The 60,948-nt window shown below is 44.2% G+C and overlaps 2 protein-coding genes and 2 pseudogenes across 4 annotated transcripts; 1 reads left to right on the top strand and 3 right to left on the bottom strand.

Annotated features, from left to right (window-relative positions):
- Positions 1–235: 235 nt before the first annotated feature.
- Tmem254 (transmembrane protein 254) lies at positions 236–9,711 on the bottom strand. 3 transcript variants are annotated; one of them, XM_075988804.1, is made up of 4 exons: positions 9,421–9,705; positions 7,527–7,630; positions 7,268–7,327; positions 236–6,498 (listed from the first exon to the last, which is right to left on the bottom strand). In XM_075988804.1, the coding sequence occupies exons 1-4, from the start codon at positions 9,505–9,507 to the stop codon at positions 6,378–6,380; spliced, it is 372 nt and encodes a 123-aa protein (XP_075844919.1). In that variant the 5' UTR covers positions 9,508–9,705; the 3' UTR covers positions 236–6,377. The 3 variants fall into 3 exon arrangements, with proteins under 3 accessions (XP_075844919.1, XP_075844918.1, XP_075844921.1); XM_075988803.1 differs by lacking the exon at positions 9,421–9,705 and adding an exon at positions 9,168–9,408; XM_075988806.1 differs by lacking the exon at positions 236–6,498 and having other exon boundaries at positions 7,264–7,327; positions 9,421–9,711.
- Positions 9,712–16,832: 7,121 nt separating this feature from the next.
- Positions 16,833–28,831, bottom strand: LOC142858154 (large ribosomal subunit protein uL5-like; annotated as a pseudogene).
- Positions 28,832–36,005: 7,174 nt separating this feature from the next.
- Positions 36,006–43,028, top strand: LOC142858348 (double homeobox protein B-like). The gene is made up of 5 exons (XM_075987533.1): positions 36,006–36,083; positions 36,900–37,054; positions 39,802–39,895; positions 40,406–40,551; positions 42,118–43,028. The coding sequence occupies exons 1-5, from the start codon at positions 36,062–36,064 to the stop codon at positions 42,766–42,768; spliced, it is 1,068 nt and encodes a 355-aa protein (XP_075843648.1). The 5' UTR covers positions 36,006–36,061; the 3' UTR covers positions 42,769–43,028.
- A 94-nt stretch (positions 43,029–43,122) lies between these two features.
- Positions 43,123–45,339, bottom strand: LOC142858153 (cytoskeleton-associated protein 2-like; annotated as a pseudogene).
- Between the last annotated feature and the right edge of the window lie 15,609 nt (positions 45,340–60,948).

The following is a 60,948-nucleotide window of genomic DNA, read 5'->3' as shown; positions in this document are numbered from 1 at the left end:
TTTGGCTCTTCCATGTGCATGATGAAATAGGTGACGGGTGATGGGCCCAATCTTGAGCAGGCCACTACAGCTTCAATGAATCCACAATGTCGTGTCCAGAAGAGACTGGTTCACAGCGCTCCTCCCCATCCTCCAGCTGTTCCATTCTTGACAGCTTGTTTGGAGATTCTTGCAGGGGAATATGCTGCTTAGCTTCTTGTCTATTGCTATGAACAGACACCATGACCAAGGCAACTTATAGAAGAAAGTATTTAATTTGGGGACTCACTGTTCCAGAAGGTTGGAATACAAAATCACGAGGTAGGGAGCATGGAATAGAAGCTGGGAGCTTATATGCTGAGAAAACAAAAAGAGCCATTGAAGGTGGGGTGGGGGAGAACATAAATTGATAATGGCCTGGACTTGTTAAACCTCAAAGCTAACCCCCTCCAACACACCTCCTCCAATAAGGCCACACCTCCTAATCCTTCCCTAATAGTTCTACCAACTAGGAGCTAAGCATCCACATTTATGAGCCTTACCTCAAGACCCAGCAATACTGCTGTTGGGTCTATACCCAAAAGATGCTCAATCATACCACAAGGATATGTGCTCAACTATGTTCATAGCAGCATTATTTGTTATAGCCAGAACCTGGAAACAACCTAGATGCCCCTCAACCGAAGAATGGATAAAGAAAATGTGGTACATTTACACAATGGAGTACTACACAGCGGTAAAATATAATGACATCTTGAAATTTACAGGCAAATGAATAGATCTAGAAAAAAACATACTGAGTGAGGTAACCCACACTCAGAAAGACAAATATAATACATATTCACTCATAAGTGGCTTTTAGACATAAAGCAATGAAAAACCAGCCTACAGGCCACAACCCCAGAGAAACTAGATAATAAAGAAGACTCTAAGAGAGACGTATACAAATCTACACATGAAGGTGAAAAAGACAAAATCTCCTGAGTAAATTGGGAGCATGGGGGTCATGAGAGAGGGTAGAAATGGAGTGGGGAGGAAGGGAGGAGTGGAGAAAATGTATAGCTCAATAAAAACAATAAAAATACCAACAAATTTATAAGCCTATGGTAGCCATTCTCATTCAAACCACCACACTGATTCTCCTCTATTTCAGAAAGGTCTCCACCAAGAGTACAGCTTAGAGAGGAACACACACGGAGCTACAAGGAAGGTGGCACTCTCCTAGCCAGCCAGATCAGCTGACTAAATCCTGACAACCAATGGGGTAGCAGATGTCAAAATCAGGTTGCCTTCACATCCATGGCTCTTTCGTTCTATCTGTACCCTTTTCCTTAATTCTAGGGATGGTTACCTATAACACCTCGTGGGGTATTTTATGACAGAGTTTCTGGCCATTTTTGTCCATAAAAGGTGACATTTCTTTTTGTCTTTTCCATTACATTAGGGATTGTCTGCTATGCACATTTTAACTTACCCCTTAACTAAGCAGGAGGGTGGGAATAAACTGAGATGGGCAGGAGGGAAGCTAGACTTCTCCAAGCACACTTATGGTATAGTTTTGCCTTGGAGGCATTATCAGCATCATGTATATCAAGGATGCACTATGGAGAAAAGAAGTCCAGGGAAGAGTAAACCTAAAAGGCAATTGCCAATTACTAAGCAAACTTAAAACCCTCTGAACAACAATAGCACATTCAGAAGAAACAAAAAAGGACTCAGATGCAAGTCTAAAGACCGCAGAGGCCGTGGCTGTTTGTAGCGATGCTGGCTGAGCGCAGTGTGCTTCCAAAATTGTGTGTAGTGAGTCAGCATGGTGACTGACGCAGGGTTCTTGCGTTGGTAGCAGAAGCATTTTAGATGGATCTGTGAATAGCATCCTGTTAGATGCTATTGCTACTACTGAAAGGGCCACCCTGACAACTATTATGTCCTACAGCAACTTGAGGGATGTGACTAGAAAGTATTTTGTAAAGTTCTCAGCTTGGGTTTTCCATGTGTCAGTCTACACTGGTTACTAGCATTCTGCCTCCAGTTCTAGAAATCATCCGTGTAGGGAGGTGGAGAGGAATTCGAATTGCTCTGCCTTAGTTTTGGAAACCTATGCATTCTCTTGCTCCTACTGTTTCTTCTTGCTTGTTTTTTTTTTTTTTTTTTTTGAGATAAGGTCTATCACATAGTTCTAGTTGTCCTGGAACTCACAGAGATCCACCTGCAAGTGTTGAGATCCCATTGCTGAGACTCAAGGTGTGGCACTACCTTTAATTAAAGGTGTAATGGTCTGTCCTGTCCCTTTAAGAGACAAGCAGAAAAGAAAATTGCTTGCCTGGGGTAAGGTGGGAAGGAGTGGGCATGCTTGTCTCTTAAAGGGACAGAACAGACCATTACAAAAGGCACTATGGTTCCTGTTTCTGTGGGTTTCACCTTGGTAGGAATTTACTTAGTTTCTTCGGGGATAATGGTTTCCTTGAGACATATAGCTGGATATGGTGGTGCACGCCAGTAGGCCTGGCACTCTGGAGGATGAGGTAGGAAGACTGTTGTGAGTTCAAATCGAGTTTGGGCTACATAATGAATACCAGGCCAACCATAGTTACAGAGAAAGGCTCTATCAAATCCCTGACCCCAGGATGGCGGAGCGGGGTGTGTGTGCAGGAAGCTTTGTATAGACTCTATCCACCAGATCGGATCCTGTCTCCTGATGCTGAGATGTAGCTGCCATGGACACACCAAGCCCTGCTCTGCTGAGAGTGGATTCCTTTCTTGGTGGAGGCACAGAGTTGAACACAAAACTTTAGAAATCAAATCAATTCCCAGAGTCTGTCTAGTGTTCTGGAAAAGTGCTCTTCAGGAAAAGCTAGCAAAATGAAGTGTTAACAGCAGTATGCAACCCAAACCAACTTGGTTACAAATCTCTTTTACCTAAATGCAATACTTGGTTCCAAAACATAAGGCTGAGATGCATTTGCAAGAGTCTACAACCTTTCAGGGTGAGTCTTCACTTGGGGGCTTTCCTGGCCTGTGGTGTTTCTTGTAAATGTTTGCCAATGTAAGCAAATTGCCTCACCCCGTTACTGAAGCGAAAGGAGGAATTGCTCTGAGAATAGTTGGGTCTTGTGGGGAAAGAGCTGTAAAGACTCCGAGAGTTGACAGGACAGAATAGTTAGTGATTCTTCCCAACCAGTTAGCACTATTCGGCTATGCGTAGTTAGCACTAGTCAGCTACACACAGTTAGCACTAATCAGGCATACACAGTGAATGGGGAAGCGGAAGTAGCAGGCTGGATAATCCCTAGGTGAGTCTCACCAGAACGGAGTGATGGTGAGACTAAGCCAGAGCTGGACAGATGACTGAGCAGGAATGTGTGAGGGGAACCAGGTTTCCCAGGGAGGACCCACACAGAGGGGTGCTGCTGATAGGAGCAGTCTTGTCCAGAGCTGGACAGATGACTGAGCAGGAATGTGTGAGGGAAACCAGGTTTCCCAGGGAGGACCCACACAGAGGGGTGCTGCTGATAGGAGCAGTCTTGGGCTCTTCTGTGGCCGAGCGCACTAAACGGGCTCAACAGGTTTCACATGGAGAAAGTTACGCACGGAGCACAGTGAGATGGGTTTGTAGTTTCGGTCTGCGCCCCTGAAGGGTTACCGTTGATGAAGTAGGGCTGGAGCTGAGTACGAGGGGAAAGGAAAGATAAGAAGTAGCTTGAAGTGAAGGAGCAACCCGGCAGTGACATTAGCATTAGCATTCAATGCCCTAAGCATTGAAGGACCAGGAAGAGTGGAGCCAAAAATCTAGGTTAGCTGGTTCAGTGACTCTGTTCCAGGAACTAGCTGACCATAAAGTTAGATTATAATCTTGAGAACAATCTTGAGAAACTGGGGAGTTACCCCCTTGTGATTATCACTGGTATTTTTAGAATTTTCCAATGTCGTCCTCCCTACCCCCTTTGGGTTGTGTTTTCTTCCCCTAAATACCCCTTCTCCCAGCTACTTGGGGTTGAACTCCTCTACCCCTGCGTGGGAAATGACTCTCAGCCCCAGTGCACTGGTTCCTGTCAATAAACCTCGTGTGATTGCAGCAAGGACAGTCTCTCATGAATTCTTGGGGGGTCGTGCTATCCTAAGACTTGAGTGAGAATCTCCCTACTCTGGGGATCTTTCAGTAACCCAACCATAAGCTGGGTAGGGTCACTGTTAGGAATTTTTCCTAACGCAAGCTCTATGCCAATGCAAATTCCCAATCAAGCTGTAATGAGTATGGAAACAGATTCCTCTGAATGAATAAAGGGGAATCTGTAGTGTAGATAGAGCAGGAAATTTATAGAATAAGAATAAATTTAATTTGGTGTAGTGTAAAAGCATTTCTTCTTGTGTGTGGTGTGGAAAATTACTAAGGTGAAATATTAAGAGAACATTTGCCCGCTTGAAGGTTGCCACACCCATCTGGCCTACCAGATGGGGGAGGCTGCACCCAGCAACTTTGGTAACGAAGTAATCTTGCCACACAAGAGGAACCCCCCACCCTTCTGTGGTCAGTCAATACTGATAACCTAGGACACCTGGTTATCGGAAGGATCAAACGAGGGGCAGTTTTGAATTGGAATAAAAGGGAGGCTGAAGCAGGACAGTTATCTCACTTCTCACAATGGCTCTGGCATCAGGCCTCCGTGGAGAGATCCTCCAAGCCTGCCTCCCTTAAAGCAGAAATATTAAACACCTTGCCTAAACATTTAATGCTCTGTCTCCCGAGTCAGAGCTTCGTCTCCCGAAAACAGACATTTAATGCCTTGCATCCCGAATGCAAAGCCTCATTCCCTGAGAATGGACATTGAAGGTCTGTCTCTCAAGAACAGACTAGATACTCTGCCTTTCACAATGCTTTGCCATCCCGAGAGCAAAGAGCTAAAAGCCTTGTCTCCCGAGACTCAGTCACCCGAAAAGCCAAGTCCAAGGCCCTACATTCTGACATCGGAACCTTATCTCCCAAGTGCAGACTAACGGGGTCAAGAGTCGATCTACGCTACCCAGCCCCCAATGCGGATAAGAGCCCAGCCTGAAGAAATTCAAAAAGCCCTTTTTAAGCCAGGGAATACCAGGTCGTATGATGCTATTTCATGTGTGTATGAGATGTTAAGAGAAGAGCATACATGTGTTAATACCTATGTTTAGTGTGTGAAATGTTAAGAGATATTTTATGAATAACTGATAAGATTAGGAAGTGTTAATAGATAAGCTAAGGTTAAGAAGTGTTTTATAGATAAATAATAGATAAGCTGTATTAAGGTTAAGAAATGTTTTATGAATAAGTGATGTTAGATTAGGTTATGAATCGGTTTTATGTATTAGGTTTAGTAGGATTAATAATTGTGATATTGAAGTGCCTGTGTGTTGCCCATTATCAATCCCCCATGCCTATTAAGATTGTAACCCCCATTGATGCATTGGATATTGAAGCTGCTAGTAAAGAATCATTATAAAAACAATTCTCTTGCTTGGTCTGGTCACTAATCGCTCTCTGGGGAGAAGGACACAGAGTTCTCATAGATAATACTCGAAAAGAACCTGGAGCTGAAGTCCCCCAGCTCATAACACAAGCCAAATCAAAGCAAGCCAAATTAAGAAATATCTAGGTTTAATGGGATTCCTGCGCTCTCAGGTGGCCCTGAGGGGGAACCGGGAGGCCATGAGGAAGGAAAAAGGACCACGTGTTTCTCCTTTGGGAGCTCACATAAATACTCTGGGATTTGGAGTCCAGACCAATATAGCTTGCAGGCCTGGGGCCTGGGGGCTATGCTTCCAACTTAACAGTCACCTCCTCTGGTGCGTAACTTCAGGAAGGACACCCCCAATGTTCCTGACTCGGGCTCAGCAGGTCCCTTCAGTTTCTACGCCAGGCACTTGCTTTGTTTTTATCTTTCTCTGTAGCTGGAGAAATGGAAACAGGGTGCGGGGTGGGGTGGTGGCTCTGTGTGTGTGGATAAAATCCTGTTTCGTGGTGGATAAACTCATGTGGAACTGGTAATATGTGGAAGTTTTACTTTTTTTTTTTTTTACTTTATCTTAGTCCCAAACCAGGGGGAAAGGCAGGGGTGAACCTATAAAAAAAAAATAATCCAGTTTGTGTCTTAGCCAAAAGACACAAGAGGAAAGTGCCTTGGCCAAGGACCTCAGGAAAGAGGCCTAAGGCCTTCTCCAAGCAGGTCATCTGCAGAGCTGGAATGGCAGGGTCTTTCTTAAACAACAAATGGTCTATCCAAGTTTGATCAGAGCACCCCAAATAAGTGCAATTTAGACAGGTTTCTGTGACAGATCCTGCCTAGAAGGCAGAGAGGTCATCCTAGAAACCAGGACCCACAGAAAGGAGGACTTAAAGAAGTGGAAAGGAAACTTGGCTATCTCCTTCAATTGTGTTTTTTGTGCTTTGGTCGGTAAGCGATCAGGATGGAAAGAGAAGCTATGCCAAACAAGAAAGTCTGTAGGAACCAGAGGAGCTGGGCCTGGCCGTCTGTGATTCCTTTATGCCTGGAAAGGAGGAAATTTAAAAAAGAGAATTTTAATGTTGGTGCGAGGGGATTATTGTGTTCTACCTTTAGTTCCATTTACAATTCTGAAGTGCAGTACATGAGGATATGGTATGGGGGGCGTTTAATTTACATCAAACCACAGAATTATCTGAGGAGTTTTAGGAAAGTTACATATACTTGTGTAGAAGCAAGGTCTATCAGATCACAATCTCTGGATCTGGAAACCAGGTATGCATATTTCAAAACAGCTCCTCATGTGATTCTGTTTTGAAACTGGATTAAAAACCAACAGCCCAGATCAATAACTCAGTTCTTTCGCAAATTATAAGACAGAGTATTAACTGCTCTAGTTGGTTAGACACAGTTTTTGTTAAATAACTAAATAATTGCCAGGTGATGGTAGCCTCTGCCTTTAATTCCAGAAATCAGGGGGCAGAGGCAGGTGGATCTCTGTGAGTTCGAGGCCAGCCTGGTCTATAGAGTGAGTTCCAGGAAGGCTCTAAAGCTATACAGAGAAACTCCGTCTCGAAAAACAAAAAAAAAAGGGGGGGGGGAACCCAACTAAATAATTAATTGGTCAATGCAAGCAAACTACAACCATTCATCAAACATTTACCGACTACTTCTGTTCCAGGCTCAGTATTAGGTATAGGGATTCAGGCTGCAGGCTCTCAGCCTCAAAGTGTATAAATTATTTAGACATGGCTGCTCATGACTTATATCAAATACCAAGATGAAAGTGAGAAGTTCCTATGACAAAGACTTACTTGCACAATACCATGGCATATATGGACTCTCCCACATGAATCAGACAAGTAAGCCAATACCTGAAACAACAACAAAAAGCCGTCTTTTAGTGTAAGGTTATAGTAATTCACTAATTAACTCTAACACAGAAACTTTAAAAAGAAAGGCATCTCAACGCAAACTAGCATCTCTGTTAGCTACCTAAAGGTAATTGTAGGTCTTCCAGGTACCCAGAGAGCCTGGAGCCGCAGTGAGTGTCCATAACCTCCCTTTCCTTACCCATTTCTTAGGAGGGTGTGATGGTGGTCCACCAAGTACTTTGTAAAGGGACCCAGGGGTCCGAGGCTCTGATAAGGGACACTCTGAGGCCAGAAGACAACCCACTGAAAGAGAACCAGAGACACAGAGCATGTCCAGTAAATGATTATATTTAACAGCAACTGTGGAAGAATTATGATTCTACAAAAACAACTACAGACCAAAGAACACGAACAAACCATCCAGTCCTCCAGCACCAACTTTTATTCCTGAATAACAACTTAATTGTGAGATTTATGCTGAAGACAATTGCTTGAAGACAAACAACAACAACAACAAAAAACCAGAATCAGTGTCCAGGGTGACTGCTATTCTTTTTGTTTGTTTGTTTTTCGAGACAGGGTTTCTCTGTAGTTTTTGGAGCCTGTCCTGGAACTAGCTCTTGTAGACCAGGCTGGTCTCGAACTCACAGAGATCCGCCTGCCTCTGCCTCCCAAGAGTGCTGGGATTAAAGGCATGTGCTTTTCTTAATGGACGAGAGTAAAATGTTATTTTATGGATGTCGTTAGCCATTTATTAAAGAATTTGCATGCCTTGGCTAGGCTGCAGAAGTTACAGCCGGAGCAGATCTAGCCCCCAGTTTAATTTAGAACTGTTCTTTCACCTCTGGACCCCTAAAACTGAAATTTGAGCTGCAACAGCTTATTTGTATAAGGGTTCTGTAGCTGAGTTACCACCTTCTCAGCCTCTGCCGTGTAGTTTCTGTTATTACATGCCAACATTTGCAAAGACTATTACATTACATTATATATTTTATTATAGTCCTGTACATTTCTGTCAAGGATACCTTTACCTCTCTGTGGATGTTATTTCACAAAGTCCAGATGAAGCTAATATTATAACTGCATCTTTCCAAATGAAGGGAACTAAGGGGTTGTACTTGCCATCTCCACAATATCTGTTTGAACTAGAAAGGCTTCCTCCCTTCTATATCCGCTAGACGGGGACCTCAGAACAAAAATATATCCTTGAAATTTTTCAATTCACGCCTCTGCATATGGTGAAATTAGGGCAGGGGTGATCACACTAGACACCAACAACACTGTGGACATGACAATCTTTGGGTCTCCTGGAATATTTAAATAGCATTTCTTCATAATTATACCAATTGAGCCCAATCATCATCTTTCTTGTTATTCTTTAAATAAAATCTTTCTCAACTGGACAAAAGTTATTCTTCCTCTATGCAACTGTCTTCTTCCACATCCAGTTATATTCTCTCCTTTCCTTCTTACTAATTAAACCCTACCCATCCATTAAGTTTATCATCATTTTCCAAGCAGTTCAAACTTATTCAAACACTCTGCTTCGAATTTTATATTGAGTTGTTAGGTCTACGGAAATATACTAACTTCACATCACTCTTCCCTAAACGATAAAACTTGGTTAAACCTCAATGACAAGGAGGGAGAGGACGCCGGACCGGAACACCATCAACTAGAAGATCCCCAGTGCCCACCGAACTTCCGCGTACACCAGTAACCTAGGCAACCGCCGTTCGCTTGCACAGAAGCCACCCCCCCCCCCCCCCGCCTCCACCGCGCGCGCACTTCGCCCTCAGGGGTCTGCGGGCCAGAAGCGCCCGTGGATCCCAAACCTCACCGCGAAGTAGCCCAGCCCCAGGACGGTGATCAACGAGGGCCAGGGTCTGGCTGCACGAAAGTATGTAGCGGCGTCCCTGCGGACCTCAGACTTCGCCACCACCATCTTGAGAGCCCTAAACACCGGGTTGTGGGGCAAGACCTGCTTCCCACCCTCGTCCACGCAGGGCGAGCCGGGCGAGCCGGTTTCCCAGGCTTAGCTCGGGCACGCCAGTGCGACTGCGCCACCTGTGCCTGCTGCTTGCCGGCTTTACCGTGTAGTAGCTGAAGGAGACGGTGATGACTGTGAACCAGAACAGGCTGCCCCTTTGGAAGTAGCCTGCACCTGGCGCCGTCCCCATCGCTGTAGCGACTCCTCTGGGCTGTCTTTTACACCGGGCGAGGCAAGCGGCTTCCTGTGCACCAGACCCAGAAGGTTTCTGTTGCGGGTGACCCCAGGAATCCGGTGCAGGAGGCACCTCCCTATTTCAGCTAGAGTGGCTCCTGTTTTGCTGCCCTCATAATGGCGAGACTAGTTTCCGAGCCAGTCCAGTGAGACGTGCACCACGAGAAGTATTGCGCCTCCTCCTCATTTGTTTAATGGGTGGAGCCATACACCGCGGGCGGCCGACGGTATCAGGCTATCCCCCCCCCCCCCCCCCCAGTAAGCTTAGCCTGGTTCCTTAGCCTGTTCATACTACAAATAAAATACATCTTAGAAAAAGTAATTCTACCACATCTCTAATTTTGCCAGTTTATCAGCTGTGTGTGTTGCATTTTTATGGGACTCATTCATTTTGTCTTTTTGTTTTGCTTTTCGAGACAGGGTTTCTCTGTGTAGCTTTGATGCCTGTCAGTCATGGAACTAGCTCTTGTAGATCAGGCTGTCCTCGAACTCACAGAGATCCGCCTACCTCTGCCTCCTGAGTGCCCCCCCCCATTTTGTCTTGATGAAAGAAATTGGCAGGCATAGTTTAAAAGATTTATTTATTAATAATGTATATAGCATCTGCCTGCATGTATCCCTGCAGGCCAGAAGAGGGCACCAGATTTCATTATAGATGGTTGTAGGCCACCATGTGGTTGCTGGGAATTGAACTCAGGACCTCTGGAAGAACAGTCAATGCTCTTAACCTCTGAGTCATCTCTCAGCCCCCAAATTGGTATATTTTTTTAAATATTTATTTATTTAAAAATGTCCTTTTTTCATTTTACATGCCAATCCCAGTTCCTACTCCCTCTGCTCCTCCCGTTACCTCTACCTTACCCCCCATTTCACTTCCCATCCACTCCTCAGAAAGGGTAAGGCTTCCCATAGGGAGTCAACAAAGTCTAGCACATCACTTTGAGGCAGGACCAAGACCCTTCCCACTATATCTAGGCTGAGCAAAGTATCCCTCCAGAGAGAATGGGTTCCAAAAAGCCAGTACAAGCAGCAGGGATAAATCCTGGTCTCACTGTCATTGGCCCCACAATCTGCCCCAGTCATACAACTGTCACCCACATTCAGAGGGCCTAGTTTGGTCCTATGCTGGTTCCCTCTCTGTCAGGCTGCAGTTGGAAGGCTCCCATTAGCTCAGGGATACCGTTTCAGTGGGTGTCCCCATCATGATCTTGACCTCTTCGTATTCTCACTCCTCCCACTCTTCAGCTGGACTTTGGGACTTCAGCCCAGTGCTCTGCTGTGGGTCTCTGCCTCTGTTTCCATTAGTTGCTGGATAAAGGTTCTACGGTAACATTTAAGATAACAGGATGGTCATCAGTTTGACCACAGGGCAAGGCTAGTTCAGGCACCCTCTCCGTTATTGTTTAGGGTCTTAACTGAGGTCATCCTTGTGGATTTCTGGGAATTTCTCTAGAAATGGCACATTTTTTAAGTTGGTGCAATTGAAGTATGGTTTTAGACATTTAGACTTAACATCCTTTTTTTTTTGACAGAATTTTGCTATGTAGTCCTGGCTGGCATTGGCCTTTAATTTATAAAAATCTGCCTGCCTCTGCCTCCTGAGTGGGATTAAGGGCATATGTCACCAGGTGTAGACCCATTTAAGGTAAACTTTTACCATCACAAGATAATGAAACGCATTGATTTTATACCTGTTTTCTTTCTTTTGTTTTCTTCCTTCCTTCCTTCCTTCCTTCCTTTCTTTCTTTCTTTCTTTCTCTCTTTCTTTTTTCTTGTGTGTGTGTGTGTGTGTGTGTGTGTGTGTGTGTGTGTGTTTACATGTGGAAGTCAGAGGACAACTTGTCGGAGCTGATTTTCTACATTTCACTATGTAGGTTCCAGAGCTTGAACCCATGTAACCAGGCTTGGCAGTAGGTACATTTACTCATGAACCATCTTGCACGCCCCATTTAATTTTGTTTTAGTTAAAAAAATTAATTATAACATAAAACAATAGGGGCAATGAGGTTTTGTTGTTGTTTCTAGACAGGGTTTCTCTGTGTAGCCCTGGCTATCCTGGGAGCAGGAAAGTAACATCAAGAAAAGTCCTAAAGGGACTTGAGAGATTGATTGGCTGCTCTTTCAGAGGACCCAGATTCAAACCCTAGCACCCACAATACAGCTCACAACTGTCTATAATTCCAGTCTTATGGGATATGGTACCCTCATTTGGCTTCTCATGCCACCAGGCATGTGTTACACAAAGATGCATACAGGCAAAATACTCATACACATGAAATAAATAGTTCTTCTTTAAAAAAGAAAAAGTCCTTTTCAGTCTCCCTCTTAAAGAAGCAGCTTCTGCCCCCCCCCATCTCCCTTTCCCCCTTCTGTCCACCCCCCCCTCTCTGTCCCTCTCTCTATCTGTCTCTGTCTCTCTGCACACTGACTTCCCCAGGCCTGTACACACTACCTCTAATAAACTCCTAAGAAGGAAAAAAAAGAAAGAAAGAAGCCGGGCAGTGGTGGCGCATGCCTTTAATCCCAGCACTCGGGAGGCAGAGGCAGGCGGATCTCTGTCAGTTCGAGGCCAGCCTAGTCTACCAAGTGAATTCCAGGATAGGCTCCAAAACTACAGAAAAACTGTGTCTCAAAAAGAAAAACAAACAAACAAAAAAAAAACAAAAACAGAAGAGCTTGCATCACACAATGTTGTGTTGTGGGGCTGAACACAGTCTGTGGGGTGTTTTTCAAAAGGTTGAAGAACTTGGTGGATGCCCACAAAAGCCTAGCCTCAGAGAGTGGGGGAGAAGGGAATGGAGGGGGATGGAGACATTGGCCACCACAATTGATGACTTAGGAGCATTAAAAAAGATTGAGCAATTTGAAACAGATTTTTTTTTTTTTGGCATCATTCTTTGCCAGTGATGCCTAAATAATGGAGTGAGAGAGAGGAGGGGCAGACTGGAACTGAAGAGATGGTAAGACAGTAGGCACAGAGGGTTTCTGCTCCTGGGGTTTCCTGGCAGCAGCTTGAGGTAGAAGGGACAGGACAGGTCACCCCTAAGTGGGAACTCAGGATGCTGAGAGAAAATGACAGCAAACAGCAACATACCTGTCTGGAACTTTGAATTTTGGGGAAGAAAACAAATGCTAGAAGAAGCATAGGTTTACCCTACATCTTGTTTTTGGGTAGAACAATTCAGCAGATAAAATCCTTGCACAGGCCTTTAATCCCAGCGCTTGCGAGGAGGAGACAGGTCGGTCTCTATGAGTTTGAGGCCAACATAGAGAGTTCCAGAATAGCCAGGGATATACAGTGAAACTGTTTCAAAAAAAAGAAGAAAGAAAGAAAAAGAAAAAAGATCCTTGTTGTAGGACCAGATTTTTCTCATACACTCACCAAACAGGCCCAGAAGACTGGGGCTGGGACTCAGTGTCTAGGGCTTACCTGATGCAAGGTTTGGATGTTTGAATCATGCATAATGTATACACTTTCCAGTTCAAAAGAAAAGCAAGCTACTTGTATTGCTTTCCACATTTACTACAAGCTAATGTGTTTTGGTTGGTTGGGGTGGGAACACGCTTTGGATAGAGGAGAGAATTAATCATCTGTGGCCCACGTCCAAGATGGGAAGTTGGGTGGGGGTAGGGATGGCTAGATCAAGCCATCTGTTTTTCTTTATAATTTATTTCTGTCTGGCCCCCCAATCCTCTAGTAGCTCAGATGACCTTGAGTTTCTGATCCTCCCGCTCCTGCTTCCTGAGTACTGGGATTCTCAATAGGTGCCCTCACAGCCACTTTATGCTGGGGCTGGGTTTGAGCCCTCGGCCCTGTGTACTTAGGTGAGCACTCTGTCCCCTGAGCCACTTCTCTAGTCCCTCCCCACTTTTACGGTTGACTTTTTCTCTCTGGCTGACTAGTGATTCTTGTGGAGTTCTACTTCTTGCTGTCAGCACCATCTCCCTCCTCAACTTCAGCTGCCTTTGTCAGCAGCTGCCTCAGCCTCACGGTGCCTTTCTTTCTCTGTGTCCTCTTTCTCCCCTTCTTTTTTCCTTCTTCGTTTACTGCCTTGCCTGCCTGCCAGCTGGGACCGCTCTCTTTCTCTTTTTTTTTTTTTTTTTTGGTTTTTCGAGACAGGGTTTCTCTGTGGTTTTGGAGCCTGTCCTGGAACTAGCTCTTGTAGACCAGGCTGGTCTCGAACTCACAGAGATCCGCCTGCCTCTGCCTCCCAAGTGCTGGGATTAAAGGCGTGCGCCACCACCGCCCGGCTCTTTCTCTTTTATTATGTTTTTGAGACAGAATATCTCTGTGTAGCCCTGGCTGTCCTGGAACTCACTCTGTAGACCAGGCTGACCCCAAACTAATAGAAATCTACCTGGCCTCTGCTTCCTTAGTGCTGGCATTAAAGGCGTGTCCCACCAGGTCTGGCTTGAGACATCTCTTCTCTCTCTGCCTATAAGCTTTTGGAGATGATCTAGGAGATTGGTAGTGTGTCCCGGGCTTCCTCCGGCACAGTGGGGCATGCCAGAGCTTTAAACGACAGTGTTTGTGGAGACTGGAGGGAAAGCCATGAGAGTCCAGCGCGCGCTCTCACAGGAGGAGGCTGCTCGAAGCAGGTAGCAACCTGGGAATAAAGATGAGCCAGCTTTCTGGAGAAGCATCATTTTGGTCTCTCTCAGCGCATCTCTAGCATCATCCCACCCCCATCTATCCCAGTGAACATGGTGCTGCTCCCAGAGCAATGGTTGAGGTCCCTAAGCAGACAGCACAGGACCACTACAGCCACTGCTCTTGAGCGGTGCTGCACAGGACGTCATGATCTGTTCACTGGTGTGTTCCTTTAACCTCAGCTTCATTATGGCTACCGAACATGATCCATCCTGAAATCAAGCCGGAAACTCAGAGCTCCAACCTAACCTCGCTCCTCTGCGACTCCTGCCATTAACTTGCTCAGTTAAAAACATTATTTCTTTTTTTAAAAAAAATTTATTTATTTATTTATTTATTATGTATACAATTTTCTGTGTGTATGCCTGAAGGCCGGAAGAGGGCACCAGATCTCATTACAGATGGTTGTGAGCCACCACGTGGTTGCTGGTAATTGAACTCAGGACTTTTGGAAGAGCAGGCAATGCTCTTAACTACTGAGCCATTTCTCCAGCCCAAAACATTATTTCTGATCGGTGGTGGTGGCACATGTCTTTAGTTCCAGAGCTCTGGAGGTAGAGTTCGAGCCTCAGCTTTCTGAGTAGATAGGAATTGTAAGTGTCCATTTTCCCCATTCCTGCTTAGAACTAAAGGTTAAGATGGGAGGAGTCAGTAGGAGCATCAGGAATTTAAGGTCATCTTCAGCTACGTGGGATGGGGTGGGGGGCGGGAATTGAGGCTAACCTGGGCTACAAGAGATACACAGAAACCAAACAATTCAGCCGGGCGGTGGTGGTGCACACCTTTAATCCCAGCACTCGGGAGGCAGAGGCAGGCGTATCTCTATGAGTTCGAGACCAGCCTGGTCTACAAGAGCTAGTTCCAGGACAGGCTCCAAAACCACAGAGAAACCCTGTCTCGAAAAGCCAAAAAAAAAAAAAAAAAAAAAAAAAAAGAAACCAAACAATTCAATGAGTCAGCTGGGCGGTGGTGGTGCACGCCTTTAATCCCAGCACTTGGGAGGCAGAGGCAGGAGGATTTCTGTGGGATCTCTGTGAGTTCTAGGCCAGCCTGGTTGACAAGAGCTAGTTCCAGGACAGGATCCAAAGCTACAGAGAAACCCTGTCTCAAAAAACCAAGACCAAAACAAACAAACAAAAAAACCCACAAGAGTCTTATAATGTCCTTTTCAATGTCACCATGGGCCCTCTATTGCCTATATTCTCAGTATTCATTTATTGAATGTCATGGACACTGTGAGCTAGACAGACTTTGGTTCTCACGTAGCTTTCACTAGTACTACATCAGTGGAATGTGGTAAGCTTGAGCTTCAAGGTCCTCAGCTCACTCTGGTCTAGGAGATCTACCCTCACTGCCTTCCAGCCTTGGCGGGAATAAAACAACGCCAACATTATAAAGATAACACAGGGATTAAATATGAAGATTCCTTTCGGTGTGTGTCTCAGGAACGCAAGGTGTGTTTGAAAAGGCAGTCCTGGGTGGAGAACAGGGCTGGGTCAAGGGTGGAGCCTTGTTTTGAGTGAAGATTTGGTGGGTTCTTTAGGGCGTTTCTGAGGAGGGGGCAGCCTTTGCTTATTTATTATTATTATATTATTATAGTTTTTTGAGACAGGGTTTCTCTGTAGCTTTGGAGCCTGGCACTTGCTCTGTAGACCAGGCTGATCTTGAACTCACAGAAATTCACCTTCCTCTGCCTCCTGAGTGCCGGGAGCTGGGATTAAAGGCGTGTGCCACCACCGCCGGGCTCTTCACTTATATAATTAGGGAAAAAAAAAGCTTCTTTTTTTTTTTATTTTCTGCAGCGAGCAAGGTTTGGGATTGGAAATTTCCCAAATGGCTTCCAAAGGTAAGTTCCTTGCATAGGGACCAAACTCTGGCTTTTGTAGCTGGCTATTTATCTACCCAGGAATCTCTAACCTTTGATATTTTGACGTATTTATCTACAGATGTGTTGGGCTGCATTCATCCCAGAACAGTCTGCCTACAAGTTGGGCACGACTGTATCTGGGCTTTTGTTTGTCTGTTTGTAGGGATGTGAGCTACCATTTCTCCTTTGTCTGTTTGTAGGTGTTGTTCCTTTGCCGAACTACAGTTCCCAGCATTCTCCTGGATACGGACATTTCCCAGAAGCCTTTGCATTCCCCGTTAAAAGCGAAGGTCTTTACGAGTTCGCTCTCTTTTCCCTTCCCCCCTTGTTCTCCTAGTGTTTCACACACCTGTACCTGCCTGTTGCCCCTCCCCCCATTAAAGTGCACCCACATGGGACCGCCGCGTGTCTGTGTCTTTTCCTCGCGTAACCGCCTCCGCTTTTACATTACAGCCAAGCCAGGATTTTATTATTTAACAGTAGGGATGTGAGCTACCATTTCTCCTTTTTTAAATCTCTTTAAAGCAGCTTGTAGAATGGAGGCTGCTCTTATAAACAGTGTAATTGCTCCTGTCTGCTGCCTGGTGAAATGGTTGGTGGAAATTCCCCAGAGACTCAAGTGCCTACAAATAAATGTGCGGTTACATTAAAGGGGGCGTCTCCTATTTTAGAGGTCTACATGAACTATTTGCAGGTAACATAAAACTATGCTTGGGATTGCATTTGCAGTGTTGGGTCAGTGTGGATATAAGCAGGATGTGTGTTAGAGAATGGCCCCAGCCCAGCAGCCTTCTGTATCAAAGTGAATGGCCATGATGAACACGGCCTCAGGAATAATCCCTGGTCCAAAGGGAAGAGGGCTGAATCAAGAGGTAGGGCCTTTGGGCTCTTTTAGTTTTCTGAATTTTTGTAGAGGTAGTTTTTGATGGAGGAGGACTGGGGACTCAGGTCAGTGGTAGATTACTTGGTAGGCCAGTGTGAGGCCCTGGGTTCAGTCTGTACCACCAGAAAAAAAAATACTGGATAAATTCAGGAGTATATATTATAAGAGCCAGGGACCGGCTAATCTGGTATAGAATTGTCAGAGTAATGTAAAGGACCCCCCCCCCCATGGGCAGACAAAGCAGTGTAAGGCTGATTTTCTTTTCCACATCAGAAATAGTTTCTAAGGAAAAAACGCTTCAATCTGGGGCATGTTACCTGAGGCAGACAATGTAAATCCTGGACCCATGGGGTTCCTGGAGCTGTTGGGACTGGCCAAGAGCTCTGATTCTCTAGCTATGGCTTTTGCCTGCCTAGTAAATTCAACCTACTGCTGGGTTGAAGGACCAGCTACACTCATGTCTCAGCCTTGTAGAGATTTGAGACACATTGTCATCTTCTTTCTTCCTTGGCTGTTGGAATGTGACATCCACCTTTATGTTTTACTCTGTTCTTTGCTACTATAACAATGGTAGAGTCAGGTAATCTTCCTTCCTTTCTTTCCTTTTCTTCTCTTTTTTCTTTCCTCCACTTTTGGTTTTATGAGACAGGGTTCTTCCGTGTAGCTTTGGAGCCTGGAAATTGCTCTGTAGCCCAGGCTGGCCTCAAACTCAGAGATCTGCCTGTCTGCCTCCCGAGTGCTGGGATTAAAGGAATGCACCACCACTGCCCAGCTAAAATATATTTTCAAGTTGGTTGGTGAAAAACAAAATTCACCAGCTGGATTTAAAAGTGTAGTGTTTAATGGTATTAGCAGTTTGTTTAATAAACCAGGACTTTGCTTTGCTTGAGGGGAGGGCACACAGAAGCCAGAAGACAATTTCTAGGGAGTCAGTTCTGTCCTCATGTGGATCCCAAGAGTCAAACAAATTCCGTCAGGCTTGGGGTTAAGAAACTTTCCTTTCTGAGCCATCTTGATGACCCTATATTAGTTACTTTTAAATGCATGACCAATCTATTATTTTAACCTGTTACACAATTAAATGTCTAAAACTCTCACTTTGTGAATGGTTATTTTAGTCATCTGAATGAACCTGAGTACTATGGTCATGATCCTGCAGGCCACTGCCTCCCAGAGTGGGTAATGGCACGAGAGGGGGTGAGTTAGTGTCAAGGTAATTTGAACACTGGGGTGAACTTGAGTATGTAGAGCCTACCCTAGTTCTCAGCTATTCCCTTGGGCTGATTAAGTCAGTCTAAACAATATTTGCTTTTATTTTACGTATTTGAGTATTTGCCTGTGTGTGCACGCCTGGTGCCCACGGAGGTCAGAAGAGGGCGCTGGATCACCTGGAATTGTAGTCACAGGCAGCTTGAGCCACCATGTTGGTGCTGGGAAGAGCGGAGCCACCTCTCCAGCTCCTAATTTAGTGTTTTTTCAGTAGTAGCCATTCTTTTCTTTTTTTTCTTTCTTTTATTGAAAATAGATTTTTTTCCTCACACAATATATCCTGATTATAGTTTCTCTTCCCTCTCCTAGTTACCTCCTACTTCTCCATGAGCATGGGAGATCTTTCCACCTACTAGAAGCAATTTCTTTCTTCAAAGACTTGAAGTTTTTACCTTGCAAGTCTTCCAGTTGCTTAGAGTTACACCAAGATATTTTATTTTATTTGAGGCTATTGTTAAAGGTGTTGCTTCCCTGATTTCTTTCTCATCTGTTTATCGTTTCTATATTCGAGGACTACTGATTTTTTGAGCTGATCTTATTTGTATGCAACCTCTTTGAAGGTGTTTATCAGCTGTAGGAATACCCTGGTGGAATCTTTAGTGTATTTTTTAGTGTATGTATACTATTATATCATTCACAAATTAGACTTCTTCCTTTCCAATTTAGTGCTTTAGCTAAAACTTAGTACTATATCAAATAGATATGGGGAGAGTAGACAGTCTTGTCTCGTTCCTGATTTATGTGAAATTGCTTTGAGTTTCTCTCTATTTAACTTGATATTAGCTATAGACTTGCTGCAAATTAACTTTATTATATTTAAATATGTTCCTGTAGCTCTAATTTCTCCAGGACTTTTTGAATGGCTGTAAGATTTTTTGTCAGAGGCCTTTTCTGCATCCAATGAGAACATCATGCATTTTTGTTTCTTTTAAAAGAAAAAGAAAAAGGTCTTTATGAATAGTCAGTCAACAAATGAGTGTTGTTGTTGCTCTGGAGCATTTCTGGGTGCTGCTGATGTCTAATGCATTTCTGTGTCCGCATTTTCCTGGCTCTCCTGACAAAGAAGACAGTTGCAGTGAAGCAAGAGCAGAGCGTGGAAGAGGAAGGTTAAAACCACGACATAAGTTTACCAAGGATGACCTGAAGATACTTCAACAATCATTTGAACAGGATTGTTATCCAGATTTCACAACCAAGGAAACTCTGGCACAAGAGTGCAGGTGCACAGTGTATGTGATTGAAGTAAGTCAGATCTCTGCAGCTTTTCACGAGGGTATGCCCTTTTGTGGGCCATTTGGAAAATGAAGCAAAGAATCATAGGAAAGCTGACATGTCTTGGCATCAGGCATTGTTAACATGTCAATTTTTTTTCTTTCAATTTGACACAGCTTAGATAGAAAATAACTTATTATGAGGGACATTTGGAAGCAGGAACTTGAAGGATGTAAACCCCTCCAGGTCTGGAGAGATGGCTCAAGAGCACAGGCTGCTCTTCTAAAGGAGCTAGGCTCAATGCCCAGCACCCACCCAGCTGATGCTCTGGAACTCCAGTTCTAGGGAATTTGACATCCTTTTCTGACCTTTACAGGCATGTCACAAGCATGGTACACAGATACACAAGCAGGCAAAACACCCATACAACATAAGATAAAAAATTTAGGCCACGAATGGTTGTGGATGCCTTTAGTCCGTAGACTGACATGGGTGCTGTGAAAGGCAGGGGATCTCTTTGAGACCAGCCTGGTCTGCAGAGCAAGTTCCGGGACACCCAGGGCTACAGGGACAAACCCTGTCTCCAAATAACATCAACAAATTAAAAGTTATTGGCATCGCACAGGATAGGAACTGTGATGGTTTTATGCTGGGGATAGCTATGGCAAAGACAAAGTAGGAAGACTTCCAGGCGTTGATTTTAGGATTGAAAATGTTGTCCATTTTAAAGGTGGAACAGTCTGCTGAGAGATCAGATATATAACAAGGGAAGGGGAGAAAGGATTGCCTTGAAAAATGAAATTGGAAGATTAGTATTGTCTTCCTGCCTATGCTGACTTGATCCTACACAGGTCTGCTGTGTGGTTGGTTTGGTTTTTTTTTTTTTTTTTTTTTATATTTTCGAGACAGGGTTTCTCTGTAGCTTTTGGTTCCTGTCCTGGAACTAGCTCTTGTAGACCAGGCTGGCCTCAAACTCACAGAGATCCGCCTGCCTCTGCCTCCTGAGTGAAGGGATTAAAGGCGTGTGCCACCACCTCCCGGCCTTTGTTTTGTTTTTTTGAGACAGGGTTTCTCCGTGAAACATTCCTGGCTGTCCTGAAACTCACCTTGTATAGATTAGTCTATCCTTGAACCCGCAGATCCACCTCTGCTTCCCGAGCTCTGGGGTTAGAGGACTGTTCCACTACTGCCTGGCAGGATTTTACACTCTTTTACAGTCTTCCTCCATGGTGTTCCTGAGCCTTGGAGGGGTTTGTTGCTGTAGATGTCCCTTGGAGAATTGGGCCTCACAAGCACTCAATACCTTGACTAATTATAAGTCTCTACATTAACTACTGCCTGCTGCAAAAGAAGTACCTTTGAGGAAAGTCCAAGGACCACCCACCTCCATCCAGGTCTAGTAAGGTGAGCATCCAAACAGCCTAGGCTCCCACAAAGCCAGTATGTGCAGTAGGATCAAAAGCCCAGTGCCATTGTCCTTGACTTCTCAGGAGTCCTCATTGTCCGCTATGTTCAGTGAGTCTGGTTTTATCCCCTGCTTGGACTTCCCACAGGGCAGGGAACCCTGACTGCTCTTAGGGCTGATGAGGGAGGGGGAATTGACTAGGGGAGGGGGAGGGAAATGGGAGGCGGTGGCGGGGAGGAGGCAGAAATCTTTAATAAATAAATAAATAAATAAGAAACTAAAAAAAAATAGAAGTACCTTTGATAGGTTGAAAGCAGCACAAACATATGATTATAAAAATAATCCTTGAGCCGGGTGGTGGTGGTGCACGCCTTTAATCCCAGCACTTGGGAGGCAGAGGCAGGCGGATCTCTGTGAGTTCGAGACCAGCCTGGTCTACAGAGCTAGTTCCAGGACAGGCTCCAAAGCCACAAAGAAACCCTGTCTCGGAAATCCAAAAAAAAAAAATAATAATAATCCTTGAAAAGACAGGGAAAAATGAAGACAGCATTTCCTAGGCCTGCACATTACGAAGATTGTGAGCTGTGCAACCCCTCCCCGACCCTCCCACTTCCATGTTTAAGTATGGAAGCCTGCTCCAATGAGCCCTGTTGCAGCCTCTGCATCTACACAGAACAAACTGGAACTGCCCCTTAGCACTTGCGGTTGTGTTAATTAAAGTGTGGTGGTGGCGCACGCCTTTAATTCCAGCACTCGGGAGGCAGAGGTAGGTGGATCTCTGAGTGTGAGTACAACCTGATCTACAGAGTGAGTCCAGGATAAACTCTAAGACTACACAGAGAAACCCTATTTCGAAAACCAACAATACAGCCTGGTCTACAAGAGCTAGTTCTGTGTAGATGCAGAGGCTGCAACAGGGCTGATTGGAGCAGGCTTCCATACTTCATTTTCCCCTGTCTCTTTAAGGTCAGGAAGCAAGACAGTAAGGCTGACTCTTACCACCCTGTGAAAGTTCCTGTGGAAATGACTGTGAAACTTAGCAGGGTGGCACACATCTTACTCCCATTGCTCTGTGGGTGGATCTCTGAGTTTGAGGCATAGGGAGTTCCAGGACAGCCAGATCTACATAATAAGGAGACCCTGTGTCAAAACAAAGGGAAAAAGGGAAAAGGAAAAAAACACTGTGGGGCACTGCTAGAAAGCAGATTTGATTAACAATTTCTTTTTTCTCTTTAGAACTGGTTTCAGAACAGAAGAGCAAGGCTATCAAAATTTAGAGACAAAAGTTTTGGCACCAAGAGAATGCACAAGAGCCAAGACTACATACTTACAGGACACCAAGATACCCAGGGGCAAGCTCCCAATTACAGCGTTGAGCAGGTCTCTTATCACCAGGTGGCACCATTGAGTCTCCCTATCTATTCTTTGGAGCCCCAGGAAGCTTCTGGTGAATGCTATGGTCCAAAGCAATAGAATGAGATCAGGTGGAGCTGTGTGCTATCAAGGTACCAGTGGAACTGGATCTTCTTTCACCTTCAAACCAACAGACTTTACTCCTCCCCCTATGTGTGTGCAGTTTTATAAGGGTGATTGACCTGAGACGCGGGAAAGCCAGTGTCCTCTGTCTTTGGCTGTTCCTGGTGTGCAGGGGCAGAGGCAGATGGATGACCGTAACTATTCCTCGCTGTTCCCAGAACAGCAGCTGAATGACTGTAGAGAACAGTGACAACTGCAGCGGCTCTCAGGCTGTCGGGACAAATTTGGTCCAAGTGACAGTGTCACTGTGGCTAATGGTGCACGAACAACTCTGCAGTAACACAGTCCAAGCCTTTGAAGAAACAAGTGGTGCATTCGTTCATGGAGGTCCAAGGACAATTTGTGGGAACATCTTCTTGGACTCTGTGGGTTTTGAAGATCAAACCTTGGGTCTTTAGGGCAAGTGGCTGAACCAACTGAGCCATCTTTCTGGCCCAAACTGAGGTTCTTTGTCTTTCCCCCTAGGACTGCAAATATTTGTCACAACATGTCTGACACCTCACGGTTGTGGTGCTGGGCTGCGAGCCCAGGCGCTGTGCATACATTCACAAATGAAGATTTAGCTCAATACTAAGAACATTTGTTTTCGCAGAGGACCGAGACTTAGTTCCCAGCACCTTCATGGTAGTTCACAACTTTCTGTAATTACAGGGAACTCAATGCCTTGTGATTTTTTTTTTTTCTGAGAAAAATTTTTATTGGCCTTTTGGATACAATTTATTTGCCAGGTGATGTGGGAGTCTTCTGTTTTGTGTTGATTTCATTGGTTAAATAAAGAAACTGCCTTGTGATGGAGGAAGGTCATTGGTTAATTATAATAAAGAAACTGCTTGGCCTCATAGGTTAAAACATAGGTGGGTGGAATAAACAGAACAGAATGCTGGGAGGAAGAGGAAGTGAGCTCAGACTCGACAGCTCTGCTCTCTGGAGCAGAGACGCCATGCTCCCCTCTCCCGGGCAGATGTGATAGCTCTGCTCTCTGAGGCAGATGCGATCAAGCTCTGGCCCAGGATGGACGTAGGCTAGAATCTTCCCGGTAAGTGCACCTCGGTGCTACACAGTTTATCAGAAATGGGTTGATCGGGATATCAGAATTAGCTGACAAGAGGCTAGATATAATGGGCCAAGCAGTGTTTAAAAGAATACAATTTGCCGGGCGATGGTGGCATATGCCTTTAATCCCAGCACTCGGGAGGCAGAGGCAGGTGGATCTCTGTGAGTTCGAGACCAGCCTGGTCTACAGAGCTAGTTCCAGGACAGGCTCCAAAGCCACAGAGAAACCCTGTCCCAAAAAACCAAAAAAAAAAAAAAAAAAAGAATACAATTTGTGTGTTGTTATTTCGGGGCATAAGCTAGCCAGGCGGCCGGGGTGCTGGGGATGCAGCCCCGCCACTCCTATTACAACAGCCTTGGCCCTTTGATAGGACAGAAAATTAGGTAGGCAGAGTAAACAGAACAGAATGCTGGGAGAAAGAAGCTGAGTCAGGCAGTCGCCATGATTCTCCCACTCCAGACAGACGCAGGCTAAGATCTTTCCTGGTAAGCCAGCTCGTGGTGCTACATGGAATATTAGAAATGGGTTAGATCAATATGTAAGAGCTAGCCAATAAGAGGTTGAAACTAATGGGCCAAGCAGTGTTTAAAAGAATACAGTTTCTGTGTAATTATTTCGGGGCATAAGCTAGCCATGTGGGAGCCGGGGTGGCCGGAATGCAGCCCACCACAACTCATACAACAGTGAGGAAGGATGATTCCATCATACTTCTGCGGGAACCAGCTCATGGCTTCCTCTTTGCTGATTCTGTGTTTGACCCCAATGCAGCCTGTCCTGCACTTCTTGTCTGCAATTCTGAAACCTGGCCTGCCCAGCACCATGTAGAAGTCCAGGCCGTAGATCCCAATGCTTGGATCATATCTGATGCCCAGGCCAATGTGTTGTTGAATCCCAAAGCTGAAGTTCCCAGTACGAGAAGTTATTTTTCCGAAACTCATCCTCCTGCACCTTCAGGCCTTTTTCCAGAGTTTCTTCTGCCTTGGCTCCACGGACAGTGCAGTGAATAACAATCTTCTCCTTTCTCCCGATGACTAAGGGCCTGATGGTGTACTTAGCTCCCTGTGAGCTGCTCCAACACCTTGGCTGCTGGGGTCAGCCTGTCTCCACTCTCCCCAACACAGATATTGAGGCAGAGCTGGTGGATTTGAAGTTTGATTTGAAAGAACTCAAAGTTGCTGTCCTATTTCTCACCAAGATAAGCACAGTGGCGATCTTGTGTACAATGGACAATCCCCTGCTCCAAGTGAGATGTCTGAACAGTTGGGGACCATTTATTTTATATATGGGTTATTATCTGTCTTTGATGACCAGATGAAATTTATGTTCCGTTGAAAGGAAAAAGAAGTTTAACTTATATAAGTGAGTTTGAAGAACAAAACAATAAGAATAATTATCAAATTGGGTCACTCTCAGAGTCAGAGAAACTTCTAAGAAGTGTGGCCAACAACACACACAGTAGCATCTAAAGAAAAAAGAATCAGCCGGGCAGTGGTGGCACACACTTTTAATCCCAGCACTATGAGGCAGAGGCAGGTGGATCTTTGTGAGTTCGAGGCCAGCCTGGTCTACAAGAGCTAGTTCCAGGACAGGCTCCAAAAGTCACAGAGAAACCCCGTCTCGAAAAACCAATAAATAAATAAATAAATACGAAAAAGAAAAAAGAAAGCGAGAATAGCTGGTTCCAGCTTAATCAGTCTTTTAAAAAGCCTCCAATTAACTATAAAGTCAGAGAGTTGACTTTCTGTCACCAGGAAAAACAATTTAAAAGTTTAAAATACTTGTTTTGGGTCATAGAAATTGTTTTTTTGTTTTTGAGATTTACTTTGTGTGCATATGGGTGTCTTGCCTGTATATACGTCTGTACAGTGCTTAAAGACATGGGAAAGGGGGCTGGAGCCCCTAGAAATTGGAGTTACAAATGCTTTATAGATGCTATGTGGGTACTGGGGATTGAACTTAGGTTTTGTGAAGAATAGTTAGTACTTTTAACCACCAAACTATTTTTAGCCCCCTTTCTTTTTGAAACAAGTGTTTGCATATCCCAGAATAGCTTAGAACTCCCTATATATCAGATTTACTGTGTAGCACAGATGACCTTGAACTTTTGATCCTTTTGCTTCTACTTCCTTAGTGCTGGTTTGCACCTTCATACTTGATCTATGCAGTGCTGTGGGTTGAATTTAGGGCATTGCATGTAGCAGGAAACCAATGCCAACTGAGCTATATCCCCAGCACACAGACTGTGTTTTTATTTATTTTTCTTTTTTTTTTCAGACTGTGTTTTTAAAGGGTCATTTGCTCTGTTGTTTTGGACCTTCAGAAAGGCCAAAAGTAGTGAGGAGTGCTTGGCTGAACAAAACTGCTTCCATCCTGCGGTGTCAGGTAGTGAAAAGAGTGAGAGAGGACAGGGCTTGGGGTACCACTATCTCTTTCAAAGCACACCCTCAATGGCCTTCCACTAACCATACCCACCTCTATTTTCCAGCAGCACCACAGGAGGGCTGTGCTTGCTGTCCACAGCAAGTGGGGTGACCAGGGGAGACGTGATCCTCCATCTGTATTTTTGGATCTACTGCCGTACGGCTTCTGATTTTGAGTCTATGTCTGTCTTTTTGTTCTTGTATATTTTCAGTTCTACACCAGAGTGGTGGTGAGAGCACCAGCTTCTGGTTTTGAGTTTATGTCTGTCTCTTTGTATTTTTTGTTTTTGTATGTCGGTTTGTCTTTGTTAAAATCCACCTGCAGGAATTCAGAACCTGGCACTGGCCCCCTGGCCATCATCAGTTCACCCATGATTCCGAAAGTAGCCCCGCTGCTGGAGGAGGTGGTGGCTGCCCATCCCCGAGCCTTTTGTCTTCTCTCTTTCCTGTACAGGAGCGGAAAAAAAAAAAAAAAAACCAGAATCCAGGCACCTCTGGTTCTTCCTGATATCCAGCAGAGCATGACAGACTTCTCCCTCCTCCTCCCCCAGAGGAAGCACTTCATTCCTGAGGAGCCCTGCTGGTCGGGCCCTAACCCTGTTCTTGGGACTCTCAGGCCATGACCGAGCTTATAGAATCTGTTCTGGTTATTCATCAGCCCACTTGGGATGATTGCCAGCAGTTCTTACAGGTGCTCCTAACCACAGAGGAAAAAAGAATGTCCCAGGAGCTGACAGCAGGCCAACCCAATCACCGGACAAGATAGAGGATGGGACTTCAATACTCCAGCTGGTAGGGAGCAGATCCATCTTTATTGCCAGAGTCCAGTTGGCAGGTCTAAAAAAAGGAGGGGGGGTTGCAAAGCACCCCACTAATTTGCTAATTTGGCTAAGGTAAGAGCAATAGTATAAAGGTCTGATAGTACTCCTACAGGATTTTTAGAAAGACTATTGGAGGGGTACAGGATGTAAACCCCTTTTGATCCCATGGCAGCAGATCGCCAAGCCAATGTAGTGATGTCTTTTATAGGCCAGTCAGCATCAGATATTCGTAGCAAGTCGCAGAGAATGGTGGGACTGCAGAGATGCTCCCTCCAGGACTTAGTAAAGGGAAAAAAAATTAGACAGATAGGGAGGCAACAGAAGACGACAGCTGCAGAGACTGCGCACCTCAGACAGAGCAGCCCCTGAGTGGCCGAATGCAGACTTCAGTGAGGAGTGGCCCTGCAGGACTTTGGGCTCGAGACACTTCCCAAAGCAGCTGCTGAGCAGAAGCAGGTCGGAAAACGGCGCCGAGCACAGCCGGCTACTGAAGCGATGCTCTGCCCACCTGAGAGGCCTACGCAGCAGCCACAGTGACAGTACTGAAATTCACCCCCCCCCCCTTGTTTATACTGTACACCCAGGTGTCCGGTGTCCGATTCTGGGGTGTAGGGGGGGGGGAGGGGGAGGAGTTCCCCTTCGCTATGTCTAAAGCATTTGACTATGGACACAAGGATGGCTGATTATTTCTGAGTGTCCCACACTTTTATTACAAAAAGACCTGTTGGAGACTTTGACTTCCCCTACTGTTCTCCAGGGCTGTAAAAAAAAAGCAGGCTGCTCTCTGCCTTCGCCATGCCCACCTCACTGAGGAAGGCTTTGCAGCCACTGCCGGCTGAATCCTCCTCCCAGCTGCCTTGGTCACAGCCCAAGCTTGGGAACTCTGCTTACCGCTACCTGCCCAGGCAGGTAGCAACTGACTGGAGCGAGGAGGGGCCCGGGAGGTGCCGGAGCCCAATTCCAAACAGCCTTCCCAAGCTGCTTGCAAGTTTCACAGAGAACAACTGTCCCCAGCTCCCAGACCGCAACTGTGGAAAGCTTAGGGTTCAGCAATGCCCAAGCAGAGACGGTTTTGGTGGCGCGTGCCGGTAGGATTTGCTGAAGAAGACAGGGCAGCAATGGTGAATGACCTGAGCAGCCTACTTAAAGAGACATTGGCTGGATGGCAGAGAAGCTTTTTCTTACCAGGACTAAGAAGATCAAAGAAGGAATCTTCTCGAGGTTTGGCCTGCCCAAGGTAATCGGAATTGATGGTAAAACTGCCTTGTTGCCCAAAAAAGTTAGGACATGGGTAAGACTGGGAAAATTACATTGTACATACAGACCCCAGAGTTCAGAACAGGTAAAAAGGATAAACAAAACCAAATTAGCCTTTGGAATCTGGCACTAGAGACTGGGTACAGCTCCTTCCCCTAGCCCTGTTCTGTGTGCAAAACACCCCGTCTCAGCTTGGACTAACCTCCTATGAGATCCAATATGGGGAAACCCCTCTTAGTTTCCTAAGGCCCCTCATGACCCATTTGCTCACAAACCCCATCTGCAGGCGCGGTTGAAGGCTCTCCAGATCTCTGAACCCAGACGTAGAGACCCCTGGCCACCCTGACACCTGAAAATCTCGCATTCGTTCCAGAATTGACGCCTGGGGTATATCCGGAGGGACACATGAGGAAAGCTACAGCACCCCACAGCCAGAACAGACTAGTAGCAGGGCTAGCCTCCTGGGATATCCCCTCTCCCCCACAGCTGCCCCTGGAGGCTGGCAAAAGATTTTCCCCTGGAAAAAATATTTAAACACAGGGGTTCAGACATCTCCCCCACTTGTCTCCCAGGGGCGAGAAGCGGGACTGTCTCCATGGGTGTCGGGAAGGATTTGGGACATAAAATGGTATTTATCTGACTAGAGCCTGCTGCTGCCGGTCGGACTAGACCCTCCCTAAAGGGGCCCTAGCTATCCCTGCTGCTGTCCACTGGACTAAGCTACTCTCCCTGCTTCTCTGCTGGCACCTCCCAACACCAGCCCGGGCACCCGGAAATCTCACACCCATTCCAGGTTGGCGATTCTGTGTACGTTCGGAGACACCGGTCCCAGAACCTTGAACCTCGCTGGAAGGAACCCTACACCTACTGCCCTCAAAGTGGACGGTATTGCAGCCTGGATCCATGCGTCTCATGTCAAGCCTGCACCTCCACAGGACCTTCCAAATGAAAACTTCAGTGTACCCAAAATCCTCTCAAGGAGGCCTGACTCTGCCAGGCTTGCTGATCTTTGCCCTGATCCTCAGGACTTAACCTGGACCCTAACTAACTTTGAGACTGGGCAAGCCTTAAAGCTAGCCACTGAAGTTCATCCCCTGAATACCTGGTTCCCCCAGCTAACTTTTGACCTGTATGTTTCAGCAAAAGCCTCTTGGGAGGATACTGAGCAAACTCCCGGAAACTTTTATCCTGTATGCAAATATTCTGAATGATATATTTGTCCGGGAGAAAAAGCAATATGGGGGGTGGGGGGGGCTTAAAGTATTTTATTGTGCTGCCTGAAAATGTAAAACCAATGTCAATGTCTCCTGGTTGAGGGTTAACAAAAAGAACTTAGTCTCTTTCACCCGTAAAATCGAGAAAAACAAAAAGAGCTAACCAGTTAACAGGCAATACTTGGGGTTTATAGTTGTATGATCCAGGAAGGAAAGACATAGGGATTCTGTTCACCCTGTGAGTTGTTGTAACACCTCCAATGATCATAGTACTAGGGCCCAACTTGGTATTACCTGACCAGGGCCAGCTAGCCCCTGCTGAGGTAGCCCCCCTCACCAGGGCCCTGGGCCTCACTCCTAGTCCCAAGAACCCTTCTGCAACCCCTGCTTCACTGCTGGCAAACTCTAATACAGGGCAGTGACTGTTTAGCCTTTTCTTTGCTAAATAGTACTGACCCCAGCTTGACATAATCTTGTTGGCTATGCTTGTCAGCAGGACCTCCCTAATATGAGGAAACAACACTGGTTTGCTAATTTCGGTGTACAGATCTAATTGGTCCTCCAAATTTACTAATATCTCAAGATTGAGATATTTGACCAAATAAGAGGAGGGAATGTAAGACTTTAAGACAATCCTGAAGCCATTTTTGACAATTCTGAATCCTCTCAGCCTCTGTGCCATAGTGCTTCCCCTCCTCCCCTGGGAACCAAGGACCTAACAGCTACACTCGCACGTACTCAGTTCCTGAACAATTACCCATATACGTATGTTTTGGTTCGGTCCCCTGGGAAATGGGGTCAAAATGACCTCTTACCTCATCTGATCTGGCAACAGCTCTCCAGTCAATTATTGGTAATAGCCCTTTCAAATAAGCCAATCAGAATAGTCAAAGAACAATCCCCCTTGCTTCTGTGGCCCCTTTAAAAGTAGACTGTACCAGCTATTCAAGGTCCCTTGGCTTCCCGAATGCTGGGGGACCCTGTCATGACAGAATTAATAAAATCCTCATGCTTTTGCATCGGCTGTGGTGTGTGAGATGGTCTCTGGGGGTGATTCCTTCTCGGTGTTTGGACGCTAGAGTCCAACAAGGCTCGGGTTATAAGTGGGACACGATCGCAGATAAAACCAGATTTTAGTTGGTAGGTGTCCTGGATCCAGGAGAGTTGATACCAATAGTGATGTCCCAGGAGCTGGTGCAGGTGTTGACATTGTCTGGAGAGCTCTTTATAAGTTGGTCTTGGCCCAGACAGCAGGAGTGACCTGTAAAATATGCTTGAAAATTGGTGGGGTTAAAATAGGTTCTTAATCCTGTTAGGTTTTACCAGACCTGATTTTTGATAGCAGCAGAATTTTTTCACAGGAACCTGTAGGTATCTGTAAAGCAACTGCCTCCCAAGTGCTGGGATTGAAGGCGTGCGCCACCTGCCCTGTTATTTTCAAGATTGTTGGCTAGGTGGTTCTTTAGATTTTTGAGCCTGAGAGAATGACAGACAGGCCGAAGCATTTCACTTAAAAGATGGATTTTGCCAGGTGTGGTGGTAAACACCTTAATCTCAGCAGTCAGGAGGCAGGAGAAGGTGGACCTTTGAGTCTGAGGCCAGACTAATCTACAAAGTAGTTACAGGACATTTAGTAAAGGGTTGTAACAGGTAGTAATGATAAATGTATTTCTGGGAATGTTGAGACTGAATTAGCTTCTTAGTGGGGCTGGAATATGGCTTCAAGTTTTTGCCCTGTAAATTGTGAGGATCAGAGTTAAGATTCCTAGAATTCTTGTACAAAATCTGGGCCATGCCAGCTGCTTGTAATCGCAGTTCTCTGGGAGGTAGAGACTGGGATTACTGGGGCAGGCTTGCTAGCTAGACTAGAATTCACTAACTAAGTAATGCTATGATAATAAATAGCCTCTGTGAGGACCAAATTTGATCTAAACTAAGACCACCCCCCTTATGTCCTCTCCATGATCCCAAGTTCCTAAAATTGAGTCAAACTCCATCCTGGGTAAGACTGATGAGCGTATGATTGACGACAACCAAGAACCACAGGGTTAATGACAGCTACTAACCACATGCCTCAGTCACACCTGATGCATTTTTAACTACTTTACTCTTCAATTCTGTGCTCACCATAACCAATCAGGTTAAATGTCGGCTATCCCAAGACCCAATGGCAAGGCTGTGGCCCACTTGTACTACTGCTTGTGTTTTATATATATATATATATATATATATATATATATATATATATATATATATATATATAAACCCCAAACTGTAAATGCTCAGTGCTGCTCTCTTCCACCCGCTGCGCCAGAGTGTTGGACGGTGGTCCAAGCCCGAGCTTGTAATCAATAAACCCCTTTGTGTTTGCACAAGAAACCAGCTCTGTGGTGGTCTTGTTCGGGAGTCTCGCAGCATAGGGCGCTACAGCCTCCAGAGTGAGTAGCTTTTTACAACCTTTCTCTAGCACGCACCCTTTCATCATTGTAAGTCACTATCCCACTGCTTTCTGACGCTTTCCGGTGAGTTATTGGAAAGGCTGAGCACTCATTTTTAGAATTTTTATTTGCTGTTGTTATTCAGAATGCAAGACTCTTTGAATTTCTCAAACTGCTGTATTTCTTATCCAGATGACTGCCTACAGTGATATTTTTTTTAAAAAAATGAATTTCTGAGCTGTTTTAGCAGCAGGATAAGCAACTGGGGTGAATATAGTCAAGTTACATTATATACATGCATGGAAATGCCATAGTGAAACTCATTGTTATGAATAATTAATGCAACCAACAAAAAGTCTTAAATAATAAGATAAAGGTAATAATAAAAAGATGAAAATAAGGAGCGATAGCCGGGTGGTGGTGGTGCATGCCTTTAATCCCAGCACTCGGGAGGCAGAGGCAGGCGGATCTCTGTGAGTTCGAGGCCAGTCCGGTCTACAAGAGCTAGTTCCAGGACAGGAACCAAAAAGCTACGGAGAAACCCTGTCTCGAAAATAAAAATAAAAATAAAAATAAAAAAAAGGGCTAGTTCCAGGACAGGCTCCAAAGCTACAGGGAAACCCTGTCTCGAAAAACCAAAGAAAAAAAGAAAATTAGGAGGGGCAACTAAAAGGGAAAAGAGATGAAATGAGGTTAAGAGATGAGAAAGGAATATGAGGAAAATGATAAGGATATAAATATGAATTAAAAATTTAAAGTATTAAGAAAAGTTAAGGATAAAAAGGAACAAAAATTAAAATAATTTTTAAATAAAAATTTCAATAAAATAAAGTAAAAATATAATATAGCAAAAAGAAAAACGTGAGGGGAAACCCCAAACTTCCTTCAGGGTTCATTTAGTACTAGAGTCTGCCAGGTGGAGGGAGTGTGATGTGTCAGTGCTGAAACCTGTTGAAAAGCCTTCTGCCTATGCGGAGAGGGTCTGCCCTAGTCAAGGGTGGGCTGCGAGGTCAGGGATGCATTCACTCTTTTAGTTTCCCTTCCCTGACGACTGTAGCTGACCACAGGAAACTTTGCGGGTTGTGGGTCAGGCAGGTTCCCAATCCATAGAACACCTCCCCCCCCCCCCCCCCACTCACACACTTAAATTTGTACACCCAGCAGTCCAAGCCTAGAGGTGTCCAAGAGTGTATCGGAAAGGAATCAAGGAGTGCTGGTTTTTGCACCGGGAGAGGATGACAACCTGTCTGCCTGTTTTCGGGCACGCAGCCCCAGCCCAGCAGCAAGCCTCTCTGTTGGAAATAGAGCCATCTGCCAGCTCTGGGCTCTTGGTGTTTTCTTTCATTACGTGGCAGACTAGAGGCAACTCCAGAGGCCAAGGAATCCGCCAGCCGGGACTTGGATCTCTCCGTGTCTTTGCTGGGACCCGCGGGCTGCGTGTGGGGACCCTGCTCTCAGTTCTCAGGGAGGGGGCACCCCCGCTGAGCTCCCGCCCCTAAAACTTCACAGCCCGCCCACGTCAGACCCTTCCTCTTTGCATCTGCGCCTGGTAGCTTTTGTTGCAGAGTGGCCCCACCTTCGCTGACTTGTGACTACTGTTCCTTGTTTTCGGAGTTCCCTAGTAGCCTAATCTCAAACAATAGGTCCTTTCTCGACCAGGCACCTGGTATAGCACTGCACTTCTGAAATACCGGGTTGGATAGGGCTTTGGATGCAGGGACTGGATGCAAGATTTCTTTCCCGCCCCTAGCGGGTCCCCACCGGAGGAAGCATTATCTCCCCTCCCCCACTGGATTAAGGCTTGTGAGAACTGTGGGTTTATCCTGCTGCTGGGACTGCTAGTCTTTTGTCACTAGGGCTGACACGCTTACGCGTGTTTGGGGCTCCTGCTCCTCTGCGGGGATTGGGGCTGCTGATTGCTTCTTCCTGTCTTTGTCCTAGCTAGCCTTTGTATTTTCCCATCCTTTTTCATCTGTCCTGTCACCTGTTTTTGATGCTTTTCCTTTCTTTCTTTCTTGGGAATACACCGTATTTGTTACCCTGTCTTTGTTATCCTGACTCTTCTGTCCTGGGGTTGCCTGTAGGAAGCGTCCAATCCGCCATTTTATTCCAGAAAGCAAACATTTTTTTTCTCTTCTGATACAGTGGGGGAAGGGGATATGTGGAGTGGGGAGAGGAGGAGACTGTGAAGAGGACGAGGTGGTATCAGTGGGACACCAAGTTGCTACTGGAGAGGTGTTTTTCACATCCTGCAGTTTCAGAGGCGATTCCCCTAATTAGGTAATTTCTGCTGCCTGACTGGAACGCCTAGACTAGATCTCCATCTCTGCTTAGTTTGCAAATACATGGGGGGGGAGGGGCTACTGGGTCTCCTCTTTACCATATAGGTAAGATACTGTGGGTCGAGATAGGATTTTTTTCTGCACAAGTATTTTTTCATTAGTTTAGTCACGTGGCTGTTTTGGAACTAAAACTGGTCTCATACACAGATATCTGTAACACACTGCCCAAAGGTTAATTAATGCAACTGATTTCATTTAGCTACAGGGACTCCCAACTTACTGTCTGTTTTCTTTTCTTTGTTATTGCAAATATTTTTAAGGTGAAGACAACAATGGATTTTATGGCGAGCCACAAGAACATATCCTGTCAACAAAACATATTTTTAACAATACATGCATATTGAAACGTGACTTTTGGCTACAGTCTACAGAAAATTGACAATGTCAAGTGTTCGGCCAACAATTTTTTAAGATTAATGTCTGACTAGAATGTAAAACGAGCTAGAAACCCTGCTGGTGGAATGGACACACTACGGTGACTACCTAGCTTTTATAGGATTGGTGGAGATGTGGGTGATGGGTAAAAATTATCATCACCTCTACAGGGTACCGGCTCACCTGGAGGTAAGCCTCCTGGCACACCTGCAAGTTAATCTTGATTAGGTTAAGGGGGGTGGGAAGACCCATTTTCAAAACAGGCCCTCCTTTCCTGGGACTTAGGCTTGGGTCTCAGACTGCGCTAAAAAGGAGAAAGCTAGCTGAGCAGAGACATCCTTGGTTGTCTGCTTCCTGACTTGGGAAACAGTACGACCAGCTGCTGCAGGCTCCTGCTGCCTTGACCGCCCTGCGTGATGGGCTGTGCCTGGAACTGCGAGCCTAACCGAACCCTTCCTTCCTCACACTGCTTTTCATCGGGGTATTTTATCTCAGCTGAAAAAGTAACTGCAACAGCTTGTTTCTCAGAGGCCCTGAGTCTACCAGCCTTTCTAAAGCATGAACTATCTTTTTCTTTAGCAACAGAGACAGCTGAAATGATTTCTCACCAGCAGTTTTAATTCCACTGTTACTTTCCCCAGAGTTACCACAGTTACACCGACTTGACGTGCCTATGTCTAATCTAAGCTATTCTTCGGTGCAAATAAAAAGCAACAACAGATCATATTTCTAACTTTCTATAACTCTCCCCGGAACACATGTACTCAGAAGGAGAAGGTTCTTGGGTGACGTTCAGTTCTTTTCTTACCATATGTTGAATGTGGTTATATAAAGTTGTTATTTATTTATGTATGTATAAGGTGGGCACGTCCCTGACATACTATATGTGGAGGTCAGAAGACATCTTGTGAGAGCTGGCTCTCTCCTCTTATCATGCGTGAGACTGGGTTCCATCCTGAGCACAGCAAATAATGAAGAAGATGAAATAATATACAGGCACAATCTAGAGAGCTCAGAAATGAAACCATACATTTATATGATATTAAGATAGATGCAAAATTACCCAGAAGAATTGGTATTTTTTTTCTCCAAATTTGATTTCTTTGTGTAAATAATTACCTCAAACTTCTCTTCTGTGGATGTGTTAGTCAAATTTCACATTGCTCTAACAAGTGTCCCAGAGAGACAATTTGAAGGAAGAAGAATTCACTTCTTGCTTTCTGGTTCAGAGGGTCTGTCTGTGGTTAGCGGACTCCACAGCTGGGGACCTGAACAGGCAGAGCATCAAGGCAGTGAATCTGAGGCTGTTTCTCTTGGAACTAAGGTAGCAGAGATAGAGAGGGTCACAGGAACGCACCACGGCCAAGGCCTGGCCTTTAAAGTCTCGCAGTCTCAGCAACCCTCCAACTAAGTCCCAGCATTCACAGTTCATCACCAGTCAAGAGTCTTCTAAATGTCAGTCCATCAAAGGGTTAAACCTGTGATTAGCTCAACTTGCTTATGATTTAATCTTGTCTGGAAACACCCCAGACACACCCAGAGGTGGGGCCCACCAATCTCCCAGGAACCTCTTAATCCAATCAAGTTGACAATCAAGATTTGCCACAGTGCTGTTGCATATTTAATGAAGGGATTAAAGCAACAGGTAGTTAAGGGGTGGGTGGGCCAGGCTGGGCTCTTGTAAACACTGTGTCTTGTGAGCAGCTCCGTTGGCCACTCCACTCCTCTGTCTCGTCTGTCTCTCCTGGGTTCCAGGTGACTTCAGTATGGATCTAAGCTGCACTTTTGGTATGTTTCTCTCTGTTCATTCCCGTGGTGATGCCAAAGGCCTCCTTTGTTTTTCCAAACCTCAAAACTTTTATATCACAATCATTATTTTTCCACTGTTTGAGGAAGGGCAAGAGAGCGGGATTTTACTGACATTTTGGGTGGGTTGATGGATGAGTGTTTTGAAATTCTTGGAACTTGTAATTTACAATAACAGGGTTTTTTGTTTTTAAAAGGAGACTAGTTAGAATATTTAAGTTGACACTTTGGATAAAGAGAAAATTAAATATCTAATGTTTCATTTTATTAAAACCATGTCATTTATCCCAAAGTTCAAATTTTGTATAATAATCTAACCTTTCAATCTTTAAAACTTATGTACTTGTTTTATTAATTTCTATGTTTCCAATTCCCACTACTTTCTATTTTCATCTACCATTGTGGGAATTTCTGTAATTTCTTGCTTTTATTCTAATATGATTATCATCTCTTCTAAAATTCATATTTATATCTGTGCATGTCTTATTGGCATGGCTTAAGATACATTCCTAGCTGGGTGGTGGTGGAGCACGCCTTTGATCCCAGCACTGGGGAGGCAGAGGCAGGAGGATCTCTGTGAGTTCAAGGCCAGCTGGCTCTACAGAGTGAGTTTCAGGACAGCCAAAGCTACACAGAGATACCCTGTTTTGATAAAAAAACAAAAACAAAACGATATCACTAAATTAAAAACACATAATCATCATTGTGTGTCTGGGCTTTCAGCATGGAGCAGACATGGCGGGAGCTCATGCCAGAAAAGATGTCCTTCTCACATTTTCATCTGTCTTTCTTTGCTAGGCCTACTGGAAAAAGAAGCTCGGAGGAGGAGAATGATTCTGAACCAGAACCAAAAGAACACTCTTCATGCATGGTTTGAGAAGAATCCTAATCCAGATTTAGCTACAAGAGGACATCTGGCTAAGGAATTGGGCATCTCAGAGTCTCAAATTATGGTAGGCATTAGGCCCCTGTCCTCTCTCTGTCTGAGTCAAGGTGAAGAGCAAAGCCAGGCTGAGTTCCCCTGGGCAAGTCTCATAGGTGGGCGATATTTTTCTAAGTTTATTCCCTATGTATTGGGAAGATAAAACAGAAATAACATGTTTTATTGAAGGAAATATTGTTTGTGAGCCTGCACTGGTAGGAAAGGATAACCAGTTCATGGTTTCCCCATGGGAGATAATGAAATCATTATCTTGAAAATTACAGAATGTCAGAGATTATGTCATCAGAATAGTAATGAGGGATTAAATTAACATCTGTGAAAATATAGGGAAGTTAAGACCTCATGAAAATTGCTGGTTTGTAGGTTAGTACTATTTTATCCTTTATTCTTTTCTCACTTATTTATTAGTTTATTATTTTTATTTTTTTGAGACAGGGTTTCTCTGTAGTTCTGGAGCCTATCCTGGAACTAGCTCCTGTAGATCAGGCTGACCTTGAACTCACAGAGATCCGCCTGCCTCTACCTCCTGAGTGTTGAGATTAAAGGCGTGTGCCACCACGGACTAGATAATTATTTTTTTAAATCTGAATCATCTTCTTTGGATTTCTTTTCTTATCCCCCCCCCCCCCCAGTCACTTTGGACATCTTCTGCTTCCCTCCCTCTTTTCCTCCCTCCCTTCCTCCCTCCTTTCCTCCCTCCCTCCCTCCCTCCCTCCCTCTTTTCCTCCCTCCCTCTCTCCCTCCCTCTCTCCTTTCGTCCCTCCTTCCTTCCTTCCTTCCTTCCTTCCTTCCTTCCTTCCTTCCTTCCTTCCTTCCTTCCTTGAGACAAAGTCTTACTATGTAGACCAAGCTAGCTACGTCTTAGAACTCAGAAAACTGCCTGCCTCTACCTCTTTAATGCTGGGGTAAAGGTGTGCCGCCATAGCTCTCTCTCTTCCTTCTTCTTCTTGTTCCCTCTCTTCTCCCTCCTTCTTTTATAATCTCAAATGCCCTTTACATAAAAACTTTGTGTAAAATTTCTATATGGTTTATTTTAATAAAATTGCTGATGTGATAGACAAAGGTGAACTAGAGTAGTACGTTGTATAATTTTATCAAGTGGATTGGTATTTAAACCAGTGAAGAAAAACTTTTAGAGGTGAGAAAATTAGTTCAGGTTTTTATACTTGATGAATAATCATTTGATATAATGACTTGACTCTTTGGGAATCCTGGAGAAAGGAAAATTTTCTTACGTCCTGATAAACTATCCAGGTATGGGAGGTGGTTGGCACAAATAATGCTAATGGAATTGTTCCATGTGGGCACACCTGGTGGCTGGGTACCCAAGAGACTTGAACTGATGGAAAAGTTCCGAACCTTGCGGGGTGTTGGTGGCTCCTGAGAACGTTTATACCTACTCATTAGTTGGAAGTGTCTAGCTGTTCATAAGGCTTTAATTTGAAAACTTATTTTCAATGCTGAATCTGGAAAACATGAGGAGTTTTGAGAACAAAACTTGAAATTGGTGTTTTAGGATTGCAAGGCCTATGCCTAACAACTCAGCTGATAGTGGTTGTCATAAGGCTGTAAATGCTAGAGTGAATTATCAGTCCAAAGAAAATACTCAGAAATAACTAAAACACCAGCAACAACCCCACCCAAGAAAACAAGAAAACCAAAACCCCCACAGTTCTCTTTCGAGAGAACAAGTGCAAATAAATTTAATTATAGCGGTGCATATGGCTTTTTAAACTTACCTTTATTATTTTAAGTATGTATGTATCTGTGAGCTGTGTTTATTGGGGGTTGGGAACCACCTGATGTGGCTGGGAATTGAACTCAGGTCCTCTGGAAGAGTATTATGTGCCTGTGCTCTTAGCTGCTGAGTCATCTCTCCAGTCTGTGGAAACAGTTTTAAAACTAGATGTTGGCATCCTGTAGTAGGAGCTGCGGGCCACTTTTTGCCACCCAGCTCCCGGCTGCCTCACTAGCTTATGCCCCAAAATAACAACACACAAATTGTATTCATTTAAACACTGCTTGGCCCATTAGCTCTAGCCCTTACTGGCTAATTCTGATATTCCAATCAACCCATTTCTAATAAACTGTGTAGCACCGGTCTTACCGGGAAAGAGTCAGCATGTCTGACCTGGCAGCTTGCTTCATCGCGTGCATCTGCCCAGGAGAGGGGAGCATGGCCTCTCTGAGCTCACTTCCTCTTCTTCCCAGCATTCTGTTCTGTTTACTCCACCCACCTATGTTCTAACCAATAAAATGGGCCAAGGCAGTTTCTTTATTAGCCAATGACCTTCCTCCATCAGCATCCCTGGGAGTCTCCTTATTTCTGGCTTCCCATGGAGTGAAATAGTGTAAGCTGTAATCAGAAATTGGTGTCAATTCTGCCTTTTTATTTAAGGGAATTATTTTCAAAGATTAAGTCTATATGTATTGCACATTGTGAAATGATATTTGCTCAAAAGAGGGGCCAAGAAATTAGCATTGAAAACATTACGCACTTAACAAGGATGAAGTGTGTGTGTGTGTGTGTGTGTGTGCACGGTAGAAGGTTGGGGGAGCAGGAGGAAGAATGAGTGGAGTTTCCTGTTGGTGTCTTAGATAAACATAGCAATATGAATAACTGAATTCTACTCTTCTCTTATGGACATGGTCTCCAGGGAAGACGCCCAATCAGTTTGTTTAGTTGACATTTGCAGTGATCTAGACTGAGCTTCATCCTGTGTTCCCTCTCTTCATTCCCCCCCCCCCCCACAACAGACTTGGTTTCAGAAGAACAGAAAAATAAAGAAACAAGTGAAGTTTGAATGTTGCTTTGAAGAAAGCCAAGCCCAGGGAAAGGATAAACCTAAAGGTAAGACCCACGAGTTCAAATATAACCTCTCCATTGATTTCCTTGGGAATGTAAAGATCTGTGTGCTATGGGGAAATATTCTATAGAGAAAGCTTAGACCAGGGACCTATTGTATTCTGAGCATGCTAGGGTCAGAGATACAAACATTATCTCACTGGGGTAGTGTCTGTAATCCCAACCTTGGGAGGTGAAAGATAGGGGATCAAGAAAACCCAGGGTAATCTCTGGTTACTTAGAGAGTCTGAGTCTAGCCTGGGCTGCAGAAATGGGTCTCTTAGCAAGAAAAGCTTCCCTTTCCTTGTTTCTGTTGCTGTTTGGTGACGCTGTATCTGTCACCTCTGGGGGTTCATCTCAGGGACAAGATAGATTAAAGAGTTCTTTGGTAGTATAAGGTGGAGCATATTCCAAGAGTAAAAGTAGTCAGAACAATATTCAAAATGTTGCTTTTTTTTCAAGTTTGAATGTGAAAACTGATTTGCAAACCCTGTTGTTTGCCTATGTTTTCAGTAGTTAAAGAAGCTGGGAGGAGACGGACACGTTTCTCACAATTTCAGACTGATATTCTAATTGAAGCTTTTGAGAAGAATCGATTCCCTGGGATTGCTACCAGGGAAAAACTGGCTCAACAAACAGGCATCCCGGAATCCAGAATTCATGTATGTCGCACAGGGTCTTTGTCTCTGGCCGTCATTTGTCCTATGCAAGCTGTTGCTGGACTGGGGTTGTCCCCTCTGTTCTAGGTATGAGATGTAGACACTCTGAAAAACAGCTCAGACCTGTGGGAGCATAGGAAATAAGCAATAACTATTAGCTGTGTGGTGGTGGTGCACACCTTTAATCCCAGTGCTTGGGAGGCAGAAGCAGGTGGATCTCTGTGAGTTCGAGGCCAGCCTGTTCTACAAATTGAGTTCCAGGACAGCCAGGACTGTTACACTGAGAAACCCTGTTTCAAAAAACCAGGGAAAGAAGAAAGGAATGGAGGAAGAGAGGGAAGGAGGGAGGGAAGGAGGGAGAGAAGGAGGGAGGGTGGAAGGAAAGGAAGGTGGGAGGGAAGGAGGGAGAGAGAAAAGTGAAAACAGCTAGGTGAGATTGGGAAAGCTGGAAAGTCACACTTGTTTTGAGAATGCAATCTTTGTTAGTGTTTCTAATCCTCAGAAATACTGAAAATTCAGTACCAGAGGATAAAGGTGTTGTCCTATGTATTAGGGTGTTAGCATCCAGACCCTCTGTGCGTGGGATGTCTGCATGCCTAGCTTTCAGCTCATCTCTTATTGTATCCTGAGAAATTTATTTTTATTTTTTTATTTTTTTTTTTTGGTTTTTCGAGACAGGGTTTCTCTGTGGCTTTGGAGCCTGTCCTGGAACTAGCTCTGTAGACCAGGCTGGTCTCGAACTCACAGAGATCCGCCTGCCTCTGCCTCCCGAGTGCTGGGATTAAAGGCGTGCGCCACCATCGCCCAGCTATCCTGAGAAATTTAGAACACTGCCTGCATGGTTTGAAAATCCCCGCTCTTTGTATGTTATGGAGATTGATAAGCGTGCTTCTAAAGTATGTCCTTAGACAATCCTACCAGCCACTGTGCTTCCATGCCCTCTGGAAGTTCCATTTTCTTAGATGCTCCTTGGTGAGCAGAAATTCACCCTGCTTTTGAGAACTTGTTTCCTAAATCAGGGCTGGGAACCAAAGGGGGTGGATTCTAAATCTATGTTTTCAACCATAGTGTTATTTTTACCCATGGCCATGTGCCATGTTTACTTAATCTTGATTGTCAATGTAATGGGATTGAGAAACACTGAAGATTAGTGAAGCTCATCTCCCCGTGTGTTGGTGAGATGAGGCATTCCCAGAGCACATTAGAGCAGAAGACCTCTGAGCTGATCACTGCAAAGAATCTATTCGAAATACTAATGGATTGTTGGGACATGATAGAAATATGGAATGGGGGGGTCTAGTTGGAGGAAATGAAGTACCAAGAGCCTGCATTTGAAAGGTATGGTCCTTGTCACTGTTATTATTCTGCTTAGCAAATGGTAAGAAACAGGTGGAATTACTTCTGTTATTAAAGACTCTCTCTCTCTCTCTCTCTCTCTCTCTCTCTCTCTCTCTCTCTCTCTCTCTCTCTCTCTCTCTCTCTCTCTCTCTCTCTCTCTCTCTCTCTCTCTCTCTCTCTTTCTGTGTGTGTGTGTGTGTGTGTATGTGTATGTGTGTGTGCATGTTTTAGATATGGTTTCAGAACCGGAGAGCTCGGCATCCAGGTCCCAAACAGGGCACTCAGGCAACTGCTCAGCTATCCCAGAACAGCCAGTGCCCTGCCCTGAAGACTACTGATCAACCTGCTCCTTCCAAAACTCTCACCAGCCGCTTGTCAGTTACAATAGCTCTTTCTCTACCCCACACACCATCTGGTCCTTTGAATCTCTCCAGGGGCCATCAGAAGCAGTTGTCAAGGATCACAGGACCACAGCCCTCCCAGGTGGTACAGGGAAGGGGTGATGGTCAAAATTCCTCAGCATGTATTGACCACTTATCACCGGTAGTAACTCCAGGAGAGGAGGGCTTCCACACTCAGACTCCTTTATGTCTTCAAATCCAAGAAAGACGGCAAGATCCTGGTGAGAGCAGTGGTTCGGCTGTACCACCCTTAGACAGTTCTACTCAGACTCCAGCCGTCAATCAACACTTTCGGGAACTGGACCAGACAGACTTTGCCTTTCTGCAACACTGGGATGAATGGCTCCAGTCAATGCTGGCTGAATGGATACCTAACGAAGAATACTGGACTCTTGGTGACTCTGCGCTCCAACCACAGCAGGCGCAGCTTCCGCAGCCTGCCAGTGTATCTCATCAAGTGGGCACAACCCCACAGCAATAGGTTTACCTCAAGCCTTTTCTGTCAATCCCCACTGCACACCAGTTTTCAGTAAAAGACCTCATCTTTCCACATCCAGGCCCCATGTAGATGACTGTGCTTTGCTTGGAGAGCTTTTCAGATATTTTCAGATTCTCTTACACAGCGTGAAGTTTATCAGTGACTCAGATTGAGGACACTGTCAAGATCCTAATCCAGGGCCTCTGTCCTTGGGTTTGAAATCAGTGGATAGTGAAGAATAAAAAGACCAAATTGTGGAACTCATTCAAATCAGTAAACAGCATAAGCCACTTTGACACACAAAGAAAACAGTTATTTTTATTTTTAATTTATTCTTGAAATCGGGTCTTACTCTTTTTATTTTGACTTTTATAGCAGTCTGGTATTAGACAAATTAGTCCTGGCTACACCTTCAGATGTTATACTTTTTTTTTTTTCGAGACAGGGTTTCTCTGTGGCTTTGGAGCCTGTCCTGGAACTAGCTCTGTAGACCAGGCTGGTCTCGAACTCACAGAGATCTGCCTGCCTCTGCCTCCCGAATGCTGGGATTAAAGGCGTGCGCCACCATCGCCCGGCTGATGTTATACTTCTTGATGGTGCCTTATCTCTTTTTGTGTCCTGAGGATGGATATACAACTGGTTGTGATCATAGTAATTCTTTTCAAAAGGCTCTTTTCTGATAGTAACACTGGCAAGGGTCCTGCTAAGGCCCTGTTTTGCCGTACCCTGGGTATTATTGTGGAGGGTTCTAATAGGTGGTTGCACAAGTGAGTTCTTCGACATAGTGCACACAGATTTAGTGTTTACAGACTCAGTTGCAGCAGTCACATTTGAGGCTCTGTAGTAAGAGGGGCAGCGGGCCGCTTCCCATCACCGAGCTTCCACACCAGCCTGGTTAGCTTATGTTCCGAAATAACAACACACAAATCGTATTCTTTTAAACACTGCCTGGCCCATTAGTTCTAGCCTCTTATTGGCTAATTCTCACATCTTGCTTTAACCCATATTTAATAATCAGTGTAACACCACGAGGCATGGCTTACCAGGAAAGATCTTAACCTGCGTCTGTGTCAGGTGGGAGAATCATGGCGACTGCCTGACTCGGATTTCTTTCTCCCAGAATTCTGTTCTGTCTACTCCGCCTACCTAATTTTCTGTCCTATTAAAGGGCCAAGGCAGTCTCTTTATTTAACCAATGAAATTAACACAAAACAGAAGACTCTCCCCCATCAAGGCTCTTATACTAATGCCATTTCCAGGCAAAGACTGAGCCTTTGAAGCTCTAGACACAATAGCGGGAAGTTTGTTTCTTTGACATCTGGAAGCTTTCTAAATGAATTCATGTTGGATTGAACAACCTGACCATGATAGTAGCCAAGCACTCATCTTTTTTAAGGCATGTTAGCTTCCTATTGGGCTTTTCTGCAGTTTATTGCATTTTTTTTTTTTTTGTTTTTCGAGACAGGGTTTCTCTGTAGCTTTGGTGCCCGTCCCTGAACTAGCTCTTGTAGACCAGGCTGGCCTCGAACTCCCAGAGATCTGTCTGCCTCTGCCTCCCAAGTGCTGGGATTAAAGGCGTGTGCCACCACTGCCCTGCTTCTTTTTATTGTCTTTAAGGTGACACGCCTGGTGTGATGTCATAGTCTGACCTTGGAAATCATCTCTAGCTGATAATAATTGCACAGCTTGAATACTGTCCTTCAAGCTGTGTATTTCTGAACTGATTACTTCATCAGTTTTTAATGGAATGCAGTTTTTTTCAAATATGTTTCCAGTATTTTCTTTGCCAGCCATTTCAGTTTTGAGTTTCAGACCTTTCTTCCCTTCTTACATCTGATCTTCAGAAGTCCTCAGTTGCTGATCTCTCTGAAAGCCAGCTCTTCTCTCTTGCTTGGGGGCAGCTGCAGGTCCTGAGGCACCGGCAAGGTCCCAGCTTAGTTTTAATTTTAATTATGGGTTAAAAAAATTGTTAAAAAGCTGTTTCATAAGCCAGGTGGTGGTAGTGCACACTTTTAATCCCAGCATTTGGGAGACAGAGGTAGGTGGATCTCTGTGAGTTCGAGGCCATCCTGCTCTACAGAGCTAATACCGGGACAGGCTCCAAAGCAACACAGAGAAACGCTGTCTCAAAACAAAACAAAAAAAAAAACGTTTTATTTATTATCTGCTTTGTTTTCAATCTGAAGTGTCCTCCACGAGCTCATGTTTTCGATGCTTGCCTCTCAGCTGATGGTGCTATTTTGGATCTGTGGAGCTTTTAGGAGGTGGGTTCTGACCAACAGAGGTAGGTCAGGGATGGGTCTCGAGAGTCAGAGTCACCATGTGGGCAGCATTCACCGCATGGTCCTGCTGCATAGACCAAAGCACTTCACCATGTCTCTCTGTGATAAAGGACTAAAACATTCTGAAAAGAACCCAAATAAATAACTCTTCTTGAGTTGTTTCTAGAAGATGTTTTGGTCACAGTGAGTTAAAAGCTACTAATACTACTAACTAATTACCAGTCAGTTACTCAGTGTGTGATATAACTATAGTATTACTGGCCACCGGCCAGTCCACACCAATAACTTTCATCTTGCAACCCGAAACTCTACACTCATTTTGTCACTCGAGAAACCATCACAGTGCCACAGAATGTATGTCTCAAGCCACAGATAATTTATATTTTCACTGCTGGAGAGGCCAGAAGTCCCTATGGCAGTACCTGTAGTTCTAGGGGGGGTGGAGGTGGGGCTGGGACAGAGGCTCTTCACGACTTGGGGATTTCTGAATACTCAGTCTTCACTTTAACTTGTGCTTTGTGCACAATTGCCTCTCTTCTCTGCTTTTAAGGGTCCTACACTTATGGCCTCTGTTATCATTCATGACGCGGGTGACCTGGGTGAGACTGGTCCCATGAGGGGTGGCGGCAGTGACCAGAGGCCACAATGGGAAGGAGACAGACACATCAAGCAGAGAAAACTTGGGTATAGAGTTTATGTAGTGGGTATTGGGGACAGCAGAAAAGTAAAGGGTTATGGGGGGAGAATAGGAGGGAAAAGTGGTGATAGAAGAGAAGAAGGGAGAGAGGCGGAAGCTGCCTGCCTCTTTAGAAGAGGTCCTCCCGACTACATCCAGGCTGAACAAGGTATGCATCCAAAGAGAATAGGATCCCAAAAAGCCAGTACACGCAGTAAACACAAATCCCAGTGCCATTATCATTGGCCCCTCAGTCTGCCCCAATTGTCAGCCACATTCAGAGGGTCCAGTTTGATCCCATGCTCCTTCAGTCTCAGTCCAGCTGTAGTTGGTGAGCTCCCATTAGCTCAGGCACACTGTCTCAGTGGGTGAACCCGTCATGGTCCTGACTTCCTTGCTCATTTTTTCCCTCCTTCCATTCTTCAACTGGACCTTGGGAGCTCAGTCCAGTGCTCCAATGTGGGTCTCTGTCTCTGTCTCCATCCTTCACTGCCAGACAAAGGTTCTATGGTAATATTCAAGAAGGTCATTAGTCTGACTATGGGACAAGGTAAGTTCAGGCGCCCTCTCCTCCACTGCCCAGGGTGCTAGCTGGGGTCCTCCCCATGGACTTCTGGGAACCCCTTCAGAGCCAATCCTCTTGCCAACCCCAAAATTTCTCCCTCAATTAAGATATCTCCTTCCCTACTCCCATATCCCTACTTCCTCCATCTCAACCATCCCACTCCCCCAAGCTCTCCCCAACCCTCCCTTTCTCCTCTTTCCCTCCCCCTCTCTCCTTCCTTCTACTTACCTGCCTCCATGCTCCCAACTTTTGCCAGGTGATCTTGCTTGCTTCCAATTTCCAGGTAGATCTCTCTATATTTTTCTTTGAGTTCACCTTATTACTTAGCTTCTCTAGGACCATGAACTACAGGCTCAATGCTCTTGGTTCATGGCTAGAATCCACTAATGAGTGAGAACATACCATATTCATATTATGGGGTCTGGGTTATCTCACGCAGGATAATGTTTTCTACTTCCATTCATTTGCATGCAAAATTCAAGATGTCATTGTTTTTTTTTACTGCTGAGTAGTACTCTAATGTATAGACGTGCCACACTTTCTTTATCCATTCTTCCGTTGAGGGGCATCTAGGTTGTTTCCAGGTTCTGGCTATTATAAATAATGCTGTTATGAACATAGTTGAACAAATGCTTTTGTAGTATGATTGGGCATCTTTTGGGTATATTACCAAGAGTGGTATTGTTGGATCCTGAGGTAGGTTGGCTCCCAATTTTCTAAGAAACTGCCACATTGATTTCCAAAGCCGTTGCACAAGTTTGCATTCCCACCAGCAATGGATGAGTGTTCCCCTTACTCCACATCCTCTGAGCATAAGCTATCATTGATGTTTTTTTTTTATTTTATTATTTTTTTATTTTTATTTATTTATTTATTTTTTATTTTTTTGGTTTTTTGAGACAGGGTTTCTCTGTGGCTTTGGAGCCTGTCCTGGCACTAGCTCTTGTAGACCAGGCTGGTCTCGAACTCACAGAGATCTGCCTGCCTCTGCCTCCCAAGTGCTGGGATTAAAGGCGTGCGCCACCACTGCCCGGCTATCATTGATGTTTTTGATTTTAGCCATACTGTCAGGTGTAAGATGGTATCTCAAAGTTGTTTGATTTGCATTTCCCTGATAGCTAAGGAAGTTGAACATGTCCTTAAGTATCATTTGCCCATTTGAACTTCTTCTGTTGAGAATTCTCTGTTTAGTTCAGTACCCCATTTTTTTAATTGAGTTATTTAGAATTATAATGTCTAATTTCTTGAGTTCTTTATATATTTTGGAGATCAGGCCTTTGTCTGATGTGGGGTTGGTGAAGAGTAGGTTGCCTTTTTGTCTTATTGACTGTGTCCTTTGCTTTACAGAAGCTTTTCAGTTTCAGGAGGTCCCATTTATTTATTGTTGTTCTTATTGTCTGTGCTACTGGGGTTATATGTAGGAAGTGGTCTCCTGTGACCATGCATTGCAGTTACTTCCCACTTTCTCTTCTATCAGGTTTAGCGTGGTCAGATTTATATTGAGGTCTTTAATCCATTTGGACTTGAGTTTTGTGCATGGTGATAGATATGGATCTATTTTCATTCTTCTACAGGTTGACATCCAGTTATGCCTGCACCATTTGTTTAAGATGCTTTCTTTCTTCTACTGTGTAATTTTAGCTTCTTTGTCAAAAATCAGGTGTTCATAGGTGTATGGATTAATATCCGGGTATTCAATTCTATTCCATTGATCAACATCTCTGTTTTTATGCCCAATAGCAAGCTGTTTTCATTACTGTAGCTCTGTAATAGAGCTTGATGTCAGGAATGGTAATGCCTCAGGAAGTTCCTTTATTGTATAGGATTGTTTTGGCTATCCTGGGTTTTTTGTTTTTCCATATAAAGTTGATTATTGTTCTCTCAAGGTCTGTGAAGAATGTTTTTGGGATTTTGATAGGGATTGCATTGAATCTATAGATTGCCTTTAGTAGGATTGCCATTTTTTACTATGTTGATCCTACCTATCCAAGAGCATGGGAGATCTTTTCATTTTCTGGTATCCTCTTCAATTTCTTTCTTCAAAGACTTAAAGTTCTTGTCAAATAGGTCTTTTACTTCCTTGGTTAGTGTTACCCAAAGATACTTTATGCTATTTATGGCTATTGTGAAAGGTGATATTTCTCTGATTTCCCTCTCCACTTCGTTAACCTTTGTGTATAGGAGGGCTACTGATTTTTTGGGTTGATCTTGTAACCTGCCACATCACTGAAGGTATTTATCAGCTGTAGGAGTTCTCTGGTAGAGTTTTTGGGGTCACTTATGTACACTATTATCTGCAAATAACGAAAGTTTGACTTCTTCCTTTCCAATTCGAATCCCCTTGATATCCTTATGTTATCTTATTGCTATTGCTAGAACTTCAAGTACTATGTTGAAAAGATATGGAGAAAGTGGACAGCCTTGTCTTATTCCTTATTTTAGTGAAATCGCTTTGAGTTTCTCTCCATTTAATTTGATGTTAGCTGTAGGCTTGCTGTATATTGCTTTTATTATATTAAGATATGATCCTTATATCCCCAATCTCTCCAATGCCTTTATCATAATGTCAAATACTTTTTTAGTATCTAATGAAATGATCATATGGTTTTTTCTTTCAGCTTATTTATATGATGGATTACATTGATAGATTTTTGTATGTTGAACCAGCCCTGCATCTCTGAGATGAAGTCAACTTGATCATAATGGATGATTTTTTTGATGTCTTCTTGGATTCAGTTTGCCAGTATTTTATTAAGAATTTTTACATCAATGTTCATGAGTGAAATTGGTCTGTAGTTCTCTTTCTTGGTTGAGTCTTTGTGTGGTTTTGGTATCAGGGTAACTGTAGCATCATAAAAAGATTTTGGCAATGACCCTTCTGTTTCTATTATGTGGAACATATTGAGGAATATAGGTATTAGCTCTTCTTGGAAGTTCTGGTAGAATTCTGCACTAAAACCAATTGATCCTGGGTTTTGTTTTTGTTTTTGTTTTGGTTGCAAAGTTTTTGATGACAGCCTCTATTTTATTTCCTCATGACGTATAGGTCTTTTTTTTTTTTTTTTTTTTTTGGTTTTTCGAGACAGGGTTTCTCTGTAGCTTTGGTTCCCGTCCCGGAACTAGCTCTTGTAGACCAGGCTGGCCTCGAACTCCCAGAGATCCACCTGCCTCTGCCTCCTGAGTGCTGGGATTAAAGGCGTGTGCCACCACTGCCCGGCAGGTCTGTTTTTTTTTTGTTGATTTTTGGATTACAGTGTATTTATATTCTTTTTTTTAATTAATTAATTTATATAAGGATTTCTGCCTCCTCCCCACCACCGCCTCCCATTTCCCTCCCCCTCCTCCATCAAGTCCCCCTCCCTCATCAGCTCTAAGAGCAATCAGGGTTCCCTGACCTGTGGGAAGCCCAAGGACCGCCCACCTCTATCCAGGTCTAGTAAGGTGAGCATCCAAACTGCCTAGGCTCCCCCAAAGCCAGTACGTGCAGTAGGATCAAAAACCCACTGCCATTGTTCTTGAGTTCTCAGTAGTCCTCATTGTCCGCTATGTTCAGCTAGTCCAAATTTATCCCATGCTTTTTCAGACCCAGGCCAGCTGGCCTTAGTGAGTTCCCGATAGAACATCCCCATTGTCTCAGTGTGTGGGTGTACCCCTCGCGGTCCTGAGTTCCTTGCTCGTGCTCCCTCTCCTTCTGCTCCTGATTTGGACCTTGAGATTTCTGTCCGGTGCTCCAATGTGGGTCTCTGTCTCTGTCTCATTTCATCGCCTGATGAAGGTTAATATTCAGGAGGATGACTATATGTTTGTCTTTGGATTCACCTTCTTATTTAGCTTCTCTAGGAACGTGAATTATAAGCTCAATGTCCTTTATTTATGGCTAGAAACCAAATATGAGTGAGTACATCCCATGTTCCTCTTTTTGGGTCTGGCTTACCTCACTCAGGATAGTGTTTTCTATTTCCATATTCAGGATTGAGACTTCATCTTGATGAATTGTTCCTGTTATGAGTATAAAGTGTCCTTCTCCATATCTTCTGATTGATTTTAGTTTGAAATCAATTTTGTTAGATATTAGGATAGCTACACCCACTTGTTTCATAGGTCTGTCTTTGAGGTTGAGGTGTGTTTCTCGTAAACAGAAGAATGTTGGGTCCTGTTTTTGTATCCATTCTTTTAACCTGTGCCTTTTTATATGTGAATTGAGTCCATTGATATTAAGGGATATTAATGACCAGTGGTTGTTAACTACAGTTATTTTTTTGGTGGTAGTGTTTGTGTATTTCCCTTCGTTGAGTTGTATTGGTGGAGGGTTGTCAGACGTCTGTGCTATTTGGGTGTTGTTGGCTTCCTTGCGTTGAGGTTTTCCTTCTAGTACTTTCTGTAAGGCTGGGTTTGTGGCTACATATTGTTTAAATCTAGTTTTGTCTTGGAATATCTTGTTTTCTCCATTGATAGTGAAAGAAAGCTTTGCTGTATTTAGTAGTCTGGGCTTGCATCCATTGTCTCTTAGTGTCTGCAGCACATCTATCTAAGACCTTCTGGCTTTCATGGTTTCCACTGAGAAGTCAGGTGTAATTTTGATAGATTTACCTTTATATGTTACTTGACCTTTTTCCTTTGCAGCTCTTAATATTCTTTCTTTAGTCTGTATAATAAAAACTAACAACCACTCTGCCCCAGCATCAATGCCAGGCTTTTTAGCAGGTTTCTGCTTTCCATCTAAGGTCTCCTTAACCTTTCAATCTAAGGTCTAGATGCTCCTTAACATAAAGGGACTTGCAAATAGTCTCCTGAATGTCTTTTGCCCATAAAGAAACTCATGTTCTGTGTGGCAGATTCCAGAGCTCTGACCACCTTTACTACCCAGTAAGAGCCGACCATTTCAAACTACTCCACATAGTGGACATCATCCTCTATCTATCACCTGCTGACCACCCAGAATTTAGTCACTGTTAGAACCCCTCTGACCATCTCCCTCATCCGTCAGGCCAATCAAATGTCTCCATGTCCTTGGCTGTGCTGAGTGGTGAGGGTGGGATCTGCCTGCTCTAAGAAACCTAGGCTGGACTGTCAGACAGAACAAGCTTTCCACTCCTATACTGTTACATTTTTTTGGGAGCCAAGTCCCAAGATCATACAGGACCAAATCAGGCCATGTTTCCTACTCTGTCAACCCTCCCGCCTCTGAGAAGTGAGGTTCTTCATTATTTTTATTGTTATTATTGTTGAGATAGATAATGTCTCATGCAACTCAGGATTGCATCAGACTTCTTATCCTTCTGCCAATTTGTCCTTGGTGCTGGGAGCAGTGTCATGTCGGTACACCACCATGCATGGTTTCTCATCTTTATCAGATGTTTCCTTAAGTGACATCCCTTCCATAAATTTTATCTGAGGGAACACATGAAGGGAAGATAAAGACAGACTTTTTAACAATCAGTAGCAATCTAAACAGATGCAGAAAATGGTAAATAGTAGTGGGATATTACTCACATCAGGGAAGAAAGGGGGAAGACATTTTCTCCCCTCGACTGGCACAACAGTGTCAATGCCCCCTTCCTTTGGACCTCTGTCCATCCAGAAGACATCAGATAAGATGTATATGCTCATTCCCAGACCCAAATATACCTCCTTCCTCTGTGAACAATAAACCTTCCAGACTATCAAAACCTTCATGGTTCCCTCCTTAGCAGCATGCTTCCCTTCCCTCATCCAACCTCTGTCCAAAATCTGGAGAGAAACTTGTTTTTCCTACATTAATTTGTCATGAATGTCTACTGTCATGAATGGTCATTCACCAGTCTGACCATTAATAAATTTTAATAAATAAGAGGCTTATATTCAGATACTGAAGCCAGATCTACACCAGGGACTCAGGATTCCCAAGTGGAGTGCCCAGCGACATCAGCGAGGGATTTATCAAGTCAAAGAACATTGTTTATGTGAAAACAGAAGGTTATCTTGAACAAAACAAGCTTTGGTTTACAGAAGCAGAAAGAGCTATAAACCTTATGTTTATCTTGCATAAACAACAATTTTGTTAATTGTACAAGACCAGGCAATTTCAAAAACAATCTTTATCAGCCCTTTAGAATTAGAAGTCTGGGCTGGAGAGATGGCTCTGTGGTTTGGAGAGATGGCTCAGTGGTTAAAAACACTGACTGGGTTCAAATCCCAACACCTTCATGACAGCTAGCAACTGTCTGTTACTCCAAGATCTGACACCCTCACACAGACATACATGCAAATAAAATAAAAATAAATGAATTGCTTTCAAAAAAGAATTAGAAGTCCAATTTTGCTTTTTAGTTTTCTTAAATACAGTAATGTAAGTTAGCATCAACATAACATTGGCTATCATAGCCACCTCGCTAGACAACCCAGTGGTTAGAGTTTTGAAATCTTTTCCCCAACATTCATTACATTTATTTATTTGTATGTATACCGACATAGGTGGACACACTTGTGCCATAGCATGTGTGGGGGCCAGAGGACAACTTACGGGAATTGGTTTTCTCCACTCACCATGCTTGTCCTAGGGTCAAATTCAGGTTGTCAAGTTTGGCAGCAAATGCTGCCTTTGCACACTGGGCTGTCTCAATGGCTCCTGGTTTTGAAATTTTTATGCTTGTACTTTTTCTTCTGTGGTGAGATGTGTGTGTGTGTGTAACCTGTTTGTTTTGGAGTTTTACCTGGTGTAGCCAAGCTGCATGCTCTAGTCTATCCGACAAACACACTTCAAGTAACTAAGCAATTCTGCTGACAGTTCATTTGAACTGTACATCATATTTCATGATGACTAACTGTGTTGCTCTCAGGCACACAGCTCTAGAATATTTTGGGGTCAGGGTATTGGTAACTTTCACTTTGTCAAGTATCGCCTCTGTTTTCTGAAGGAATCTATCATAACTGCTTCTGGGCACTCTCATCTGGAGTTCATCTTCCTCTATGACAGCAAAGCAGTGTGTTTTAACAGGGCGGTAATATCACCTACACACCCTGAGTGAATCTAAACAACGTGCTAGAAAAAAAAATGGAACAGTGAGAATACAGGAGGGATTAAGTTCAAAGTTTAGTGGCTACTGTAAGGGCTAAATTATGTTTTCTTTAAGTGACAGAATTCCCAAATAATAGAGTATAAGTAGATTCTTTCCTTATATAAATGAGGCCTAGATGTCAGCGCTCCAACCTCTCCACAGCACAGACTCCCTTGCACCAGCTGTGCGGCTTTAGCTCCAGCCCACAGAGCTGTATTCTTACTCACAAGCGGAGGTAACAGGCTGGGCCTGGTGCACAAATCGGTAATCCTAACACTGAGGATAGTGGAGTAGGAGGATTGATCTAGGCTAGCCTAAGCTACAAAGGGAGAACCTGCATCAAAAGAAAGAAGGAGAGAAAGAAATTTTTTTTTTGTTTGGTTTTTCGAGACAGGGTTTCTCTGTGGTTTTTGGAGCCTGTCCTGGAACTAGCTCTTGTAGACCAGGCTGGTCTCGAACTCACAGAGATCCGCCTGCCTCTGCCTCCCAAGTGCTGGGATTAAAGGCGTGTGCCACCACCGCCCGGCGAGAAAGAAATTTTTTAAACATTCGTTATGTTTGGGGCTGAAGAGCCTAACAGTTGAGATTGCTCTTCCAGAGGATGTGTGTTAAGTTGAGAGAACCCACATGAACTCAACTCCAGTTCCAGTAGAAACAGCACCCTTTTCAGACCTCTGCAGGCACCAGGAAGACAGGGCATGCACACATGCACATGCAGACAAGATACCCTAGCTGGGCATGGTGGTGCAAGTTGGGCATGACGGCTCACACCTTTAATCCAAGCACTCAGGAGGCAAAGGCAGGAGATTCTCTGTGAGTTCAAGGCCAGCCTCATCTATAGAGTGAGTTCCAGGACAATCAATTTTGTACAAAGAAACTCTGTCTTGAAAAAAACTAAAAAACACCCTGCCCATAAGAAAATAAACCTTAAGGTTTTGTCCTTTACATACTTTTTTTTTTTGGAATTTTTTTATTGATATTGATTGAGCTCTACATTTTTCTCTGCTCCCATCACTGCCCCTCCCCTCCCCCTGAAATCCTCCCCCAAGGTCCCCATGCTCCCAATTTACTCAGCAGATCTTGTCTTTTTCTACTCTCTACTTCCCACGTAGATTAGATCTATGTAAGTCTCTATTAGTGTCCACATTGTTGTATAAAGTCTCTGGGATTGTGGTTTGTAGGCTGGCTTTCTTTGCTTTATGTTTAAAAGCCACCCATGAGTCAGTACATGTGATAATTGTCTTTCTGTGTCTGGGTTACCTCACTCAAAATTCGAGCTATTGTTATTTTTTTGTTGTGTAGTACTCCATTGTGTAAACGTACCACATTTTCCTTAGCCATTCTTCAGTGAAGGGGCATTTAAGTTGTTTCTAGGTTCTGGCTATGACAAACAAAGCTGCTATGACCATAGTTGAGCACATGTCCTTGTGGCACGATTGAGCATCCTTTGGATATATACCCAAAAGTGGTATTCCTGGGTCTTGAGGAAGGTTGTTTCTTAATTTTCTGAGAAATCGCCACACTGACATCCAAAGGGCCTGTACCAGCTTGCATTCCCACCAGCAATGCAGAAATGTCCCCTTTCCCCCATAACCTCTCCAGCATAAGCTGTATTCAGTAATTTTTTATCTTAGCCATTCTTACAGGTGTAAGATGGAACCTCAGAGTTGTTTTGATTTGCATTTCTCTGATGACTATCAGCCATGTTAGATTCCTCTGTTGAGTTCTCTGTTTAGGTCTGTACTCCATTTTTTATTGGATTATGTGATCTTTTGGAGTCCAATTCTTTTTTTTTTTTTTTTGGTTTTTCGAGACAGGGTTTCTCTGTGGCTTTGGAGCCTGTCCTGGAACTAGCTCTGTAGACCAGGCTGGTCTCGAACTCACAGAGATCCGCCTGCCTCTGCCTCCCAAGTGCTGGGATTAAAGGCGTGTGCCACCATCACCTGGCTGGAGTCCAATTCTTGAGTTCTTTGTATATTTTGGAGATCAGACCTCTGTCTGATGTGGGGTTAGTGAATATCTTTTCCCATTCTGTAGGCTGTCATTTTGTCTTGTTGACCATGTTTTGCTTTACAGAAGCTTTTCAGTTTCAGGAGGTCTCATTTATTAATTGTTTCTCTCAGAGTCTATGCGGCTGGGGTTATATTTAGGAAGTGGTTCCCTGTGTCAATGCATTCAAGTGTACTTCCCACTTTCTCTTCTATAAGGTTCAGTGTGGCTGGCTTTAATTTAAGGTCTTTGATCCATTTGGACTTGAGTTTTGTGCATGGTGATAGATATGGGTCTATTTTCATTCTTCTACATGTTGATATCCAGTTATGCTAGCACCACTTGTTAAATATGCTTTCTCTTTCCATTTGATATTTTTTGCTTCTTTACCAAAGATCAGGTGTTCAAAGATGTGTGTTCATATCCAGGTCTTCTAATCATTTCCATTGGTCCTCCTGTCTGTTCTTCTGCCAATACCAGGCTGTTTTCAGTACTGTAGCTTTGTAGTAGAGTTTGAAGTCAGGGATTGTGATGCCTCCATAAGTTCTTTTACTGTACAGGATTGTTTTAGTTGTTTTTTTTTTGCTTTTCCATATGAAGTTGATTACTGTTCTTTTGAGGTCTTTGAAGAATTTTGCTGGGATTTTGATGGGCATTGCGTTGAATCTGTAAATTGCTTTCGGTAAGATAGCCATTTTTACTATATTAATTCTGCCTACCCAAGAGCATTTGATATCTTTCCAATTTCTGGTGTCTTCTTCAATTTCTTTCTTCAAAGATTTAAAGTTCTTGTCATACAAGTCTTCTACACGTACATTTGGTTAGAGTCATTCTGAGATATTGTATGCTATTTGTGGCTATTGTGAAGGGTGTTGATTCTCTGATTTCTTCCCCAGCCCTTATATCATCGGTGTACAGGAGGGCTAATGATTTTTTTTTTTTTAGTTAATCTTGTATCCTGCTACTTTGCTGAAAGTTTTTATGAGTCGTAGAAGTTCCTTGGTAGAATATTTGAGATCACTCATGTAAACTAACATATCATCAGCAAACAGTGAGAATTTGATTTCTTTTCCAATTTGTATCCCCTTGTTCTCCCTTTGCTGTCTTATTGCTCTAGCTAGGACCTCAAGAACTATATTGAATGGATATGGAGAGAGTGGACAACCTTGTCATGTTCCTAATTTCAGTGGAATTGCTGGGAGTTTCTCTCCATTTAGTTTGATGTTGACTGTTGGCTTGCTGTATATTGCCTTAATTATGTTTCGGTGATGTGGGAGTGTCATCTATCTATCTGTTGCTTTCATTGGTTAAGTAATAAAGAAACTGCTTGGCCTTTGATAGGCTAGCCCTTAGGTGGGTGGAGTAGACAGAACAGAATTCTGGGAGAAAGAAAGCCGAGTCAAGCAGACGCTATGCCTCTCTTCTCCAAGATGGATGCAGGTTAAGATCCTTCCTGGTAAGGTACCACCTGGTGGTGCTACACAGATTATTAGAAATGGGTTAAGCAAGATGTGAAAATTAGCCAGAAAGAGGCTAGAGCTAATGGGCCAAGCAGTGTTTAAAAGAATACAGTTTCCGTGTAATTATTTCAGGTAAAGCTAGCCGGGTGGCGGGGATGCAGCCTGCCGCTACTTCAACATTTAGGTATGTTCCTTGTATCCCTGCTCTCTCTAAGACCTTTATCATGAAGGGATGTTGTATTTTATCAAAAGTTTTTTCAGCATCTAATGAGATGATCATGTGGCTTTTATTTTTCAGCTTATTTATATGGTGGATTATGTTGACAGATTTTTGTATGTTGAACCAACCCTGCATCTGAGGGATGACAGGACTTCTTATAGCTTAATAGCCTGAATTTAATCTTACTGACATAAGCCACTGTAAAATAAATGCTGGGGAATGCTGTCTTCCTGGTAGCCAAAATGCGCAGTTAAAAGCTGGGACTTGCAGAGCTAGCCTGGTCTAGAAAATGAGACCCTGACAGCATGGAAGAAACACATACTATGTAATTGATTGTTTACTTTGTTTTGTTTTTATGAGACCCGGACTTACTATGTACTCTCATGATCTGAAACATGCTATACAGACTAGGCTGCCATATCTCATAGGGATCTGTGTGCCTCTTCTTCCCATGGTGTTAAAGCATGTGTCACCACAGCCCACTAGACTTTTGTTTCTTACAGAAATTGAGAGAATCAGATGACCTGGGCTGTGGCATAAGTGAACCTGGTGTACACAGAACAGGAAAGTAGGATCAGATCTTATCATGTTATTATCCAGGAAATAAGGAGAAGCAAGAATAATCCATGTGATCTGGGAAGGGAAGAACCTCAGGAATGTTTTCCAGAAAAAGGAAGTTGTGGCCACGGTCATTTATTTCTGGCCCTGGACCAACCCTACTGAGCACCTTCAGCACAAACAGGCACAATATCTCAGGAGCAAAGCCTCCGAGACAGCCGTGTTCATTGTTCTCCTACGTTGCATGGACCCCAGACCCAAAGGCATTACGCAATCATTGTTAGAAGCCTGAGAAGTCATTAAAAACTCAGAACTGGTCCCCAGCCAGCCCCTCACTGGCTATTTCCTACTGTCAGGGTGATTTACTCCCCCAAATCGCTATCTGCTGCCAGCCTGGGCAAATGCTTATAACTTCACATCCCTTCGATTTTGCAGCGGGTGTCTGCCCGAAATGAGGCAGACTAGTGCTGTACACTCTCTGGCTCTGAGTCTGAGTGGTAGGATAAACTGTTCACTTCTAAGAGGCGTGTAGATGGCATGATAAGACAGTGCAGGTGACCTGGAGCAGCTGGGCATCATTCAGGCCACCTCATCCTCATTACAGACGGCGCTAAGCTCCAGGGAGGCATCAACAGGGCACAGGTGTTGGTAGAGGCCGCTAGTTTGTTTCACAACCACTGTGACTTAATGTAATCACACAGAAACTGTATTAATTACAACACTGCTCCCAGAAAACTCTTACATCTTAAATTAACCCACCCCTCATCTGCCATAAGATGGAGTGGGTGAAGAAGAGAAAACCTCCCCCATCCCCACCCATCACTGCCCAAGTCAAGTGGGACAGTAGGCCCTGAGCTCATGAGAGCGGGTGAGCTGCCACCATCCCTTGCTGGCTGTAGCACACAGGAGAGCAGGACCTGCACCTCACCTGGGCATCACAGTAAAGCTGATCTGTAGGGAGAATTGCAGGTGCACCAGACCTGAGGGCATAAGAGCAGGGAGCTGACCATGCTCCCTCCCCGATCCGCCATGCAATGGCATGGGTGAGGGAAAGATGCCCTTCCCCACCCTACCCCTTGTCACCTGCTGCAGGTAGGAGAGCTGGTCCTGGGGTCACAAAAAGTATAAGAGCTAGCCCTGGCCCTCCCTGACTGCAGCACATGGAAGAGTAGGCCCTACACCTTGCCTGGGCAGCACACTAGAGCTGACCCTGATAGTGGGGATGCAGGTGAGCCAGACCTGAAGGTGTGAGAGCAGGAGAGCTGACCCCCTCCATCATGTTCCCCCTACAACAATCAGGAGAGCAGGCTCTGCCTGCACCATATCTGAGCAAAACAGTAGAGCTGGCCCTGGTAGTAAGAGTGCAGGTAAGCCAAACCCAAGGGCCTGAGAGCAGGAAAATGGCCCTACTCCTTGCCGCCTGCTGCATTTGGTGAGCTAGCTGGGGGAACATTAGTTTGCTCTGGTAGTGATGATGAGGGAAAGCTGGTAAGCTGACCAACCCAACTTACCACTCAGGCCCACAACAAGGGATATAAGCTGGTTCACCCCAACATCCACCTCATCTTTGAACTGCTGGAGCATGTGAAAGGGCTGGATATTCAGATCCAAAACTACAGGATCTCCTTGACACAGGACAACAACAGAATATCCAAGCAGAGTCCCAGTGAGGGCTGATTATCAATAGTGTAGCAGAAGCCAGAGGCCTCAAACCACTGACTCATAGCAATGGACACTTATAAGTGAAGATCTATAGACTAAAGGGTAAAATGTGTGACTCCATATAAAATAAAAATGAATAAACATTTTTTAATGTCTTGAGTATATCTTTACTGACAACCTCACAACCTATTCTCATGCGGGTTCATGTGTTATGCCTTTTCTGATAACTCTTTTTGCTGCTGCTGCTGTTGTTTGAGACAGGGTTCCTGTAGATAGATAGTCCTGACTGTCCCAGAACTCACTATGTAGACAATGCTGGCCTTAAACTTACAGAAATCCAAAAGCCTCTGTGTCTAATATTAAAAGTGAAGGCCACTATGCCCTGCCTGTTCAGGTTTGGGTTTTGTTTAGCTGGGTTTTTTGTTTGTTTGGTTGGTTGGAGGGAGGTTGTTGTTGCTGTTTTTGAGACAGAATCTCACCATGTAGCTCTGATTGTCCTGGAACTCGCTATGTAAACCAAGCTGGCTTCAAACTCACAAGAGATCTACCTGCCTGTGTCTCCCAAGTATTGGAATTAAACACATGCGCTACCAGGTCTGGCATAACTTTCTATGAGTTTTTAATAGATGGAGGATAAGTGAAGGGTGCTAAAAATAAATCACACTAGCTCAGAATTGAGTATAATAGTTATTTATTTAGGGGTAGACACACAGATCACAGTCTTCTGCATGCACGGAGAAACAGGAACCAAATTCAGTAGCTGGAAGAGAGAGAGAGCATTAACTTTACATCGAGGCCATGCCCAAGTGGGCTGGTAACTTAAAGGCTACTGGCTGATGGAGTTCCTACAGCAGATAAGGCATACTGATAGGCAAGAATTTCAAAACTACGGACTTAGCCTAGGGAATCCTTTTGTTTTTAGATGGACTATGATACAGGTTCCAGTCTCCAATTCAGATCTCCGAGCCCTCATTTGGATGATCACCCACGAATTCCTGCATGTTAAACTCAGTTCATATTTGGTTTTCAACATTATCAGATGGAGAAGAAGAATATTCTATACTCATCCGCTTTGATTGGGTTTGGTACTTTTGGGCAGCCTTGCTGAGGCAGCGATGGCCAGGAGGAGGTCACAGACACCCTTTGTTTGGATTCAGTAAGCATGGCTGCTGCTGGGTATCTGCATTGTCTTCAGTGCAGGAACTACAGAGCCTCAACACATTCATTTAGGGAGAAAGTGAAGCCACCAACAAGCTGAGAGACACAGGCTCAGGCTTGGACCCTGTGCTGTTAGCATGATGGTGAAACATAAGTCACAAGCCCTTCCTTGTTCATAGGTAGAGACATGAACTTGACACTAATCTGAGTTTGCCTTTGTGAGACTTCTAGAAATTAATAAAATGTTACAGCATGCCAGAGGATGCATCCAAACCTCCTGCCCATCCTGGAAACTGATTAAGAGGAAATGTCCTGTCTGAAATCAACTCTAAACTCTCTAGTCTTTTCTATGTGTGAAAAAAAAGTGGGAATCTGTCCAGTGTGGAGGGTCCCTGTGGACAAGTTTTTGTCTCAAGTAACACAAAAAACTGTCCTAGAAACTTGTTTCTCTTGAGTGAGCATTTCTCTGCTATTTTAATGCCTTGCATTCTTTTGTAGAAATCTGAGCACTTGACAAACTGCAACAAAAAAATACAACAGCTTCTCCCAGTTTCAGTACCATGGCTTTGTTTAAAG

The sequence above is a fragment of the Microtus pennsylvanicus genome, chromosome 10, assembly GCF_037038515.1.
Source record: "Microtus pennsylvanicus isolate mMicPen1 chromosome 10, mMicPen1.hap1, whole genome shotgun sequence".
Lineage (NCBI taxonomy): Eukaryota > Metazoa > Chordata > Mammalia > Rodentia > Cricetidae > Microtus > Microtus pennsylvanicus.
This window is presented reverse-complemented; position numbering and strand designations above follow the sequence as displayed.

Excerpts from the sequence above, each read along its gene's own strand:
- Tmem254 (XM_075988803.1), bottom strand. The coding sequence starts at position 9,272 with ATGGTGGTGGCGAAGTCTGAGGTCCGCAGGGACGCCGCTACATACTTT. Across the intron at positions 7,631-9,167 it reads TGGGGCTGGGCTACTTCGCG|TGGGTTGTCTTCTGGCCTCA; the intron begins GTGAGGTTTGGG and ends GTTCTCTTTCAG. Across the intron at positions 7,328-7,526 it reads CACACCCTCCTAAGAAATGG|GTATTGGCTTACTTGTCTGA; the intron begins GTAAGGAAAGGG and ends TTGTTGTTTCAG.
- LOC142858348 (XM_075987533.1), top strand. The coding sequence starts at position 36,062 with ATGGATCTAAGCTGCACTTTTG. Across the intron at positions 36,084-36,899 it reads GGATCTAAGCTGCACTTTTG|GCCTACTGGAAAAAGAAGCT; the intron begins GTATGTTTCTCT and ends TTTCTTTGCTAG. Across the intron at positions 39,896-40,405 it reads GGGAAAGGATAAACCTAAAG|TTAAAGAAGCTGGGAGGAGA; the intron begins GTAAGACCCACG and ends TGTTTTCAGTAG.